The sequence below is a fragment of the Triplophysa dalaica genome, chromosome 6 (assembly GCF_015846415.1).
Source record: "Triplophysa dalaica isolate WHDGS20190420 chromosome 6, ASM1584641v1, whole genome shotgun sequence".
Classification (NCBI taxonomy): Eukaryota; Metazoa; Chordata; class Actinopteri; order Cypriniformes; family Nemacheilidae; genus Triplophysa; species Triplophysa dalaica.
In genome coordinates this window covers 9,471,889-9,543,977 of record NC_079547.1, presented here as the reverse complement: position 1 = coordinate 9,543,977, position 72,089 = coordinate 9,471,889, and the positions used below count along the sequence as shown (strand labels likewise).

General features: G+C 41.3%; 1 long non-coding RNA gene across 2 annotated transcripts; it reads right to left on the bottom strand.

The window, feature by feature from the left end:
• Window positions 1-22,832: 22,832 nt before the first annotated feature.
• On the bottom strand, window positions 22,833-32,585 carry LOC130425323 (uncharacterized). 2 transcript variants are annotated; one of them, XR_008907059.1, is made up of 5 exons: window positions 31,070-32,585; window positions 30,621-30,673; window positions 29,444-29,614; window positions 27,150-27,322; window positions 22,833-23,116 (listed from the first exon to the last, which is right to left on the bottom strand). It is a non-coding gene; the product is annotated as an uncharacterized LOC130425323 (long non-coding RNA). The 2 variants fall into 2 exon arrangements; XR_008907058.1 differs by having other exon boundaries at window positions 27,150-29,614.
• Window positions 32,586-72,089: the final 39,504 nt, after the last annotated feature.

The window sequence follows — 72,089 nt, the reverse complement described above, 5'->3', positions numbered from 1 at the left end:
AAATGAGGACCCTTGTCTTTATGGCGAGATTGGCTCATGGTTGCTTACCAACAGCCTACTATTCCATATGCTTTTTTAATTGCTCTCTCAGTACTTTAATTTATTACCTGATAGGTCTGAAGGTACTGCATTAAGTTGAACAAGTACTTTTTAATAAAGCCTTTTTGGTCGAAAATAATAATCATCATATCACAATATTAACGCAAATTAAATTAATTGTTCAACCTTATTGTTAGAAATACCAAAAAGCCTAATTATCCAATTTAGGTTGCACATACAGATAAACACAAATGGATATGTGTAAGTGTACCACTCATTTCTCATTTTCGGAAAGTATTAGGAGTCTAAATATATAATGACCCATATCATTAATAGATATCAAATGAAGTTAAGAGCAGGCACTCAAGTTGAGCCCTAGGGCACTTTACTTAATAGACTAGTTCAATGAATGTAGGCTAGTGCATTCTGATTCCATCCTCTTGCACTCGAACAACCTAGTCCCTTTTGTTGAAAAACAGCACCACAGATAAAGTTTGCCTTACTACATGGCCAAATCTCTTAATAGAGAGTGCTGTCTGCCCTGTTATTGGCAAGCAGCCTCTTTTCATTAATTTGCTGATGTCTAGAGTACTTGGCAGGGATTCTTTTAAAATAAATATTGAAGATAAAGTCTGCGCAAACACAACTCTGCAAAAGCAAAACGATGAAACTCCTGACCTTAAGTGGAAGCCTACCATCTATTACTACACATTTGGGCTTTATTTACTAATAATTTCATTTCATAGCTTTCCTGTAGCTCAGTGTTAAGAGCATTGCGTTAACAACGCAAGGTTGTGGGTTCGATCCCAGGGGATTGCAAATACCCATGTAAAATGTATAGGGTAAAGCAATGTAAGTCGCTTTGGATAAAAGCGTGTAAATGTAAATGTAAATAGACATTTTACCGGTGCAGGTCAGAGCTCAAGCTTTGAATTTGATGCAAGCGACTATAGGGAGCCAATGTAACATAATAAAGAGAGGAGCGACGTGTGCTCTTTCCAGTTTATTGAAGACCCTCTTGCTGCTGCATTCTGGATCACCTGTAATGGTTTGGTTGTGCATGCTCGGACACGAATAGTCTAATTGTAAATCTACAGGACCGGGTGGTGCTGGCAACATGATCCGAGAAGTTTAGCTGAACATCGATTACCATTCCCAGTATTCTGGCCGTTTTGGAAGCTGTGATGGTTGATGAGCCTAGTTGAATGGAGATGTTGTAATGAATCTTTGGGGTCGGCAGGGATTACTAGTAGTTTTGTTTTTGCAAGGTTCAGCTGCAGGGGATGGTCCTTCATCCAGAGCGAAATGTAACTCAGGCATGCTGAAATGCATGCAGAAACAGTAAGAGCGTCAGGTTGAAATGACAGGAGAAGTTGTGTATCATCCGCATAGCAGTGATAGGAAAAGCCATGTTTCCGAATAACAGAACCTAGGAATGTACGGAAAATCTAGTTGATTACCAGACTTCTTGGTTGCTGAATTGGGAACTCATTTGTGGTGAAACGACGCAGTCTGGTTGTTGAAGTCGGCAGCCTGTGGTTTTTCAAGGTGAATATGGAAGTCTCCAAGTACCAATAGAGGAGTACCATCCTCACGGAAGGATGACAGAAGCTTATCCAACTCCTTCACGAAATGTCCAAGCTAACATGGGGTACGATAAATAACTACAACATGAGTTTTAACAGATCAGAACTAGCCTTGTGTTGTGTCGCATCCAGTGTGAACAGCGTCGAGTGTGTCACGTCTGGTGTAGATGTAGACGAACGCAATGCTTTCTCGACACTGCTTTTACTGTGAATCACATTTAACGTAATGACATCGGATATGTTTAAAATGAATGCACAGCATCAATGATTCAAACATACGTTAAACTCTACATAGTGAAATGATCATTACACATGACGTATCATCCCCTCCGATAATAACATTCAGTATTCATAGATCGTTAACGTCAACCATGTTCAAATCACAATTCAGAACAAAGAGAAACTAATCTCTTTCCATATACACACACACCGAGATTACATTCGCTTTTACAAACATACTTAAATACCTGGTGAAGTAGCACAAATTCTATGCAACGCACGTGCTAACCATGCTAATCTTTGTACATTGTTTAGTAGGTGATGAATATTATTCCTTGTTTAATTAACAGTTAACCTCTAACAGTGCTCATCTTTAGCTATGTATATGTCACGTAAATAATTTACAGTTACCTGTAATGAGGAGAAGATAAATGAAAAGAACAAAACGAATGCAATGCTTTCCCGACAGTGCTTTTACTGTGAATTAGTGATGGGCCCTGAATCAAGCGCGTCGCGACCGTACTTCCCCATAATGCCTGGTGACGTCATTACGCAGGAAGTAAACTTGTTACGCAACATACTGAAAACTAATTACTTTTCTTAAACTATAACACATATACATAAGAAAAGTATATAAACAGCATTTGTAATACATCCCCATAAAATGGAAGGAAGGAGTCGGGAACCGGAAGACATTTTAAACATTTTATAAATTAATATAACAGCCGGCGGCCCCTCACTGACGACCGCCGGCGAATAAAAAATAAATATAAATACAAATACAAACATAACACATGTTCTGGCCCGGTCCTCTCTCTTCGACGGTCCGGTCGCTCGTTAATAAGACAAATAGTCCGTCTTTGCTCTTGGTTGGGGATGTAGTGGTCTGAGCTGGGATGGTCCGATGGTCATATTTCTCTTGGCTGGTGGTGGAATTGCCTTAGATGGAGCTGGGATGGTCAGTCAGTCTGCAGCTGTAGCTGGCGTAATCTCAAATTGGGGATGGGCATCTGTCCGTCGTCTGGACATGGTGGAACTTCTTCCTACCTCGGGATGGGCCTCCCGAGGCAGAGGCAGAAAGAGAATAAAGAGAATGATTAGCGTAGCTGCTGTTCACTAACTATGCATTAAGTGAAGGCTTGGCTGAAAAGATGTCTTTAATCTAGATTTAATTTGGGAGAGTGTGTCTGACCCTCGAATAGTATCAGGAAGGCTATTCCAGAGTTTAGGTGCTACGTATGAGAAAGCTTGACCCCCTTTGGTGGACCTAGTTATTCTAGGTGCTATCAAAAGTCCTAAGTTTTGGGATCTTACAGAGCGTGATGGGTTGTAACGGGATAAAAGCTCGGTTAAGTAAGTAGGGGCTAAACCGTTTAAAGCTTTGTAAGTAATTAAAAGAATTTTCAAATCAATACGATACTTAATGGGTAGCCAGTGAAGCGATGATAAAACTGGGGTTATGTGATCGTATTTTCTTGACCTAGTAAGAACTCTGGCAGCAGCATTCTGAACTAACTGTAGTTTGTTTATCGATGATACAGGACAACCACCAAGTAGAGCATTACAATAGTCTAGTCGTGAGGTCACAAATGCATGAATAAGCTTTTCTGCGTCAGCTACACATAAAATATTTCGTAATTTAGCAACATTTCTAAGGTGGAAGAAGGCTGTTTTTGTGATATTTGAGATGTGATTTTTAAATGACAGGTTGCCGTCTAATATAACGCCTAGGTCTTTAACTGTATTTGTTGGAGTAACAGTGCAGCTTTCAATTTGCAGGTTGTAGTCGGAGATATTCTGTTTACGTGAATTTGGTGCTATAAGTAATATTTCTGTTTTGCTAGAGTTTAAAAGGAGGAAATTACTAGTCATCCAATGTTTTATGTCTTCGATGCAGTCTGCCAGTTTGGATAGCTTAAAGGAATCATCTGGTCTTGATGAGATATATAGCTGAGTATCATCTGCGTAACAGTGGAAGCTAATTCCATGTTATCTAATAATGTTGCAGAGGGGCAGCATGTATATGGAGAAAAGCAAGGGTCCTAAAACCGATCCCTGAGGTAATCCATAATTTACTTGCGTAAGATTTGACGATTTCCCATTTAAATGGACATATTTATATCTGTCTGTTAAGTAAGATCTGAACCATTGTAGTGCCTGTCCCTGAATACCGGTATAATTGTGTAAACGATCTAATAGTATTTTATGGTCTACAGTATCGGTAGCAGCACTAAGGTCAAGCAGGACTTAAGAGTGAGATGTTACTTTTATCTGATGCAATAAGAAGGTCATTTGTAATTCTAGCGAGCGCAGTTTCAGTGCTATGATGCGGTCTAAAGCCAGACTGAAACTTTTCGTGCATGTCATTATTTTGTAGGAAGGTACACAGTTCAGTTGACACTACTTTTTCTAGTATTTTAGACAAGTACGGGAGATTTGAAATCGGTCTATAGCTTCCAAGTTCATTGGGGTCTAAATTTGTTTTTTTGATAAGAGGCTTAATTACAGCCAGTTTAACGGTTCCTGGGACATGGCCTAGATTAATTGACGAGTTGATAATGTTATAAATGGGCTCAATTGCAACAGGTAGTAACTCTTTTAATAAAGTAGTCGGAATGGGGTCTAATAAGCATGTTGTCAGTTTGGATGTTGCAATAATTTTAATTAAATCTTCCTGATTTATAGGAGAAAAATAATCTAGTTTTTCTTTTTGGGTGACGGTTGAAACTAATTCTTCCGACACACTTGGAGGTTTGATTTTAGCTATGTTGTTTCGTATTTTTTTCGATTTTCTCAGTAAAAAATTTCATGAATTCATTGCTACCAAGGTGCGGCGGAATACCCAGGTCAGGTGGAGTCTGTTTGTTTGTTAGTTTAGCAATTGTACTAAATAAAAACCTTGGATTGTTTTTGTTATTTTCTATGAGGATGTAGTAGAATGTGAGTAAAAGAAGTTAGTCACATTAAACTGTGCTGGATTGTCTTTAATTGTGCAAGTGAAACAGTGCCCCCGAAGAGACGGCCTCACTGAATTTGATTTCAACATGAATACCCCAAGGCGACTGAAAGCAACAAGGAATTGCGTCAAGAATTATCGGACAAACTCTAAAACTCCCTATTTCACCTTTCAATCCTGCCTGCCCCCTCCATTTGTTTAGAATCACAGCAAATGTTGTGGCAAATTCGATCATCAAATGTTGAGAGAAATCACGAACACCAAGAAGCCAGGTTTCAAAGGTTTCAATCTTTAATTTGTTCGAACAGGTCAAAGAGGGACATACAGAGTTCATCTGAAGATGCCCCACGAATACACATCTGACTCCATTTTTTTATACATTGTTTCCAAGTTGTTATCACAGTTTAAACCAATCATGTTAGCCTGACATCAACTTCTACCAATCAGTTTTCATATGATATCACCTTTTCATTACGTCCGTCCTTCTGCGCTGTAGTTCCGGCCTACCATATTAAGATTTAATGGTAGCGTGCGCCTCTCAAAAACAAGTGCCTCTTTATCTTGACACTTTTCTGGGGGCTTTGGACGATACATGATTTAACTTTGTTTTTATTAAAAATGAGCTCATTGTTTAGCGATAATTAGCTACCCAGTGTCATTGGTTGTATGCGATTTAATTAAACTTCTCTACAAAAGTGTGTGGGGAGTTCGTCTTAGTGTTAAAAGATATTTGGTGTGTGTGCAGATGTTCAAGTTCAAACTCAAAACATTAGCTTTGTTTAAAATGAGCTCACTGTTTAGAGATACCAGCGTCCTTGACTCTATGCGACAAATCAAACTTCCTTATTAAAAATGAAGAGTGCTGTACGTGCAGTTAAGATAAGGTGTTTGTTGTTCATGCAGGTGTTCAAGAGTTCATACTTGTACATGAGGCCCATTATTATTTTATAAGAATACATGAAACCTATAACTAACTAAATGTATCATTTTATATAAGAAAACTCAATGCTATAATAGAAAAAACACCATACAAACAGACCAGCCAGAAAAAAATAACTCCTGTCTTGTAGGGATGGGGTTTCACCACAGCGCCATAAATTCTCTGTTAGGCCTCGAGGTTTGAAATGAAGAAGAAACAATTCCCTGATTTGCTCAGACCCTGGACCCATGCAAACTCTCTCCTAATCTATTCTAATGTTTTGAAGTGCCTTTGAGTTGAGTTCCAAAAATAAATACTGTACTTGTTTGTAAAAGTCTCATGGTTCAGACAAACAAGTACAGTATTTTTACATGGTTGAATGCACTGATCTTAATGCTTGTAACGAATGTGATAAATTATGTGCTATGGAATTGTATCATGCTGGCCCTCATGTTCACTTTCCTGTACAAAATACAGTGCAGAATCTTGCTAAATGGTTTACAGCAGAATGTACAAGCTGCTGTTTTCTATAAAATAAAAGTGAATAGTAAACCCTGCTGTCAAACAAGAACTTTAAAAATTGAAGCATGTTTCCCAAACAAAGCTCGTCTCCCTACAGGGTAGCAAAGTTATATGTCATATTGCAAAAAGCAAGAACTGTTCTATTTATCTGTAAAAAATCACTCTCTAGATTTGGTTGTACAAAGAGCTGTGGCATTTCATTTCAATCTAATCAAATTGATTTCACATTCAAATATAGGATTGATTTCTTGTCCTCTAATCTAGTGGCTGTAAAATTTGCCAGGAGAGTGTTATTAGGGGTCTAGGCCTGAAGGGGGGACACCCATATTGATATCATTGCATCTGTTAGTGTTCTTCTTCTGCCATGGAAGTCTATGGTAGCCTATAGAAATGTTCATGAGAAAGTTGTGCAATTTGGAGGATAGTCTGGTAGGAGGATAGTCTGGATAGTCTACCATGACAAATATTCTATTCAATTCAATTCAAGTTTATTTATATAGCGCTTTTCACAATGTGTATTGTTTCAAAGCAGCTTTACAGGGGCAAACAGGAAAAACAGAAAAGTTAAAACACAGCACAGTGCATGGTATTTATACAACGAGTAAGATCATTCTATTAAATAATATCTCATTTCTAATTAAATAAAAAAATGAATGAATGCAGTCTCCCGGGTAGCAGGCCAACACTGCCCTGCTGTGGAGAGGAACCAAAACTCCAATGATTGATTAATGGAGAAAAAACCTCGGGAGAAACCAGGCTCAACCGGGAGGGCCAGATCCCCTCTGACGTGTCATAGCTGCACTCAAACTGGTGGCATGTGATTTTAGTTTAGCATTTAATACCAAATATTGTAACTTCAGCTTTAATAAGACAAATAGTCCATCTTTGCTCTTGGTTGGGGATGTAGTGGTCTGAGCTGGGATGGCCCGAAGGACATATTTCTCTTGGCTGGTGGTGGAATTGCCTTAGATGGAGCTCGGATGGTCAGTCAGTCTACAGCTGTAGCTGACGTAATCTCAAATTGGGGATGGGCATCTGTCGGTCGTCTGGACATGGTGGAACTTCAATTCAATTCAAGTTTATTTATATAGCGCTTTTCACAATGTGTATTGTTTCAAAGCAGCTTTACAGGGGCAAACAGGAAAAAAGAAAAGTTAAAACACAGCACAGTGCATGGTATTTATACAACGAGTAAGTTCATTCTAATAAATAACATCTAATTTCTGAATAAATAAATAAATGAATGAATGCAGTCTCCCGGTGAGCAGGCCAACACTGCCCTGCTGTGGCGAGGAACCCAAACTCGAATGATTGATTAATGGAGAAAAAAACCTCCGGAGAAACCAGGCTCAACCGGGAGGGCCAGATCCCCTCTGACGTGTCATAGCTGCACTCAGACTGCTGACGTGTGGTTTAGGTTTAGCATTTAATACCAAATATTGTAAATTCAGCATTAATAAGACAATTGCTCTTGGTTGGGGATGTAGTGGTCTGAGCTGGGATGGTCCGATGGTCATATTTCTCTTGGCAGCTGGTGGAATTGCCTTAGATGGAGCTGGGATGGTCAGTCAGTCTGCAGCTGTATCTGGTGTAATCTCAAATTGGGGATGGGCATCTGTCGGTCGCCTGGACATGGTGGAACTTCTTCCTACCTCGGGATGGGCATCCCGAGGCAGAGGCGGAAAGAGAATAAAGAGAATAATTAGCGTAGCTGCTGTTCATTAACTATGCATTAAGTGAAAGCTTGGCTGAAAAGATGTGTCTTTAATCTAGATTTAAATTGGGAGAGTGTGTCTGACCCTCGAATAGTATCAGGAAGGCTATTCCAGAGTTTAGGTGCTACGTATGAGAAAGCTTGTCCACCTTTGGTGGATTTTGTTATTCTAGGTGTTGTCAAAAGTCCTCAGTTTTGAGATCTTAGCGAGCGTGATGGGTTGTAACGTGATAAAAGCTCGGTTAAGTAAGTAGGTGCTAAACCGTTCAGGGCTTTGTAAGTAATTAAAATAATTTTAAAATCAATGCGATACTTAATGGGTAGCCAGTGAAGCCATGATAAAACTGGGGTTATGTGATCGTATTTTCTTGACCTAGTAAGAACTCTGGCAGCTGCATTCTGAACTAACTGTAGTTTGTTTATCGATGATAAAGGACAACCACTAAGTAGAGCATTACAACAGTCAAGCCGTGAGGTCACAAATGCATGAATAAGCTTTTCTGCGTCTGCAACACATAAACTATTTCGTAATTTGGCAACATTTCTAAGGTGGAAGAAGGCTGTTTTTGTGATATTTGAGATGTGATTTTTAAATGACAGGTTGCCGTCTAATATAACGCCTAGGTCTTTAACTGTATTTGTTGGAGTAACAGGGCAGCTTTCAATTTGCAGGCTGTAATCGGAGATATTCTGTTTACTTGATTTTGGTGCTATAAGTAATATTTCTGTTTTGCTAGAGTTTAAAAGGAGGAAATTACTAGTCATCCAATGTTTTATGTCCTCGATGCACTCTGCCAGTTTGGATAGCTTAAAGGAATCATCTGGTCTTGATGAGATATATAGCTGAGTATCATCTGCATAACAGTGGAAGCTAATTCCATGTTTTCTAATAATGTTGCCGAGTGGCAGCATGTATATGGAGAAAAACAAGGGTCCTAAAACCGATCCCTGAGGTAGTCCATAATTGACTTGCGTAAGATTTGACGATTTCCCATTTAAATGTATTGATATCTGTCTGTTAAGTAAGATCTGAACCATTGCAGTGCCTGTCCCTGAATACCGATATAATGGTGTAAACGATCTAGTAGTATTTTATGGTCTACAGTATCGAAAGCAGCACTAAGGTCAAGCAGGACTAATAGTGAGATGTTACCTTTATCTGAAGCAATAAGGAGGTCATTTGTAATTCTAACGAGCGCAGTTTCAGTGCTGTGATGCGGTCTAAAGCCAGACTGAAACTTTTCGTGCATGTCATTATTTTGTAGGAAGGTACACAGTTGAGTTGACACTACTTTTTCAAGTATTTTAGACAAGTACGGGAGATTTGAAATCGGTCTATAGCTTCCAAGTTCATTTGGGTCTAAGTTTGGTTTTTTGATAAGAGGCTTAATTACAGCCAGCTTAAAGGGTCCTGGGACATGTCCTAGATTAATTGACGAGTTGATTATGTTACAAATGGGCTCAATTACAGCAGGTAGTAACTCTTTTAATAAAGTAGTCGGAATGGGGTCTCATAAGCATGTCGTCGGTTTGGATGTTGCAATAATTTTAATTAAATCTTCCTGATTTATAGGAGAAAAACACTAGCTTTTCTTTTTGGGTGACGGTTGAAACTAATTCTTCCGAGAAACTTGGAGGTTTGGTTTTAGCTATGTTGTCTCGTATTATTTCGATTTTCTCGGTAAAAAAATTCATGAATTCATTGCTACCAAGGTGCGGCGGAATACCCAGGTCAGGTGGAGTCTGTTTGTTTGTTAATTTAGCAATTGTACTAAATAAAAACCTTGGATTGTTTTTGTTATTTTCTATGAGGTTACGGAAGTGCTCGGCTTTTGCTGCTTTTAGTGCCTTTTTGTAACAGCTTGCACTCTCTTTCCGTGCAATTTTAAAGACCTCTAATTGGGTTTGTTTCCATTTTCGCTCCAGTTTACGCGTTTCTCTTTTTAGGGCGCGAGTGGTGTTATTATACCATGGTGCTATGATCTTTTCATTTATCCTTTTTGACTTCATAGGTGCGACCGCTTCTAATGTATTAGAGAAAATAGTGCCCATGTTGCTGGTCATGTCATCGAGCAATTTTATATTCGTTGGAAAGGTTATTAGAGAAGTCAGATCTGGCAAGTTCTTTACGAAACTATCTTTAGTAGTTGAGGTGATTGTTCTACCCTGTCGATAACGAGATATACAACTGATTTCTGCAGTGCGCAGTGTACATGTTATAAGATGGTGATCGGAAACATCGTCGCTTTGAGGTATAATATCGATATTGGTTAGATCGGCTCCGTGAGATATAATCAAGTCTAGGGTATGATTAAGGCGTTGAGTAGGTCTATTGATGTATTGTGTTACACCACAAGAGTCTAGTAGTTCTTTAAACGCCATAGCTAATGGATCGTTAGCACTGTCTACGTGGATATTAAAATCTCCAACAATCAGTACTTTATCGATGTTAACCAATAGATCCGATAAGAAGTCTGCGAACTCTATCAGAAAATTAGTGTAACGCCCAGGGGGTCTATACACAGTAACCAATGTAAGAGAGACCAATGATTTTTTACTTTTGTTTGGAACTGTTATGTTCAACGCAAGCATTTCAAATGATTTAAATGTATGCATTGTTCTCCGAGTAACGTTAAGAAAGTCTCTAAAGATTGTTGCGACACCACCACCTCGACCAACCGGACGTGGCTCACGAATATAACCGTAGCTTGGAGGAGTAGACTCATTTAGACCAAAATAATCATTTGGCTTAAGCCAGGTTTCAGTGAGGCAAAGTATATCAAAACTGTTGTCTGTGATCATTTAATTTACAATAACTGCCTTTGGATTTAGTGATCTAATATTAAGTAGCCCAAACTTTAGGCGTTGGTTTTGCTCATTAAATATATTGTCTTTTGGTTTAATCATGATAAGATTTTTTCTATGACTTTTAAATAAATTATTATTTGGTTGTATTATTCGGGGGACAGACACAGTCTCTATGCATTTGAAAGCAGAAACATTCTTAACAGTTGGGTGAGAAGAACACAGACTGTAGTTAAAATTTGTACTTACTAGTCAAATGGTGCGTAGCGTCTTTGAGATGTTGTCAGACAGAATTTCCGCTCCAATGCTGCTGGGGTGCAGCCCGTCAGGGCGGAAAAGCCTAGGTCGCTCCCAGAACAGATCAAAATTATTTACAAAGAGCAGCTTCTGTTCAATACACCATGACATTAACCAATTATTAAGCGTAAATAGTCTACTGAACTTTTCGTTCCCTCGTCGGTAAGTAGGAAGCGGCCCTGATACGATGATCCTTGCCGTGGGCGATGCGTTGCGAACAGTATCGACCAGACTCCTGAAGTCCCTCTTCAGGATCTCCGACTGCCGCATTCTTACATCATTCACCCCCCGTGCAAAACTACGGCTCCCACTCTTGCATCCTCCTTCAGAATCGCAGTTACCTGCGCAGACACATCGAGAACAAGGGCGCCAGGAAAACAGTGAGTGCGCACCTTACCTTCATTGAAGGAGGCGCGTACGTTCCGGACGATTGAGTCTCCGATGACCACAGCGTTGGATTTCGTCTCGCAGAGGGCGGCAAAGCGATTTCTCGTAGAAATCTCGAAGACCAGTCGCGGCGGTGGGGGAGAGGTCATCGCTCCGGTCCTGGATTTCGCCTTCCGCCGTGTGTGTGGAGGTGCAGGAGTGAAGTTCATTTCGGCTCGTCGTGTTCTTGAAGCCTGGGCTCTGTGCATAGAAACACACGGAGTAGAAGTGATAGGAGTATTACAATCACGTCAAACACTTTGCTTTGCAATCAGCTTTGCGAGCGTCAGCCCGGGATGTTTCCATCGCCGTTTTACGTTCTCGCAGACGTGTTTGCCTCTCGAGTAGATCGTGGATCTGCTTCTCCAATACTTCCAGTTCTGACTAAAGTACGAAGAAAGATTCATCATCTGCACTCAAAGGTAACGTTAAACACATATCTGAATCATTAGCCATTAGTGGTGTCATAATGAGAACAGTGAGTTAAGCAGTGAAGGCAGTATTCAGAACCTAAAGGCTGGGAATGCTAACAGCCTGAGTGCTAATAGCGAATGATCATATAAAACAAATCTATCTGTGGGTTATATGACGATATTTGGTATGGGATACACTTAAGGATAGGTTTAACCCTCTGTGAGTTATCAATTTACAATATAAATATTAAGAAATAACAGGAATAAACGATATATTTAGAAAAAGTTTGACGGAGCTCTGTCTCAAACCACGCTCTCTCAGCAAACAGGAAGTGATGAGGTCCAGGTGTGTCCAATCAATCAGTGTGATTCTTCCTACCTCGGGATGGGCATCCCAAGGCAGAGGCGGAAAGAGAATAAAGAGAATAATTAGCGTAGCTGCTGTTCATTAACTATGCATTAAGTGAAAGCTTGGCGCAAAAGATGTGTCTTTAATCTAGATTTAAATATTAAGTCTTAATACCCAAACTCCATAGCACCACCAACAGTACAAACTTCCACATACATTTTTGCCTATAACTTTAATCTAGATTTAAATATTAAGTCTTAATACCCAAACTCCATAGCACCACCAACAGTACAAACTTCCACATACATTTTTGCCTATAACATTTGAACCGTACAGAAACAAAATTCATACGAAAATTTGGTATGCATTATCTAGAGACACTGCTGACAACAAGTTATTAAAAGTTTTTTGATTCTCTAATCTGTTCTCATGTAGGGCATCTGTGAATTTGATGGTCGAGGATGCAAATATGATTCCTTGAGTCATGTCAAGTTCAACCATGCCAAAGGTTCCTCAGTCGGTCATTGGGGGTGCCACTCATTTCAAATGTTTTCATTAAATGCAGTTCTTCATGAACACAATGGCGTAATGTTACTAGACTTGCTGTGTTTCATCTGACTCCCAGGGGAATAAATTCATCACTTCTAGACTGGTGTGTCTAATACAAAAGATGACAAAACTACGTGTGCACAATGTATGACACTTGACCTCATACCTTTTCCCTGGTACACAGCGAATAACATCGAAGGGAAGCAATATTAAATGTTGGTAAGCCAAAGACTGATGAGCGTTCACTCCGGCATCTGATCTACAGACACTACTGACAAAAAACATTAAAAGCTTTTTGATTGATCTAACAGTTCTCGTTACGTCCTCAATGAATCTAAAGGTTAGCATGCCAAATGGTCATAACTGTATCTTTGTGATACTTTGGAATATTGACATGAAACTTTGTATACAACATCAATAAAACATCTTGTTCACTTCACATTAATTTTGTTTATTCCAAAGTGTTGTGGAAATTCCATTGAGCCGTGTGAAATATTTCAGTGGGGTTTGATAAGTTTGACTTTTGTGTCTAAAGCCCTGAGGTATTATTTTTAAGATAAAAACTGATGCTTGCATGTCCTTTCTACATTTTTGTTCTCATTTGAGTTGCCAACATGACAAGCCCATCTCAACACATTAAGGAAGGAATACAATCTGTCCTTTATTTACAAAATGTGTGAATCCATGAACACGAAATGTCTTGTGGTTAAATGTAATGATGGAACGTGACAAAGAGCATGAGACACTATACTGCTTTTCATTTGCTCAGTTAAGTTAATAAACCGACTGCTTAGTGTAATTGGTCATCACCCCCTATTAACATCCAAAACCCAGAGCACTAAGAACAAGCCTCTGACTCTGGTATGGAGCTTCATTCTCCTCATCATGACATAGGAACAGTAACTGAGTTCACATTGTCAGGCTTAACCTAAAAGGAAACGCATATGTTATTGACAGCTACTTTGTAGGTACTTCATAAGAGCATTTAACAGTAATGATCTATTTGATACATTATTTGATATTATACTATTTTATTATGCAATTGAACACAGTCATCTGGAAAAGCTGTTTACTTCTGTTCTAAATAACTTTAGCAATATAATATGTTTTCAGGGCATTATACAGTATGGAATTAGCCAGTGAATACTTTGTTTTTCCTTTTTGTAAATTGTCATAATGTTTTGTCTCTCTGATCATTATTGATGGCCTCTGGCTAAATATCTGAATAAACATTCAACTGAGAGCAAAGCCAATTCTCTCAGGTTTTTACCATCAATTTAATATACTGTATGTTCATCTTTATACCCAGACCATGTCCTGTAAACCGTTTTATGTTTATATACTGTTTTGTCCATGCATCGTTTGAATTGAAAACTCTTTCTGACCCACTTTTTTCACATGCTGTCTTAACCATTAAACCCGTCTAAAGTGTATGATGCAACAATGCCTTTCACTGCACAACCAAGCACTTCCTGTCTGAATTAATGGAGAGATGGGCATCACCACAAGATTACAAGAGTTTTATAGGCACATTTACTTCATAGATGTGCAATTCTGCTTGAGGCAATGATGTGTTATCACAGACACTATTACTGAATGTTTCATCATGAAATTAGTCTCTTTGGTCTTTATTTAGTTGGTTAGTTATGACAGAGTCTTCTGTAGACTAAATGAAATCACTCAGTTTAATAGCATAGAAAATGTATCTCTGTTTTATTTGCAATCAGACGTAGCCACAACAGCTACGATTGCTCTAAATCTGGGTTGTTGCTACTTTGGTGTCTTTTTCAATTTAAAAAAAATATATAAAAATTTAGGCTTTCCTCAGGCACTGTGGAACTGAAACGGAATGCTTCTAGGAACACAAACAAAGAATTCCGGAGCGAAACACTTTAATTTAAACATATGGCAATACAGTGTACATTAAATTTTAGCCTCGACAATGATGGGGATAACAAAGAGTGAATATATACTCTCTGAATATAAATCCAGTGATGAGGCTGATGACAGGCAGGTGTAAGGATTATGAACACTGAACAGATGCGGGAGCGTAGAAGGTGAAGGGAAATTAAGTCCTTGGGAGAAACATATAATAAATAAAATACAGCAAAATGGAGTTGGCTTTCACTGTTCTGCTGATGATACTCAACTTTATATTTCCTCGAAGCCTCATTAAACACAGCAGTTCGATTGAATAATTGAATGCATAGTCGATATAAAAACTGGATGAGTAACAATTTTTTTTACTGAACTTGGACAAAACGTCTTGGTTACGGATTTGACCTCAGAACCCTGATGGAGGGAATGAGACGTTGTGTCGAACCGATAGGTTGGGGTTCGCCCTTGAAAACCTAGCAACTAGTTTAGAAAAGGCCAATGAAATTAAACTTGCATGCCGGTCTCCGCCCCTGGAAGTCCAGGTATAAAAGGGAGACGGCGTGCTGCATATATTCACCTTTGGGCTGAGGAGCCTGAGACCTCTCGACTGCTGCAGCGGGCGGCACAGCATGTGTTGTGGCATGAGGGACACAGCGTCTCGTTCCCTCCATAAAGGAACTGAGGTTACATCCGTAACCAAGACGTTCCCTTTCTGTGGCCTCGACAGAAGACTCTGTCTCAGCCCTCACGGGCGGCGGCCTTGTTTCTCTTACAGTGAACTGATTGGGGGCGTTACAACGTCCAGTAGCACTAGGTCCGGTTAGAGCTATGTAGTGGAAAACTCTGTTGGTAATTGGCCTCATGACGGCGTCCACAATCAAGTGCGTCAATCTCTGTTTGGAGACAGCCCTCCCCTTCTGCTTGCCTCCAAAACAGACAAAGATGATCAGAGCTCCTGAAGCTCTGCATGCAGTCTAAGTAGAGGCGCAGTGCATGTACTGGACACAACACGGATGGGATTTGGTCTTCCTCCTCAGTGGGGAGCGTCTGCAAGTTCACCACCTTGTCCCGAAAGGGAGTGATGGGAACTTTGGGAACGTAGCCAGGCCGGGATCTCAGGATAACGTGAGAATCATCGGGCACGAATTCTAGGCAATCGGGGGACACAGAGAGTGTATATAGGTCTCTTACCCTCTTGATGGAGGTGAGTGCCATCAGGAGAACCTATATCATTGTGAGATGAGGAAGAGCGACATCTCCGAGGGGCTTGAAGGTGGACCTATCAAGGTCCCAAGAGGATACGGATCGCAGACAAGGCGGATACCGCCTTCTCGCCCCCTTGGGAACCTGATGACCAGTTCGTGCTGTCCCAGAGACTTTTCAGCAACCGGGTGGTGATGAGCGGCAATGGCGGCTACATACACTTTCAGTGTGGAAGGGGAGAGGTTAGTCTCAATTCTCTCTTGTAGAAAGGACAGCATGTTACCGATCAAGCAACTCTGTGGGTCTTCTCTTCAAGAAGAGCACCAGGACGAGAAGAGGCGCCACTTATAGGCGTAATGCCGCCTAGTGGCCGGACCCCTAGCCTGAGAGATGGTCTCAACCACTGCAGGGGGTAGGCCACTCAGGATCTCCTAGTTCTGTCCTAGGGCCAGACATGGAGGTTCCAGAGGTACGTGCTATACGTGCTATATGCTATACGTGTCCTTCGGCCAGGGGGGGGGGGGGAGTTGTCGTCAGGAGCATTAGCTCCGAGAACCAGGTCCTGTTGGGCCAGTATGGCGCAAATAGTAACACTTACATTTACATTACATTTAGTCATTTGGCAGACGCTTTTATCCAAAGCGACATACATTGCTTTGTCCTATAAATTTTACGTAGGTATTTGCAATCCCCTGGGATCAAACCCACAACCTTGCACTGTTAACGCAATGCTATTACCACTGAGCTACAGGAAAGCTGTGCTTGATGCACTTGATGCTCTTCTTCTCTGATCTTGCAAAGGGTCTGTGCAATGAGGCTGACTGGGGGGAAGGCATACTTCCGCTTGTCCCGGGGCCAGCTGTGCGCTAGAGCATCCGTGCCCAGGGAGTACCAAGCGGGCAATGGGTGGTGTCCAGGGAGGCAAACAGGTCTACCTGAGCCTGCCCGAACTGCACTGAAATGAGCTGGACTGCACAGGGATGGAGATGCCACTCTCCGCGAGGTGTCGGCTGACAAGAGATCGAATCGGCTGTCTGCTAGCAGATAGCGGATCACCTGCTGACTCCACAGGAGGAGGCGTTGGGCAAGTTGTGTTTACTGCCGTAAGCGAATGGCACCCTCGTGGTTGATATACGCTGCGGCTGTTGTTTTGTCCGACTGGACCAGCACGTGCTTGTCCTGCACGAGAGGTTGTAGCCTCTTCAGTGCAAGTAGCACAGCCAACAACTCTAGGCAACTGATATGAAGGCGCAGGCAGGGCCCGTCCATCGCCCCGACACTGCGTGTCCGTTGCACACTGCACCCCAACCCTCCAGGGAGGCGTCTGTCGTCACCACGACATGCCTCGTGACCTGCCCATGATGGACCCCTGTCTGTAGAAAGGTTATTGAAGACCAAGGGGCTAGAGTGTGTCGTCAGAGAGGTGTATTGACCATACGCCTGCTGCCGGTGTGCCACACACTCCAGGGAACTTGACTCTGAAGGCAGTGGTGAGGCGGTCTCATGTGCATCAACCCGAGGGGTATCACCCCTGCCAAGGATGCCATGTGTCCCACAGCTGACTGTTTGAAATGTTCCAGGCAGTGGACATGGAGACAGTGTTGAGTTCCATTCGGAGAAAGAGGATTCTCTGCACAGGGAAGAGCTTGCTCTTTTCAGGGTTGACCTGTCCCAAGCGATCTAGGTGCCGAGCACTAGGTCCCTGTGTATATATAGCAGATCTCGCGAGTGTGCCCAGATGAGCCAGTCGTCAATATAGTTTAGTACCCGCACACCTCCCTCCCTAAGAGGGGGTGAAGACTCGTGGAGACAGGGACAGACCGAAAAGGACAATATCATTGGTCTTTTCTTAACTAGTCGAAGTTGATAGGTTCTCAAGGGCGAACCCCAATCTGTCGGTTCGACACAACATCGAGAGACTGATAGAAAGGGAACAGAAGTGTTGCTTATTGAACTGAAAACCGCTGTGCTTAACAACAAATAATTCTGCTTTTCTATTGACAGATGCTCCATAAAACCCTTTTCGTTAACTAAAAATCTTGGTATTCTATTCGATAGTAATTTGTCATTTGAGAGCCATGTCGCCAACACCTGTAAAATTGTGTTTTTTCATCTTAAAAATGTATCTAAACTACGCCATATGCTGTCACTGTCAGATGCAGAGAAGTTAATACATGCATTCATGACATCAAGACTAGTTAGGTGGTTGCCCTACAGGCTTATTACAAAAACTCCAAGTGGTCCAAATCGCGGCAGCTCGAGTTCTTACACGTAGTAGAAAGTATGAGCATATTAGCCTGGTTCTGTCAACCTTGCACTGGTTACCTATAAAGCATCGCATTAACTTTGAGATCTTGCTCACTACCTATAAAGCCCTACATGGTTTAGCTCCGAAGTATTTGAGCAAACTTCTATTGTGTCACAGACCTTCGCGTGCACTACTTTCTCAAGCATCCGGTCAGGTGGTAGTACCTAGAATTTCAAAATCAAGAGCAGGTGGTAGATCCTTTTCCTATCTAGTGCCTTAACTTTGGAATAGTCTTCCCTGCACTGTCCGGGAGGCAGACACACTCTGTCAGTTTAAATCTGGACTAAAGACGCATCTTTTTAATCTTGCATACACTACACTTCCATAATATAAATCGTCTGATGGTTTAGGCTGCATAAGATGGATCAACCGGAACCAGGAATATTTCCAACAACAACTGATGTACTTGTTGCATCAAAGAGTATGGCAAGCCATCTAGTCATTTAACCTTTGAGGTTTACTAGTATCTAATTTTAGGCTACTAGTACTTATTCATTACATGCTAGTACCTAAAATTAGATACTAAAGCTTATTTATTAGATACTAGTACTTATTCAATAGATACTAGTACTTAATTATTAGATTATTAACACAACGTAATATGTTAGGGAGATAGGGCCGGAGAGTAAGAAAGAAGATGCAAAATGGAGGTTCTCGAGCAAATACAGAGAAAATTGAAAGCTTTAATGAAAGAACATTTCAACATGATCACTTCGGCAGCCCACAGCTGAGGGCCATTCATTTGTGTTTAGTGAATTTAAGAAGAATCGAGGGCATGCTTTTGGGTGAAACAATGGACAATCTTATAAGTAGCCTGTCGGATCTCAGAGCTGTTATTAGACAGTATGTGGAGGAGGTCAGGGAAGAAGCTTACACAGTCCCTCAAATTCGCTCAGGTATGTAGGCCTACGAGCCGTTTTTTATTAATTTATTTCACATGCACAGTCAAACGTGTGTTCTTGTGCATTTTTACCTGTTCCCAGGAAACAAAGTTTGCAGTCGATATTACATTAGATTTAACTTCTGTTTAACGTTACAGCTATTAAATGAGCCCCGTGCAAATTCCGGATCTTGTTTTTTGCCCTGTATTTGTTTAAAGTTACACACAATATGTAAACGTCATGTTATCATAGAAGAAATAGAATGTAGTGTATACTTGTTTAACATAGCCCAATTATAAGCTTATTCTGAAATGGTTATGAAATCTGAATGATAAAACAGGTCTGTCATTAAACTGATTAATCAAATAATAGATTATTCATTTTAACAAGCTGAAATATTCTAGCATTTACAAATAGATGGGGCTGGTCAATAGAGGGCGCAGTGGCGCAGTCCCACCGAATTATCCAGAGATAATAATTGAACAGAAGTTCAACATATAAGAACCCAGAACTCATATTATTTAAATGGATAAAAACTAGATTATTGCGCATGATGTGATTTTAATGTATTTGTTAGATTAACTGCGCTCTACAAATGTGTACATCAATAGGTTGGCAGGGGAGACCTAAAATCATGGTGTCAAGACAACAGCTGGAATTCCTAATGACTCAGGGCTACACCATCAAACACATGGCGTGGCTTTTGGGATGTTCTGCATCATTTCAATATAAGAGGACAAAAGCTCTGGGGATGCCTATCGGGAATAACACATCAAGTTCATTGATAGATGAGAAGTTAGAACAGCACATTCAACGACTCCACAATCTGTATCCTAGATTTGGCAGTGAGGTACCGTACTACTAACCTTTTCATCATTACATTTTACAATATTTTCAGTTTAATCATATATTGTTAAAGAAATAACAAATTTGTTTTGGGTGAATAATGAGTCGATTCGTAGGCCAAGCTTTTAGGTGATTGATAGGTTTAGTGGGACTAATTAACTAGCCTGTACCTAATTATCAGTCCCTAACAGTCTTCCTGTAGCTCACTTTGTAGAGCACTTTGTTATGGGTCATGGGAATTTATCCCAGGGAACAGGTATATTAATTTAAAAAAATACTTGCCTTGAATGCCATTTACGTCACTTAGAATAAAAGCATCAACCAAATGCATACACGTAAATGTTCAAGCACAATACTTCAGATTCTCGGAGTAATCAAGCATGTTATAACAGATTATGAGAGCATGGCTGCGAGCAGAGGGATTGCTGGTAACTCGTCAGAGAGTAGCCAGAAGAACCTACTATGCGCCATATCCAAACAGTCTGTGGCATATGGATGGGAATATGCGTCGTATAAGGTATTCAGTAGAGTTGAGCCGGATACTCGGCTGAAACGAGTATCCGATACGGATAAAGCACTTTTGCACTTATCTGTGCTCGGATTAAATAAAAATCCTCATTGGGTAGCTGACTGTGTCTGCGTTCTGTGATAGGCTAGTCACAGCACCCCTCCCCTACACACATACAGATGCATTGTGTTGGTGACTGTGTCCGCAGCTCTCTCTCTCTGTCTCTCCCTCAGTCACTCAGGTTCGCGCGTCTTTTCCGTTAACGTTTAGGTCTCTTCAGTTTTGTTTTTTACTTTGGTTTGTAGTACTTACTATCCAGTAGAGTTTTGATAAACGTGGGGTTTGTTTAGACGTGGTGCATGGTAGAATGCGACTCGTCTCTGAGTTTTTTTTTCTTTTTTAAACCGTCAGCTGGCTCTAACCAGTTTTTTTTTACTTCGCGCAAACTCTTGTTTATTACATTTTACTTCATAATTGCAACCACATGTGTTGTATTAATTGTTGCAAAACTTGTTCTGTATTGTTCGTTTGTTATCGTGACCAAAACCATTGATCTGAAGCTCTATACTGATGCTGTCATGTAAATAGTTTTCTAATCAGCAATAAATATAACAATTTCTGATCAACCCATATCAATTGCATGCTTAAAATAACATACCGGTTAAAGCCCCGCCCATCTCAAGACAACCCAACCCAATTTCCGGGTTAAATCCCACCCACTTCCGGGTTAGGCCCCGCCCAGTCCGAGTACAGATACAGATACAGATACGGATAATGCTGTACTCGCTCATCCCTAGTATTCAGCATGTTGTGATGTGACTGACCTTAATATGAACATTGTTTTTCTTTAAATGTTCATAAGATTTCTTAGAGCTGGCCTATTTAGCTGAAGCCTTCACCCACTGCTTCACCATGAAGTATGAGGGTCAATCTCATGAAAAAAATGAACAAGAATAGCCTTTAAAGTTAATAAATGTTACATTATTAAAAAGCAGGCACCTATGTGACAAAATAACTAATTTATACTCAGCAACACAAAAAAAAACATTATAATTAGCCAATTCTGACTGGCAATTTTGGTATTTGTTTAGTATAAGTTTTTTTAGCAGTTTAATAGTAACCTAAAGAATATTTAATCAAATAGGTTGATGTTTTGGGCATTTATTTTTTGCCAATGTCAAATGAGATTGTACCAACACATGGCACCCCTTGAATAGTTTACATTTACTTTTTAGATGGGGCTTGGTGATTCATGGAGCTATAGATGGATACTCAAGCCTGATAACATACCTGAATTGTAATGCCAACAACAGAGCTGCCACTGTGCTTACACAGTTTTTTAAAGCCAGATGCGTTTATGGACTTCCATCTAGAGTGCTATCAGATCATGGAGGAGAGAACACACAAGTGGCATTGTTCATGAATGTTGTTCATGGTGTAGAGCATAGAAGCCACATCACAGGGGAATCTGTGCACAACCAGAGAATCGAGCGCCTTTGGAGAGACGTTTTCTTGCATGTTTTACATAGTTTCTACGGCAAATTTAACAGCCTTGAGGACAATGGCACACTTGATCCTGCAAATGACATACACAAGCTTTCCCTTCATCTTGTGTATTTACCAGAAACACAGAGCAGACTGACCAAGTTTCGTGAGGCCTGGAATCACCACTGCCTAAGAACAGAACACAATCGAACACCATTTCAGATATGGACTGATTGCATGCTTACTAACATGTGGGTAGACAGCACATCTATCAGCAATGTATTTGGAGATGATCCATTCAGGGAACACAATTTGGGGACACTTTTGGCACAGCATGGAATTCATGACTTCCCAGCTGTTATGGGAAACGAGTTCCCCACCGTTTATGTCCAACAACCCAGTGTTGACCTTAGCCAGGAACAACAACAAGATGTTTTGAGAGCCATAGAGGGCATTGCAGACTTGAAGGTAAAATATAAAATGTGCTGCAAAGAAATCTCTAACTGTATGACAAGTTTGTGAATGTTGGAGTGTGCCTCTCCATTTTTCTTTAGTTTGTTTCATTTCTTTATCTTCTTCTTAAGATCAATGCAGAACCATTAAATTACTTTTTTGAATGAAACAGAATGCAAAATTACATTAACTACTAAGAAATGGTCAGCTCCCTTTAAAGCATTAAAATTTATTTTAGGTGTGTAAATGTAACATTTGAATTCCTTAAACTAAATTAAAGTCTTTCTGGTCCCTTGTATTACAAATAGGTTTCTGGTACCTTTTATCAAGAACATGTTTAAAGTGATAGACCAAAACAAAACAGACTGTCAAAAAGTGACCAAGTATAGCTTTATTTCTAAACCACATAGAAAAAAAAATGAAGCTCTAGTGTTTGAAGCCAAAAAGGGACTTTTCAATAAAAGAACTGCATTGAATCTTAGATAATTTTTATCCTACTCCTGACCAAATCCTTGTGTGTTGCAAATGGCAAAGTCCATATTCGACTTAAAACTGGCATAGTCCTTGTGCAAGGGGAGACGCAAGCAGTTCACGCACGTGTTAGTTGGAAACTTCTCTCTCACTGAAGCAAACAAAGGTAAGGCATCTACAGCGTGTAAGAACTCAATGGATGGCTGTGGCTTTAATCCAATGGCAGGCAGAACACTACATCCAGTTGCAAACATAAGGATTTTGTCCAGTGAGCAGATAGAGCTACCTTCTGAAAAAATAAGAGAAAAATGTGAAAAGGCTGAGTACTAAGAAATGTAGGAGTTTTATGTATGTGTGTGTTAATGGTCTATGCCATTTTATATGTGTACTAACTGTTCCAATTACCCAAGAAACCACAAATACCAATCGATCCCATTACTTGCCTTCTGCGTCCAGTAGGGATGGGCATTTAAAGCAAAAATAATATTCGAAGATCGATGAGAACTATTCGAAAATTATTCGAAATACGCACCCCTCCCCCACATGGACGCATTTACAGTATTACACACACACAAACGGAGAGAGAGAGAGAACATTTACGCTTCAAATCAGTATGACGGCACACTGCTTTATGTATTATGGAATATGTAATCTTACGTTAAGCAATACATTAAAATAACTTGCTGAAACAAATATATTAACAACCGAATGACGGCACTTATTAACAGTACGTCGATCAGCATCAACCGCTCATAATGCTAGGACATTTCCTTGTAAAATATGAGCATGCACATTTATACCAACTAAAAAACAGCAGTGTGATTAATCAGGAAAATATATTAAAGCCATAAAGATTTTAGACAAGACTTAAAAGGCGTTAAAACATATTAACCGAATGACGGCATTTATTAACAGTTCGGAGCGATTTCATGCATTAATAGTTCATAAGGCTTCAGTTTCAATTGTCATGAAAAGTTTCTGCAGTCTGGCAGTGATCGTTTTTCTAGACTAACAGTAAACTCGGGCTGAACAAACTCCATTAGATTTTTAAAACCCTCCTCCGACAAAGCCGATCGGAAGCATATCCTTAGCGATCATCTTGCTAGTTAGAGCCGTTATTTGCTCCGCCCGTTTGGGATCCAAATTGGTTGGTCTGACCATAAACTAGCAACTGATTGCTGACCTGTGGATGGACCTGCTGGGTGCTTCGCCCTGAAATGATTGTGCACCGTAGTTGTTGATCCATGATAAGCCAGCTTTGCATTGCACAGTTTGCACTGCACTTTATTCTCATTCATTTTATTAAAGGACAGAACACACACAGAACACATTTTTGATATCAATTTACCGTTTCCGTTATGCCACGCGGGTCTACAGTGTGCGTAACTTCGTTACCAATTCTTGTGGGAAAATGTTTTGCTCTACTGTCTCTTGGTTGACAGCCTTTAGGTTTTAGGTGCGTTGTTATTGGCAGCGCCACCCTTTGGTTACATGAACGCATTACACGTGAAAACACGGCGAGTTTTTTAAGATCGCACACACTATTCGAAATTCGATAATTAAATATACTATTCGAATATTCTAAATTCGTGACTCATCCCTAGCGTCCAGAAGATAGTCCCTCCAAAAGGCTACTGTAAGGTTTTCTTGTGCCCGCCTGTTACTTCCAATGGAGTAACGAATTCGAACGAACGAGTAACGAAGCCGTAAGTGGCTTTTGAGGGCTGCAAAAAAGGGGTCTGAAGGCATCTTTATGTTTAACAAATACATCCAACAATCCTAGAGTCTTCAGGCCCTCCTGTAATCTTCAAGAAAAATGATAAAAATGGGATGCTGGAGTTAGTTGTAAAATCACAAACTAATCCTAGACAGGGTTATCACAACATGGAGCAGAGGACACACCCAAACACCTGACTCAACAAATTTACTCTTTTAACCTTTTTACAAGGTTACATTTTCACATTGTACTTTACATCATGTCATCACAATCACCCTGAATGTAAAAAACAAAAATAATTTGAGCTGGATTTTCAACAGACAGGATCACTTATTAAAAAAGGAAAAAAAAGATAACAAGTTTGAAATGGCATAAAACCCACACCATTGTTAATCCTTAAAAGTAGAGGTGCTCCGATTGATCGGTCGCCGATCATAATCGGCCGATAATCACTTTGGGAAGTATGATCGGCGGTCTCTAAAAGGCCGATCCAGAAAAGCCGATCAGATGACGCAAAATTGACGAGACATTTAGTTTACGCGATATGAAAATGGCTTCACCGGTCAGGCAATTCTACAAGGTGTGTGAAATTGACAATGCTTTATCAATCTGATACGTGTGTACTATGTGAATTCCACGATGCGGGAAGCACCCAAAACATTTTTACACCAACAACCTCTTTAGACGTTTGAGGGTTAGTCACGTAAAGGAGTGCGAGTAGTTTTCAAAGTTAGCCTCACGCACAGTGAGCGGGCAGTTCAGCAGCTCGAGCGCCACTCGGCTGCAGAGATCGCGTCAACCGAAGATTCATTTGTTCTACCAGTGATAGAAATATCTGATGGCAATCGTCATTTTGACGCACTACAATAAAGGCGATTTGTAATTCCCCTTTTTATCATTTCGTGTCATTGGAACGTGATCGTGAAGAACGTGATTGTGAGCGGAAGGAGGTAGACTATCGCGAAGGGACGTGTGTTTCTATTCATGATCTTACTCTCAAATGTTTATTCAGTTTTGCTAAACGCGCATGTGGTCAACAGAGACTCGAGATGCATATGCATCCATCACTCCCACGATACACACAGGCGCGATGTGGTGCCGTCTTTACAGAGTTTTTACTTCATAAAATAGCGTCTTTTTGTATTAATAATAGCATTCAGGGAGTGGAAAAATATCTCTAACTGCCTTTTCTCTGTTCAGTGAAGCAGCACATATATGTGAAGCCGGACAACAAAAGAAGTCTTATGGGTACATTTTTGGAAAATAAGATTTTTACATAATTTATACATAAAGCTGAATAATTAAGCTTTCTATTGATGTATAAGTTGTCATGATATGATCATATCTGGCGGAGATATAGGCCTACCCGTTTACAACTCTGGAATCTGAGGGTGCAAAATATTCAAAATATTGAGAAAATTGCCTGTGAAGTTGTTAATAAAAGGCCCTGTTAATGGCCATCCACTCACAAAAAGTTTTGATATATTTAGTATATTGAATTTACAAAATATCTTCATGGAACATGAGAAAATTCGATCATTTTGACCCATACAATGTATTTTTGACTATAACTAAAAATAATCCTGTGCTCCTTAAGGTTTCGTGATCCAGGGTCACATATGACCAAACCACAGCTTTCTTGTGAGTACAAAACACCTTTTACAGGCACCTGTCATTGTTATTGTATGGACATAAGAACATAAACATTTGCTTGTAATTAGATTATTATTTTATGTCCGACAACAGAAACATTGAAAATAAATGAAAAGTCTAAGTCTAGCGCAACCTCTCCTCAGCTGTCAGTAACAGAGACATTTTTTAAAGAATCAACCCTACTGCAAGGACAGTAAGAAGCATAAAGAAATATCATATTATCATATAAAATAATGTAATAAATTTGCTTTGATCATGGCCACTTTATACTGTGGAAGACAAAGGGTGTCTGGGACTCATGTCGCATGCTGCTATGTTTTATGAAAATATGTGGTAACACTTTCCTTGAAGCATGTATGTTTAACTTATTGTGAAAGTAGTTTTCAAGCAGTGTAATGCACATTTTAATGCATTGTAATATCTAATAGATAGTTGTTATTACAGTTAATACATTACAACACTAAGCAATTCATTGTAACACGACACATTTTAAATTGGTTATAATTATTTACAACTACATATAATGCATTACAACACACATTATGAATATTAATAATGCATTTTACCCTTTAATAATTCTTTATAATGCATTATACATAAATGCTTCAAGAAAAGTGTTATCAAATATGTTACTTACTAATATTCATTAGTTAATTCATGACACATTCTCTTTTGGTACTGAGAAAGCTTCAAATAGCTCCTATAATCGGTGATCGGTATCGGCCGATACAGCTTTCAGTGATCGAGGATCGGTGATCGGCTCAAAAAACCCTGATCGGAGCACCCCTACTTAAAAGTAAAATATTATGGCATTCAGAGATATGCCTTACTATCCAAATATGTCAACAATATTACGAAATTATCATCATTATTAATGAGGTTAATGGTCTAAGATTTAAGAATTAAGTATAAAAGTATTCTTGAGAACCAAGTAATCATACATCATACTTACCGTTCAATTGGACCTTGGAGTCTGTTCACAACTTGGAACAAGAGGATGTCTTGCTAAAGCAGATCTTTGTCTTGAAGGCACTTTACAGCTTGAAGGCAGCCTGCATTTGCTAGGTATTCACTCATACCCTCTGTTGCCTGATAAAACTCCTCCATGGATGCAGCATGTGAAATCTGCGGAATTATAAGCATTTTTAAACCCGTTAGGTATATTGTGAAATGAAAGTCAAACCATGTTTGAATACGACAATGTACAGTTATTTCATTTAGAAAAATTACGTTGTGAATTTAGCTGTCAAGTCAAAGTCAGTCACATATTCGATGGTGGGTGACACATTGCCATTGGTGATGCACTCAAATAAGGTGGTTGAAAAAAATCCTGAAGATGGTCCCCCATGAACCATGCTGGAAGCAATTGCTTTTCCAATTAAGTAGTATCGTTGTGAAGGATGACGCACCAGATTCAGTATCAGTCAAAACTGTCTTAAACATTCTTCCACTCAAACTGAAAATCCTAGTTATATGGTGACTTGCCTACTGAGTCAAGAGCAAGGTTTTTCCGTCCATCTGGGCCTGCAAACATTGAAGATTTCTCAATCTCCTCTGTAAGCAAGGTGAGGAACTCTGTCCTTGGGAGTCCCAAGTCAACAGCTTCCTCAAAATTTCCAAATTCATCAGAGAATTTTACAGAAATACTCTTGAAGGGATTGTAGGACTTCCGACTAAACGCTCTGAGTGCACCATCCAGCACATTTTTTCTATTTATATTAATTCAGCAACTTGAATTTTAGTTTAGTTCTTTCCCAAGTTCCAAAAGTATATTATCTTTAGAACAAGTTCCTAACAATGCCATAAGGTATACAAAAAAATGTAAGCGCACACAAATTAGTTTAAAGCAATGATTTCAAGCACAGTATAAGCTACTTACACAACTTCAGAAGCAACTAGGTGTTCATCTAGCTCTAGAATCTCATTGTCTGGCATCATCTCAATCTCAATGTAATAAATCTCAATAAAATGGAAGGAAGGAGGCGGGAACCGGCAAACAGTTAAACAGTTAATAAAGTAATATAACAGCCGGCGGCCCCTCACGGACGACCGCCGGCGAACAAAACATAATATAAATACAATCATAACATAAGTTCGGGCCCGGTCCTCTCTCCTCGACGGTCCGGTCGCTCGTTCATTTTATATGCTCCCATCTCCTACGTGATTCGAGGCCGGTGTGCGCACAGCTGGCGCTAATTCACAATTACTCACCGGACTCGAACCACGGTCTCGCCCCGCCTACTCTACTACATACCCCCATCACCCCTCACAGGCCGGGGGGTACCCCCGCGACTGTGCAAGCTCCCTCCCCCTCCCTCGGGGGGGGTGGGGGGTATGCAGCGACGAGACGAGACAACGGAGACGGGAGCCCTCGGAGCGACCGGAAAGAGAGAGGGGAGAGAGGAAAAAAAAAAAATCCGGTTCCCCGACATGCTGCCGCTCGTTCCTCAACCAGCCGGAGTACTCTCCTTCGCGGACGCCCTTCGTCCGCGCTGCCCGAACTCTCCGGCACCGCGAGGCCACTCGGCGGCGAGGACTCTCCGACAGCATGTCTCTCCTTCCTCCCGGGTTTCGGCACCAATGTAATAAATCTCAATAAAATGGAAGGAAGGAGGCGGGAACCGGCAAACATTTAAACATTTAATAAAGTAATATAACAGCCGGCGGCCCCTCACGGACGACCGCCGGCGAACAAAACATAATATAAATACAAACATAACATAAGTTCGGGCCCGGTCCTCTCTCCTCGACGGTCCGGTCGCTCGTTCATTTTATATGCTCCCATCTCCTACGTGATTCGAGGCCGGTGTGCGCACAGCTGGCGCTAATTCACAATTACTCACCGGACTCGAACCACGGACTCGCCCCGCCTACTCTACTACACTCATTGTCTGGCATTATGTCAATGAAGTTGGAGTATGTTGCTGATCCAGGATCTACTACTTGTAAGTCACCTACAACCTGAATGTGATCGAAGTACATATCTTCCAGAGAAGGTACTTCAAGGTCATCATTAACTTCAGATTGATCTGATGTTCGCAAAACAACTAGATTTTGCTGTTGAAAAATGTCCTTTGAGAAAATAACACAAAACAAGCATAAATTATTACAAGTAAAAATCTGTCATGTATCCAATTTTGTTAATACGTTATATGTCAAACAATGGTAATGTAATTGGACCCTTAAATTATGTGTGACTTTAGAACATTCTGTAATAGTTAGAAATACTTATGGGAATGTATTTACCTGCACATCCTGCATGTCCATCCTTCGAACATGAATGTTCATGGGGAAAGTAAAGTAGTGATCAAGAAGAGTTCCATAAACTGTGTTCATAATATATACAGAGGATGTAGCTGCCCTAATGTAAAAATATTCACTGGTAAAAGGATGTGAGCCAATGTAGTCAAACACAACCTGAAAAACAGAAAATAATTTTACTGACCACACAGTCCAATTGTATTTGCCTGGAAGTTGGAGGTAAGTTTTGGTAGTTTGGTAATTTTAGCAGATATTCACATTTAGTTATTCGGTTTGGTTGCACTGTTTGTTCTGAAGTCAAAATGTTGCTAGCAGGTTGCAAGCTCTCTGTGATGTAACTTCAAATCAATTTCAATACATAGCTAAAAGCACTTAAAAATCTTAAAATTGTTTCCACGATTTGACTGATAGGTGGCGCTGTTGCATGAACACAAAACCAATACAAGCCAAAGGGGACCAACAGTTTTCTGTTTGCCAACATTCTTCAAAATATCTTACTATGTGTTCTGTAGTAGAACATAATAAAGGTACGAAATGACAAGAAGGTGAGTTCATCGTGACAGAATTTTCATTTTTAAGGTGAACTATACCTTTTGCATTTTGTTTAATTATAGGGCTATGCCCATAAATCCAAAAAAACTCTTCATATAGTAAATCAGCTAAGGGTGCATGTTGGCTATGGTAGTTTCGTCAAAAACAGAGTGCGGTTGAACAAAAATTCATGTGAAACTGTTAGTGGGGCTAGAGGGACTTGTTTAGAGCCTTCAAATTTGCCAATGTAACATTTTAGACTGTTCTATGTTCAAAATTGCATAGCATTTTATCATACAGTTATATGGGCTGCCATAGACACAACGGTAGAAGAAGAAAACTACCAGTTTGCTGTTAAGGGTCAAGCCTTCTTTTACCTGTATTTGTTCTGATGTTAGGAACTTTCGAATTTCTACTTTCCCATCGGGAAAAATATATGACACTATCTGTGAAAACCAGGCTGAAGTCTCAAAATGTCATTATGCGATAACAAGCATCAGTTTTATTGGAAGCATTAATTCCACTATGATTTTAATATTTTACACACTATTACTCAGTTAATATAAAATATATCAAGATAACAGTTTCAAATTCATGTAATCAACTGAATAATTCTTAAGAATAAAATCACCTCTAAATCACTTGCTGTTACAGGAAGCATCTCCTGTAGACTGCTTGCAGGATCTGTTGCAGCAATGTTTGGAGGTTAACTCTGAGGCACGTTGCTTGTTTGTAATTGCATTACCATGTTTTGTTACAATATTTCAGAAAACATGGGTAACATAATTGCAGTGCAAAGAACAAGTGTTACAACAATGCATATCAAAGACAGTTAAGTCCTACATGTAGAGCTCAATTTGGAGATAATTGCTCTAGCAATACAAAAGTTTTTGGTGCAAACCCAGGGAACATACATACTGATAAAAGACGATTATAGACTAAATGCACAGTAAGCTGCTTTAGACAAAAGTGTCTGCTAAATACAATACTGTAAATGCAAAGTTACCATAGCAATAAACAACATCACATTAGAATCTCAATTCATTTAATCAAATGAATAATTCTTAAGAATAAAATCACCTCTTAATCACTTGCTGTTAGAGGAAGCATCTCCTGTATACTGCTTGCAGGATCTGTTGCAGTAATGTTGGGAGGTTGACTCTTAGGCACGTTGCTTGTCTGTTGCATCACCATGTTTTGTTACAATATTTCAGAAAACATGGATAAAATCATAAAATCAGTAGTTACCAAAGCAATAAACATTATGTTCTGTAGCTGGCTCACTTAAGCACGAGGAAGAACATAAAGCCTGCTTTTCCCGACAACCTTTTTTTAGATCTCTCAGAGTGTGCTTGGACCTTCTTGATTTTTTTACCATTGTCAACTTTAGCCAACTCAAAGCCCACAACATTCAAACTAATCGTAGGGAAGCTCTGACATACAAAATGGTCTAGGGGCCCTATCTTGCACCCAGCGCAATTGACTTTGTACACCGACGCAAGTGTCATTCCTATTTTGCACCCGCGCAAAGCGCGCTTTTCCCTCCACAGAAGCACGTCGCTAAACTAGTGAATGAACTTGCGCTCCCTGGGCGGTTCAGCGCATAAAAGAAGGCGTGTTCCGGCGCAAACAATCCCTGGTGCTATTTTGCTGTTCCATTAAACAATTGCGCCACTGACCAGAAAAAAACCTAGTCCAAAGTCAGTTGCGCGTTGTTCATTATGCTATTTTAAGGGCGCATGCTTGACCATAATGTATAGCGTGCACAACGCGCATACACTTTGCTCATTTAATCTACACAGATGCAACAGTTATTTTTGCAAATCATAAAATGTTACACTAAAAACATATTAACACATGAGATGACGGAAATCATTGTGGTGTGCCACGAAGATGTGAAAAAATAGGCATAAATCTAGCTTACAAATTATTCAGGCTAATTGTAGTAATCAAGGATCAGACCTGTTTGCCCAATAGTGGCAAGACATATATGTATATAAGGACATCTGACAAATTGGTTTGTCTGTCAAGAACCAGGAAAAAAAATCGACTGAAAGACTGAAAAAAAAAGACTGTGAAATCACCTTTACCATAATGTAAGTACATTAAAAACCTTAGTCTTCAACTTACCAGTTAAGTTTAGTTTTGCGCCTGGTAAATACGCCATAATAATAGCAATCCATAATGGAACTTGCGCACCTGCTTTTAAAGGGAATGTTGGATGACGCTCTGATTGGTTTATTTCACGTTACGCCCAAACCACACCTATGAATAATGAAGCTACTTCAGACCAACCCATTTTAGATTTGCGCCGAGACCCGCCCACAAAGTTACTTGCGCCTCGCGCTTTGACACTTGCGTTTCAGATCGTTAAAATAGGGCCCTAGATCTGCCAGGCTCCAGTTTAAGTCTATAGTTGACAGCATGCCATCTGCTACCTCTTTTGCTGGAACTCCTTGAAAAATATATTGTAAATAAAAAAACTTTATAGAGAACAAATCTCTTAAAAACCTAAAGTGTAAGCACTGACTTATAATGTTTTAAATTATGTGTTGTAAACATTATTTTAAATAATTTTACAATACAATAAATTACTCCATTGTTTAGGAGTACATGACAAACCTAATCCATTATTCATGATCGCATTCCGGTCAAACAAGGATGGAAGGCTCTGAATGTCTGGTCCTGTGAGAAGAAAAAGGCCCACTTGCCAGGATGAACGTCCTCTTCTTGTGGATGCGCCTAATCGAAAGTTGTATTGTAAATGTTGTTGTTCAGAATCATTCTCCTGTTCTTATCAATACATCAACTTATTTTTCTTGGTTTTGTTTAAAGAAAAGGACATATATCATATCATATCCTCATAGTCTCCACTGAGAGTAAGTGGTTGCATTAAGAGAAGGGCTCAAAATTGACCTTGCAAGTTGGACACTGCCCAAATTTTGCCGTTTTGTCGCCTGCAAATGTCAGCAATGGAAGAGAACGTTCACAAAAACTTTTATGTTTTTATCGCATTCGATCCCTTCCAAATCGTACCCATTGATTTATATAAATGACTGGATTGCGCATAGATCGTAAACCAACGGAAAGGCAACGGTGTTTGGGCCGCCATGTTGGTATGCCCAAAAACCTCTGCTTTTTCTATGTGGTTTGGCCATTCGTCCACACGAACGCAGTACCCGGTCACTGAAACCGAACTTTGGGTGAAGATTTTTAGGAACTCCTGTTTTAGTGTTGTCGTGTAGAAGGTGAAGCAAAGATTTGGGGTATGATGTTGGTATGCGTGCAGCTATATCCCTTGTTTGATGTCAGATTCCAGGCTTCGGATTAGCCAACACGGCTTTATGGTTTGAAGTTATATCTCCACCTGGTGGTTTGGCATGCTTTTGACAGCGCATAATAGCGTGTTTTTGCGTTTTAGTGTGGATGCGGTCGAGAGGCAGTTTTTACAATGGATGTCAATGGAAGCGAAACTTCACTACACCCAATAATACGCTTTTGTGTGGAAACAGTTGTTCATTTAAGGAATCGACTGCCTGTCCATTAATGTTCAACATGTTTCACACCAAACAATACTTTGGTTGGGAATGATATGTTGACTTTCCTATGATAAAAAAATATTTCTTAAGAGAATGCAGTGTAGCAAATGTTGCGACAGACAGGACTCAATTACGGCATCATCATATATTTGATATATTGGACGATGGCGTTCAGGTTTCAGCAGTTATGAGAAAACTGGACTGTAATAACTAAAACTGCATGTACAGTTGAAAGAAAAAGTATGTGAACCCTTTGGGCTTACTTGGATTTCTTCATAAATTGGTCATAAAATGTGTTCTGATCTTCATCTAAGTCACAACAATAGAGAAACACAGTCTGCTTAAACTAATACCGCACAAACATTATACGTTTTCATGTTTTTATGGAAGACAACATGTAAACATTCATAGTGCAGGGTGGAAAAAGTATGTGAACCTTTGGGTTTAATAACTGGTTGACCCTCCTTTGGCAGCAATAACCTCAACCAAACGTTTCCTATAGTTGCAGATCAGACCTGCACAACGGTCAGGAGACATTTTGGACCATTCCTCTTTACAAAAGTGTTTCAGTTCTGCAATATTCTTGGGACGTCTGTGTGAATCGCTCTCTTGAGGTCATGCCACAGCATCTCAATCGGGTTGAGGTCAGAACTCTGACTGGGCAACTCCAGAAGGCGTATTTTCTTCTGTTGAAGCCATTCTGTTGTTGATTTACTTCTATGCTTTGGGTCGTTGTCCTGTTGCATCGTCCATCCTCTGTTAAGCTTCAGTTGGCGGACAGATGGTCTTAAGTTTTCCTGCAAAATGTCTTGATAAACTTTGGAATTCATTTTTCCATCGATGACAGTAATCCGTCCAGGGCCTGAGGCAGCAAAGCAGCCCCAAACCATGATGCCCCCTCCACCATATTTCACAGTTGGGATGAGGTTTTCATGTTGGTGTGCTGTGCCTTTTGTTCTCCACACATAGCGTTGTGTGTTCTTTCCAAACAACTCAATTTTGGTTTCATCTGTCCACAGAATGTTTTGCCAGTAGTGCTGTGGAACATCCAGGTGCTCTTTTGCAAACTTCAAACGTGCTGCAATGTTTTTTTTGGACAGCAGTGGCTTCCTCCGTGGTGTCCTCCCATGAAGTCCATTCTTGTTTAATGTTTTCCTTATTGTAGTTTTGTCAACAAAAATGTTAGCATGTGCCAGAGATTTCTATAAGTGTTTAGCTGACACTCTAGGATTCTTCTTCACCTCATTGAGCATTCTGTGCTGTGCTCTTGCAGTCATCTTTACAGGACGACCACGCCTAGGGAGTGCTGAACTTTCTCCATTTGTAGACAATCTGTCTTACCATGGACACATGGACATCAAGGCTTTTAGATATACTTTTGTAGCCCTTTCCAGCTTTATGTAAGTCAACAATTCTTGATCGTAGGTCTTCTGAGAGCTCTTTTGTGCGAGGCATGGTTCACATCAGACAACGCTTCTTCAGAACAGCAAACTCAAAACTGGTGTGTGTTTTTTATTGGACAGGCCAGCTTTAATCAACACATCCAATCTCATCACATTGATTGGACCCCAGGTTGGCTGACTCCTGGCTCCAATTAGCTCTTGGAGAAGTCATTAACCTAGGGTTTCACATACTTTTTCTACCCTGTACTATGAATGTTTACATGTTGTGTTCAATAAAAACATGAAAACGTATAATGTTTGTGCGGTATTAGTTTAAGCAGACTGTGTTTCTCTATTGTTGTGACTTAGATGAAGATCAGAACACATTTTATGACCAATTTATGAAGAAATCCAAGTATGCCCAAAGGGTTCAGTTTCTTTCAACTGTATGCATATAACGCTGATGCAGTTTTATGAAAAAAAAAGGACATGAGGAATGTAAAATATTATATTGTATATTTGTTGTATATTTTTATAAAAATTAAATGTTTCAGCAAATACATTTGAAATGTAATGACTTAACTGTTGCGTTGATCATGACAATGCAATTTAATGTAAAATAAACAAATAAATAAATATAAAGGTACGTTACGTAGTATATTTTAAATGATAGCGATATCAGGATAACCAATAAAAAAAAAATGCAATATTTAAATACAGTATATGTACTGTATATAAGAGTATCCCTGCACAGTTACACACATCATCCGTAATTTAAGTGCACATTAAATACATTTTCAATGTGAATACACTACTATTTTTAACAAAATGGCGTAGAATGTTGCATGTGTGCTCGATTTGGGACGCACCTTGTGCCTATGAATCATACGTTTTGTAAACGGCCCTTGTGCAAGACGTCCCGTCTGAGGCTGGGACTATCTTCTCATGAGACTTGGCCTTGGTTTTGGCGCCAAGTGTGACAAAATTTCTAATCCGCATATGCGCTTCTTCAAGTTGCCGCAAGACGTGTAACGCACTTAGTTCAGATGTAATATCTAGATTTACTAACATTAAAAGTATTAACATTAAAGAGTTCCCAGCATATGGTTTTTTAGGCCCTACTTTGGTTTATGGAGTGTCCAACAACAAGTTTATGTACATACAATGTGTTTAAACACTATAATGTCCTTATAATAGGCAGTTATTCGTACCTTACTTCTTGACTGACTCTCAAATGATTCGTTCCGCGATTCATCCGTCAAGGCCCCGCCTACCCGCTAACCTTGTGTCATGTGATTGGTCAGATGGTGTAGTCTGTTGTTATTGGTCAAATGCGTTCATCATTAGTCGCAAATGGAACCCCACTACCATCTTTACAGGATTACGGTTTACATGTGGTTGGATGTCATGTATATTATATGTGTAGCTAGAGATGACGGCGATTTTACGTACCAATTTGAGCCCGAGTCTGATGAGGAAGAAGACGCCAATCCACAACAAACTCCACGACGACTGGAAGAGGATGTTTGTCAGTGGCAAGTGACAACTCTTGTCATAAAAACTCCCAGTGTGACAACATGCATGTTGTGCTTTTGCTCATCAATAAATTAAAATATATATTTTTTCTTAAAATACTGTTAATACATTAGTAATACTATTATTTTGTCTTAACTGTGCGTTGTCATGGTACATAGAGCATTTTAGAAAGTCGACGTTATGAAAAATTATTGTAGTATCACCCAAATATATTTATATAGGTGCATGTGCGGCAAATGTGTCATAATGCAAACGTAATAGCAAGATAAGCAAACTGTAACACCCCAGAAATAACGGTACATGCTAATGTTAGCGTTATATGCATTAGCTAAACACAGACATAAGGTACGAATTTTTTTCTTGAAGTTAAGACAGAAATGAATAGTCCGCTTACAGGTTGTGATACGGTGGAGCTAACAGGTCCAAATAGAGTTGGTATAGTCCCCTCTTTCAAGGATCGTCGTTTCACATATCCTGCAGTGAACGCGCCAAGATTATTAAACCAATCTTCGGTGAAATGACGCGCGCACAGTTAAACCCTGGGGTTATACTCCTCTGGTATCGTTTTACAAATGAATTGTAACCATTTTTCCCTCAGACGTACTTCCTTTGGTAGTTGAAATAAGACGGACTTAGTGTCACACCGTAGAAGACAGGCTCTAGACATAATACATACGCATCACCGAGCGACAGTGTTTGGGGGAGGAGAAATTAATATTAATATTAATCCTCAGAGGATTTAGGCTGCATTATATAGATCAACCGGAACCAGGAACACATCCAACAACAAATGATGTACTTGTTGCATCAAAGAGTGCAGAACAGTACTCTACTCTCAACCAGTCTTGTCTTTTTGTTCCAAGGTTACCGCAGGATGCAGTTCATGCCCAGACCTGATGGCAGAGCTGAGAATGGGAAGCGATGACCTGACAAGAGCTGAGATAATAGAGCTGGATAAAGGACGCGGCAACTTGACTTCAAATGCTATTAGATTGTTAATGATAATCTTAAATCTATAATTTACCTTATTCGTATTTTTTATTTTTTTTGCCTTGTTGTGCAAGCACTGTTGAGCTTGTGCAGAGGCAGCAGCTTTTGCCTGAGGGGAACTGGAATGTTTGGTTGGGCCTGGGTTCTCCTGAGTTTTTTTTTTCTCGATTGGAGTTTTGGGTTCCTCGCCACCGTTTGCATATTGTTTTGCACTATTTGCCTGGCCGGGGTGCTGCTTTAGAATTCAGAAGTTAAACATAATTAATATTACATATACAAATGTATAGTCCATTTAATATTTGTCCTGTGTTTCTCTCTCCCTTATCTCAAATGTGTGCTTTCACTGCGCGTGTGTGCGAGTGTGTTTGCGTGTGTGCGAGTGTGTTTGTGTGTGTGCGTCTATGTCAATGTGTGTAAGAATGTATGCATATTGTGTGTGTGGAGCATTTGTATGTCTGTCTTTTGTTGTTTTCACCTTTTTCTTGTTTTTAAAGGTATATGCCTTTAGTTATTTTTCTTGTATTCAAAGTGTCTTATGTACAGCTGCTTTGTTACAATGAAAATGAAATAAGTTTCCGCGTCAGTCTCAGCAAAACGTAGGCAGGGACTATGTATAGTGACCTAGATATGCGGGTGAACTATTCCACAGCTCGTTTGTGTGATTCAGAGTCGACTCCCATTTTTACAAGCAAATAACTTCGTTATTTATTCCCCTTCGGACTTACAACTTGGCAGACAGCTTACTTTCAAACACGGCAACAGAACAGACTGCATGAAATATCATTTTCATGATCTCATGCTACCTACTATTTAAGAAATTCCATCCATCCATCTTCTTCCACTTCATCCTGGGCCTGGTCGCGGCAGGCAACAGTCTAAGCAGGGATGCCCAGGCTTCCCTCTCCATAGACACTTCCTCCGGCTCTTCCGAGGGGACACTAAGGCGTTCCCAGGCCAGCCGGGAGACATAGTCCCTCCAGCGTGTCCTTGGTCTTCCCCGGGGTCTCCTACTGGTGGGACATGCCCGGAACACCTTCCCGGGAAGGCGTCCAGGGGGCATCCGGAAAAGATGCCCGAGCCACCTCAGCTGGCCCCTCTCGATGTGGAGGAGCAGCGGCTCTACTCTGAGCTCCTGCCGAGTGACCGCGCTTCTCACCCTATCTCTAAGAGATCGCCCAGCCACCCTGCGGAGAAAGCTCATTTCGGCCGCCTGTATCCGGGATCTTGTTCTTTCGGTCATGACCCACAGCTCATGATCATAGGTGAGAGTAGGAAGGTAGATTGACCGGTAAATCGTGAGCTTCGCCTTGCGGCTCAGCTCCTTCTTCACAACGACAGACCGGTACAGCGACCGTATTACTGCAGAAGCTGCACCAACCCATCTGTCAATCTCCCGGTCCATCCTTCCCTCACTCGTGAACAAGACCCCCAAATACTTGAACTCCTCCACGCAGGAACTCTCAGCCAACCTGAAGTGAGCAAGCCACGGTTTTCCGACTGAGAACCATGGCCTCAGATTTGGAGGTGCTGATTCTCATTCCAGCCGCTTCACACTCGGCTGCAAACCGTCCCAGTACATGCTGAAGGTCCTGGTCTGATGGGGCCAGCACAACAACATCATCATCCGCAAAGAGCAGAGATGAAATCGTGTGGTCCCCAAACCCGATGCCCTCCGGCCCCTGGCTGCGCCTAGAAGTTCTGTCCATAAAAATTTTGAACAGAACCGGTGACAAAGGGCAGCCCTGCCGGTGTCCAACATGCACCGGGAACAAGTCTGACTTACTGCCGGCAATGCGAACCAAGCTCCTGTTCCGGTGGTACAGGAACCGGATAGCCCTTAGCAAAGGGTCCCGAATCCCTTACTCCCAGAGCACCCTCCACAAGATGCCGGGAGGGACACAGTCGAATGCCTTCTCCAAATCCACAAAACACATGTGGATTGGTTGGGCAAACTCCCATGCACCCTCCAGCCGCCTGGAGAGGGTATAGAGCTGGTCCAGTGTTCCACGACCGGGACGAAAACCACACTGTTCATCCTGAATCCGAGGTTCTACCATCGGCCGGATTCTCCTCTCCAGTACCCTGGCATAGACTTTCCCGGGAAGGCTGAGAAGTGTGATCCCCGATAGTTGGAGCACACCCTCCGGTCCCCCTTCTTAAACAGAGAGACCACCACCCCGGTCTGCCAGTCCAAGGGCACTGTCCCCGACCCCCACGCGATGCTGCAGAGAAGTGTCAGCCAAGACAGCCCCACAACATCCAGAGACTTGAGGTACTCAGGGTGGATCTGGTCCACCCCCGGTGCCCTGCCACCGAGGAGTTTCTTGACTACCTCGGTAACTTCGGCCCGGGTGATGGGGGAGTTCGCCTCCGAGCCCTCAGCCTCAGCTTCCTCAATGGAAGACGTGACGGCGGGATTGAGGAGATCCTCTAAGTATTCCTTCCACCGCCCGACGATATCCCCGGTCGAGGTCAACAGCTGCCCCCCTCAACTGTAAACAGCGTAGGTAGGGCACTGCTTACCCCTCCTGAGGCGCCGGACGGTTTCCCAGAATCTCTTCGAGGCCTACCGATAGTCCTTCTCCATGGCCTCACCGAACTCCTCCCAAGCCCGAGTTTTTGCCTACCCAACCATCCGGGCTGCCGTCCACTTGGCCTGATGGTACCTGTCAGCTGCCTCTGGAGTCCCACAAGCCAGCCAGGCCCGATAAGACTCCTTCTTCAGCTTGACGGCATCCCTTAGTTCCGGTGTCCAACACGGGGTTCGGGGATTGCCGCCTCGATAGGCAACGGAGACCTTACAGCCACAGCTCCGAGTGGCCACGTTGACAATGGAGGTGGAGAACATGGTCCACTCAGACTCAATATCTCCAGACTCCCTCGGGATCTGGTCGAAGCTCTGCCGGAGGTGGAAATTGAAGAACTCTCTGACAGGCGATTCGGCTAAACATTCCCAACAGACCCTGACAGTACGTTTGGGTCTGCCGAGTCTGTCCAGCTTCCTCCCCCGCCATCGGATCCAACTCACCACCAGGTGGTGATCAGTTGACAGCTCCGCCCCTCTCATCACCCGAGTGTCCAAGACATACGGCCGTAGGTCAGATGAAACGACCACAAAGTCGATCATCGACCTCCGGCCAAGGGTGTCCTGGTGCCATGTGCACTGATAGACACCCTTATGCTTGAACATGGTGTCCGTTATGGCCAAGCTGTAACTAGCACAGAAGTCCAATAACAGAACACCACTCAGGTTCAGATCAGGGGGGCCGTTGCTCCCAATCACGCCCCTCCAGGTGTCACTGTCGTTGCCCACATGGGCGTTGAAGTCCCCCAGCAGAACGACGGAGTCCCCAGTCGGGGCGCTTTCCAGCACCCCTCCCAGAGTCTCCAAGAAGGCCGGGTACTCTACAGTGAGAGACCTATTCCCGCTCGAAGGCGCAGGGACGCGACCCTCTCGTTCACCGGGGTAAACTCAAACACATGGCGGCTGAGCTGGGGGGCTATAAGCAAACCAACACCAGCCCACCGCCTCTCACCATGGGCAACTCCAGAGTGGTGAAGAGTCCATCCTCCCTCGAGGAGAGTGGTTCCAGAGCCTAAGCTGTGCGTTGAGGTGATCCCAACTATTTCTAGTCGAAATCTCACACACAATCTCAGGCTCATTCCCCGTCAGAGAGGTGACGTTCCATGTCCCTAGAGCTAGATTCTGCGTCCAGGGATCGGGTTGTCGAGGCCCCGCCTTCGACTGCCACCCGATCCACTTTGCACCGGCCCCTTACGGTCCCTCCTGCAGCTGGTGGGTCCACGGGAGGGTGGCCCCACGCTGCTCCTTCGGGCTGAGCCCGGCCAGACCCCATGGGGGAAGGCCCAACCATGAGGTGCTCAACGAGCCCCAACCCCGGGCCTGGCTCCAGGGTGGGGCCCTGACTGCGCCATACCGGGCGACGTCACGGTCCTCCAATTCCTTGTCATCATAAGGGTTTTTTGAACCGCTCTTAGTCTGCCAAATATGATATATTGTAATCATAAAGTCGCCACTCTCCGTAGGGCGTTCCGAGAGAGCGCAACGGCTGTCTGGTTAGCTTGCCTGGGATAACGTGGCATCTGCCGTGAGCGTTTGCCATGATGATTGATGTACGCCACGGCAGTCGTGCTGCCTGCCCGGACTAGCACAATCTGACCACATTTTTCAGTAACGAGTAATCTAACGCGTTACTTTTTCCAAACCATTAATCAGATTAAAGTTATTTATCCAAGTCACTGTGCGTTACTATTTTTGTCATTTTCCTTAGTAAAAATATATATTTTTTGCTTTCTTCTTGCGTCTCATGGAGTGAAGTCACGTAGCATTATGCGACAAGTCACGTTTTCAGCATGAGGACAATTCACGTGTAATAGCCCCTACCACACAGCGACACAAACGGAAACAAAAATGTAGGGAGGAAAGAGATGTACGTTTCTAGCTGGAAATACAGTCACGAGTTTGTGTCTGCTAGATGTCAATATTAAGGTTCGTTGTACTCTCTGTGCTGGCGACAAAGTGCTATCTAGCTACAAAAACACTATGTCAAATTTGAAGAAACAATTAATTGGAGTCGCAGCACAGCACAGTCCAATTTACAGAGCAAGACGGGCAGTATGTTGTAGAGGAAATGCTGCCCTTAAACACGGTTGACTCGCTCTCGTTTTGTGCGTTTTACACTTGTTTTGTAAAACCACTGCTTGCTGCTCTAATTCTGTGAACAACAGGTTCAATGTTCATAAAACATGTTAAAAATAAAATAATATTTACATTAATAAATAATGTAGATTATAAAAAGTAGGTTTTGCCATTATTAAAGTGTTAACAGTTTTATATGTCAGGTCAAGAAAGACTGATTTGACCGTTAAGTGAAATCAAGAAAATCAGTCTTTTCAAAAAAAATCAATTTTTTTTAATAAAAACATGTTTTTTTCAGGAAATAGTCTTTAAGTTCAACTTAAAATGTCAGAAGATACATTGTTGACATTATTGTTAAAAATACACTCCCAATAAAGTGAGTGTTGGCAAAACCGATTGTCATTTTTATGTTGAGGCAGCGGGGGTGTTGGCGGCAGCTGCTGAATGTAACTAATAAAGTAACATGTAATCTAATTTAATTACTTTTAAAATCCAGTAATCTGTACAGTAACTGAGTTACTTTTTAGAGGTATAATCAGTAATCAGATTTCCCTTTCAAAGTAACTGTGGCAACACTGCTGCTTGCATGTTTAGAGTCTGCAATTCAGTATGGTTGTAAATTTACGCTGTGAATATTTCAAATTGAAACATTTCACACTCCGTTTCATCGTCTAAAAATTAAATAATCAAAATTCACCTTTTAAATTTCATTTAAAAAATTCAACTTGGTTTTAAATAAGTCTATCTAGAGTACCAGTTTATGTTTGTATTTGGCTTGCTATAAATACGCATCCATTGCTTTTTACGTGCATATGATATATTAACATTAAGTCGTTTTTATGCAGCATTTAGCATTTTTATTCAAATTAACTTAAAAAGAGTTCAGTGAGCAATAAAGTGCTATGTCATACAGGAGCAAAACAATATTGGTTAAGATCGTGTGGGTAAATTACTTTAAATAATTTCTGTACCTTGCCAAATACAAACATAAAATTGTGCTATTGATAAGCACCATCTTAAGTCATCAAATAATGGTTTGAGTTTCTGGGATGAGAAAAAATGGATATATAACAGTGATTTACTGAACCATACTGTGTATTGAGCTTTTAAAATACAATAAGTTCATTCCATGAAGCTATTTGAATGACACATGCAATGGTATATGATTAAATGTGCCAGAATACAATACAACAAGATTTTAAAGCATTACATTAGGTTCATAACACCATCACAATACACTTAACGGTTCAAATGAAACATTTTATTTTGGTATAAAACTAAATAGGAAAAAAAGCAATAGATATCCATTAAAAACTACAGTAGTAAATGAAAAATTAGTGCAAACAGATATAAGAGCAAGCCATGAACTATTTTTATCAGAAGGTAAAATAATCTACAATATAATAACATATTAAAATAAGTATTTTCTTAAAAACGTATTTGTAAAATATTTTGTAAATGTAGGATACAAATGCTTAAACTTAAACAAAACAATTACCACTTAAAAGAGATATATCAATGGAAATAATTATGCCTACTTTTCATCTGAAATCTCTCAGGTCAGAACGAAAAATAAAGCCAATTATAGCCTATTAGGCTAAATGATGAATGAATAAAAAAACTGAAATACTGCAACAATAAAGACACATACCTAACTCGCGTCATTGTGTTTCCTCCTAGTTATGTTTTCAGCCTATGTGAGTAATACGCCTGGACATCCTAAAATTCTTATTTTGTCATTTTGTGCTTTTTGCGTTCATATTCAGTGCTCTTCCGCATTTCTGTATAGCCTACCCTTTATTAATAAGGTAACTAATAAGGTACTAATTTTGGTCATCTGGTCTGAAGATAAAGTAACATTAAGCATTTTAGTAAGGTACACCAGCCGTGATGGAGTGGTCCGTGGACGCTAAAGGCATAGAGTAGGCTCAAGCATTTAGGAAACCTTACAAGCTTAGAACTTTTTGGTTCCACCATGCCACCATGCATGTTGCGGATATTCAGCAAAATGTTTGCATCTCATTGAGTCAGCATAAGTTTAAAGAGGGTAAACTTGATCATTTAACTGAACTCTACACATACATTTTACGTTGAGGTGTACAGGTATGTTAGAGGTCCTTATGGGTCCCAGCACCTTCGGGTATAAAACGTTGACAAAAGGTCGTGTCCGATGTGGCATCAGGTCTCTGGTAATTTAAAATGAATTTGCTTTTTCCGAATCGACTCGAAAGACAGAAATTAAATAGGTTTAATTGTCATGTAAACAACAAATATTTTTTGTTGTTTTTGCACCAAACTTTGCAAGACGAAATTAGGTTAATACTGAGAGATTGACATTTTTTATTTTCATTAACAGACAGCAACTGATGCAGTTTATGGCACATTTTGGGAAACGAACACAGTATGCAACAAAAGTTTGTATCTTTGCGCTCAAAAAACATCTTACAGCTGTTAGATCCATAACGCTGTGAGATATTGCTTGGCTGCAGGCTGCACAAGACATTCCGGGTCTAGTCTGGCTCTAAAGAAAGTGCTGTCTATTTGTATCTGGTCAATTTTATCTGGCCTGCTCAAGAAGTTTGCTTGGCTAAAATATCAGTTTTTCTATTTTGTATTAACAAAATAAAAACGACGAACATTTCCACAATTCCACAACATCCAGCATTTTCTGAGAGTCGCAAATCGAAACAAGATCATGTGAGGAAAATAAAAAGAAAGTCTGTAGAGATTGCTGCTTTGTCATATAAAGAAGCACATACTGGGAGAGTTGCCTAAGTGTTAAAATCGGAGCAGTTATTAATGAGATGCTGGTTGAGATCTCAGTATTTGACCGCTTTAAACACAATTAATGTCCTGTACATGCTGATGATGCATAATATTTAAGTGAACATGATGTGTTGAAGTAAAAAAATAACCTAATTCCTTCAAGCCAGAGCAGGAGGTCAGTCAAAGTCTGAGCATTATAGGCCTAGAGCATTGTTGGTCAGAACCGATTTGTACCACCTGCTGTTGAAGCGGTCAGGCAGCAGGGAGAGATCATGCATTTGTAGAATCGGCGCTCTATTGCTTTTCCTCGGATTCCCGGATGTAAAACTTTGAATTTCAAGCCAAATTTGAACCCCTGAATTTGTGGAAGCAAATTTTTAAATCAAAATAATATAGACTCAAAATTATCTGTCTAATATTAAATATTGTATTTAAAACCAAATTTAAAATGTGAATTTTGATTATTTAATTTTAAGATGATGAAACGGAGTGTGAAATGTTTCAATTTGAAATATTCACAGCTTAAAATTTACAAACATACTAAATTGTAGACTCTAAACATGCAAGCACTGGTAATGTATCAGGATTATTTTTGATTAGTGGTAATTCAACTTGCTTTTTTGCTTTAAAGACTAATGTCATTAAAATACCTAGCATAAGTTCTGTTCTCTCTGACTGAATACTGCAACCTAGTAGTGTATACAAAATAAGTCAAATTATATAAGACCACTTTTGGCCAGCACAAATGGGACATTGAGCTATATGTAGACAGTGTAAGTGTTTTATCACCAATTTCTGAAGTGTCTGATTAATTGATATTTCTAGCTCACTGTATTCTTCAAAAGGTCCTCCTGTTTCTATTTTCTTCTCAAAGAGAATTTGAGTAACTCATTGGGGAGCTCTTAAAACAGCTTGGCTAAAGAATATCATAGTCACAGTTTGTAAAGAAACTTCTTCAAAGTGCGCGTATTGTTTTTTTGCCTTATTAAATGTGTAGATTTGTAGGTTTATTTTGGGCTTGTCATTGTTTGCTGTTCTTTTCAACAATTTGATAGCTCAGTGGTAAGAGCATTGCGTTAACAACGCTAGGTTGTGGGTTCGATCCCAGGGGATTGCAAATACCTATGTAAAATGTATAGGATAAAGCAATGTAAGTCGCTTTGGATAAAAGCGTCTGCCAAATGCCTAAATGTAAATGATCTGGCAAAACGGTCATTTCCCGGTAGGGCTTTTCAAAATGCATGAAATTAGCAAGCACATTTTCATTTGAATTTCTTGGACCGCGCTTACAGAAGAGAGAAACATATGATGCAAGTTTAAATATGACATTAAAGCAGAAGTTGTTTGATTCCATTCACCCTTACAATATAAAGCATTCTGCACCAATGTTGTTTTAACTCTTACGAAACAGTTCAAACTTCTTATTAGTTACTAATGGAACAAGGGTACGAGCAGTATTAAAACAAATATTGTTTATCTTACCTCTACATTCTTGCTTATTAGAATTTTTATAAAATGCCAGTTTGCACAGCTTCCATGATCCTGTCTTGGCGGAAAAACATGTTTTTCTTTGTCTTTGGTGTATTATAAGTTTCCCATGCATGTATTTCATAACATTACAAAAATTAAAGTGTTGGAACAAAAGAGGCATTCTATCTAAAAGCGAATGCGAACACAGACCAGCCTGAAACGCCTCGTGTAACCACACCCCCACGCATGTACGTCACTTTGTGTTATGATTTGACTAGAAGGTGGGCGGTCTTGTAAATCTCTTTGTACTGTCGCAGCCTGATGTTCCGACTATGGTAAGAGGCGTTACATTTTCGTGCATTATTCGACCAATCACTATGCACTAGTGACCTGGCCAATCATAGCATACCTCGCGTTTCAGAGAGGCGGAGCAAAGAGGAGATACAAATATGAATGGTATGTGGAAAATACAGCGTTTTTTAAGCTTAAAACGATTATACACATTGTATTACATCTAAAGTAAACAATAATATTCGTTTTAGCTGAGTCAAATGACCCCTTTAAATATGGCCAGGGGTTTACTTCATTGTCTTCAGCAGCAAGAGTTCGATAGGGTTTCAAATTAGGACAGGTGCAATATACCAAAGTTTAAATTCTCCGTCTCCATCGCTCTTCTGGTATCGATGCTAACTCGCGCCCATTATTCAGTTTTTTTTTACACAGTAACGGATGTGATTTTAAATATAACAAAGTACAATACATCACACAAATCATACTTAAGTACAAATAAAATTACAGATTTTAAAAGCTACTTAAAAAGGTGCAAGTACACAAAAAACCTACTCCATACAGTAACCAGAGTAAATGTAATTCGTTACTTTCCACCTCTGAACTTGACCTACTTACACAACGCTCTTCTCCTTACTCCCACTCCTGCCGCAGACCTCGCGCTGAACCGCCACATACACCCACCGCCTGACTCAGGCCGGGGACCCATCCGGCCAGCAGACTCCTACCCCCCTCCTGGAAAGAAAGTCGGCCATCAGTGCAAACACAATTATTTATTTATAAAAAGTCCAAATGATGATGCATGGCAGTCGCAGTCCTCTTTGGTGGAAAAGAGCAGTTTTGTTTGCGGAACAGAGCAGATTTGAATTTGTTTATTGCTGAAGATATCCAGGGGCCTCATTTATCAACAGTGTGTATACACAAATGTTTGCGTATTAAGTGCATCAGCAAAGTTTCATGCAAACTTGTATTTCAGAAATACATAAAAATCTGTAAAATTCCGTTTATTTTACATTTTATGTGGAAAAATCTCAGTCTTTTTATAGTGAAGGTAATTCAAAGTGTTACCACATATTGTATTCAAAGTGTTTGTACCACATATTAACAGACGTAAGCTACATTACTTTGATGTGTATTTGATGTTGTGGTGTGCCCCATTGCACTATTGATCGACAAATCAACAGTGTAGCAACATTCCAAGTAGGGAAAGAAGGAGATGGGAACCGGCGAACATTTAAACAAAGTTTTAATACAAATAATAACAGCCGGTGGCCCCTCACGTCCGACCTCCGGCGAACAAAACAAATCACAAAACAAAAACATACATATAACCATAAAACATGTTCGGGCCCAGTCCTCTCTCTTCGACGGTCCGAATGCTCGTTATCTTATATGCTGCCGATCTCCTACGTGTTTCAAGACCGGTGCGCGGACAGCTGGTGCTCATTAACAATTACTCATCGGTCTCGAACCACGATCTCGCCTACACCACTACATACAGGTCACATGTTACACAGACATTAAAAAGCGTCTTTAACATGTGTATGATTTTAATATATGTAACGTTAAGTCTACTTCAAAGACGTGTGTGTGGAGCTCCCCTTTAAGCTAAACATGTTAAAACACTGCATTTTCACAGCAAAATCAGAATTGTACTTTACTATCTAGCGTCTTACAGGTTGACTTTACGCTACAGCACTTAAACAAATGCGACTGCAACGCAAAGAAAAGCGTTGTTGGCTAGTGTGACGAGCAGCGTCGCCATGGCAACGGGGCAATCAAGCCGCCACACCTACCAGTCGTCAGCACCAGAACTCTATCAAGCTCACCCTACATAGCGGCAGAGAAAGAAGTAACTCTGTTATTTTTGTTTATACAGATTCTACCGGCTGACGACTGACGATTTTGGATTCAGCCAGATGTATTTTTAACAGGATACTATGTCTTTAAAATTAAATAATATGGTTAAACAATATATTATCTTGTTTCGACATGATAATATGTTGTTTAAACTATAGATTTTCTTGTTATAAAGGGATAAAATAATTTCTCATAATAATTTGTGAAAGCAACATGTTTTCTACACTCTAAAAAAATCCCTAAAAATAGGGGTTAATTTACTGTTTTTAAATGAAGGAATTTTCCCTATTGGGTTTTACAAGTATTTTTCTGTATTTTTAAAAACGTGTTGCATTCTGGGAGGAACCCTGTTAACCACCAAAGGTGAATAAAGGCAGCAAATCCTCAAAGCAAGCAGCAAACTCCCGGTCTATGTGTGAAACCAACACGGAATTGACTTTATTCCCTATACTCCAGAGCGTGACTTTCGCTCAACTATAACTTGTCTTTTTACTATTCCATCGACCCGGTTGAGATAGATGGGTGATAGAGCTTTCTCTTCTTTAGCTCCAAAATGATGGAATGCTTTGATGAATGAGTAAAGGTAGTCTAAATCTCTTAGCACTTTTAAATCTTGTCTTAAAACACATTTATTTATGGTTGCCTTTACTTGATTTTTGTATTTTATATTTGTATATTTGTATGTTTTATTTTTATTGATTTTTGTACTGAATTTTACCTGTAAAGCACTTTGAGATACACTTTAAAGGCACTATTGAAAAATAAATCATTATTATTATTATTATAAAACTGCAATTCATCAACTGGCCACTAGAGACTGCTCCAACAGAGTAGAATCTCATTGAGCCCCATGTTAAAATGCCCAACTTCATCAGATTTACAGCCTGGTACAAAAAATGCTTGTGGTCTATACAACTAATTTAGCCCATCAGTACAACTGTAAGGGGTGGGGTTATAACTTCAGGAGGTTCAATTGTATTAAGCCTTAAAATGCTGCATTAATTAAGGGCGTGGCCACTTGAATGACAGTGGATATAAGCAACCAGGTACCTAAGTTGCAAACACGTCCCACCTCTTTGCTCATTTTTAATTATCTGTGAGTGAAATGCAAAAACTCGCTGCTAAGATGGCGAAGGCACCTTCCGCCCACTTTGACGAGCATTCACACTGCCGCTGGCGGCCCTGCCAATGACACTGAAAGATTATCAGGAACCTACCGGTGGCATCACAGACACTTCGTCCATGTTTTATGGTTCATTGTGTCAGGGTTCGGACACAGAAAGAGAACCCAGATGCAGGCAGCGGTGCACAAAAGCTCAAACTTTTTTATAAAGACAAACAAAAACCCACGATGGGGAGTAAAACAGGAACTTAACTATATAAATAAACTAAAAAACAAACACTTCCCACGAGGTGGCAAAAAACAGGAGACTTAAATTCACACGATAGACTGGACTGGGGAAACGAGGCATCAAGACACGAAACAATCCAACACGACAGGGTATAATCCACTTGACAAGGTGAAGCGTTAATTGACTGGCAGGACACGAGTCGGGTATGCAACAAAATAAAACGAAACCGCACAGGACAATAAACACATGGGCCTTAAATAGGGATCAAATCAAGGGAGAACAGCTGTCAGGGATGAAATAATTAACAATCAATAATGAGCAAACGAGAGGGCAGGAACCGAGACAAGACGAGACCGGAGAGAGTGTTTGGAAGGCCACGAGGGCCATAATTGCCTCCCTCCACATAAAACAAGATGTTCTGTCATGATTCTGCCACTAAATCAAGAAAAGCAAGACAAGATGGGACAGAACCATGACATTATTCACTCTTTGAAGGAAAGCCAGCAACCTTTTGCCAAAAACACATAACTGCTAACTCCAGTACGCAGAAAAGGAGAACATTTATTTTAAATGGATGTCGATGGAAGTTCACAACGCTGAATAAATAACTTTGTGTGGAGACAGATATTCATTTCAAGAATAATGTAAAATATTCTGTTGTATATTTGGTGTTGAATGGAAAAAAAAGGTTCAATAAACACATTTGAAATGTAATGAATTGTGACTGTTGCGTTGATCATGACATTGTAATTTAATGAAAAAGGTTAAATAAATAAATAAAATGTATGGTTACTATGACTAAATCTACTATGACTACTCATGTAATTGATTATTTGTTGATAATTTGCATCTCTCTCCACTGGCTACCGGTTAAAGACTCAACTCTCTAATGCTTCCCTAAATGATTATCACTGGATCTGCGCCGGCATACTTTCACACATCTTGTATTTCCTTCTCATAAGGGCAGTAAATAACTATCCCTCTCATTCTCCTTCACAACTCCTTCCTGGTGGAACATTCTTCCTAGCTCACTGCCAACTGCCTTAAAACTGAACATGGCCACTGCCATTTCAAGATTGGCTGAGGGTGCCTCACATGATCCATGGTAGCCGTTACTGTACTGGCCTCACAGAATGCCTTATCCTGTTACCCAGCGAGTTAAACACCTCCACACAAAGAGTCTCGTACACCAAGTTTGCAGTTGAGAACTTTATCATGCTTTAGTGTGAAACTGCAATACAAATACATAAACACCAGTAAGTGCAAAGTACTGGAGTACCATAAACGCATTACAAACCCAATGCGACACATAACTAGACTATAGAGTCATTAATTATGTATGTGGAGTATTTAGCATACAAGGTAAGTATTATACGTATAAGCATGAACTTCACGGTAACAGTTACATAGGAACTTAACAACAACTTAGCTGTCAATTAACATTAGCAATATCACACTTAACACTAAATAACACCACATTTATATATTTTACTTCCTACTTACAAGTAATGCTTTCAAAGGGCTAACAAGGAGAAACCGATACCAGAAATTCCGTGCTGCTTCATCTAGCGTATTTACTTCCTGAATGTCTGCTTCGTATCAAATGGTTTCAAAATAAAAGTCTCCGGATACATAACTAAAATCTAAGACTGGCGATGCCAGAACACTCCCCGTCTGGTATCTTCAATATACCATTACAAACATGACTGCTAATATTAACTTCACTCTGGGGATAGAAGAAGTACAAGCTCTGAAATAGGTCTATAATAGATCTTTGTAGTTCCCTGCTGAACAACCTTTATCTCAGCCTTCCTAATGAGGCCATCATGGCTTGGAACAGTCTTTACAATGACCCCCATTGGCCATTCGTTCCTCCTCGCTTGCTTATCCTTGAGAAGAACCACATCTCCTTCTCTGATGACAGTCCTTTTGTGTTTCCATTTCTGGCATGACTGTAAGGTGCAGAGGTACTCCTTCCGCCATCTGTTCCAGAACTCACCAGCCAACATCTGAACACGTTTCCATTGATACTTCAGCATCTCCCTTGGATTACAGTCACTTAAGGGGGAAATGCATGCGCACGATTTCTGAGTCAGTAGGTTGGAGGGTGACAGAATGTGAGGATGCTCCGGGTCAGATGAGACAGGCAACAGAGGACGAGCGTTGATTATGGCAGTGACCTCAGCCAGGAATGTGGTCAATGTTTCATGCGTCAGCTGCACACGTCCAGCCTGCAGCAACATGCTGTCTAGTATTCGTCGTGCCACACCAATCATGCGCTCCCACACTCCGCCCATGTTAGATGAATGGGGAGGATTGAAGATCCATACACACTTCTGCTCCTTTAGGTAGTCCTGGACTCTTTCCTGTTCTGTAGTGATTCCCATCTCTCTGCATGCACCAACAAAATTTGTGCCGCAATCTGAGCGCAGCTGCTTGACAGGGCCACGCAGAGCAACAAAGCGCCTAAAGGCATTGATGAAGCTAGAAGACGTCATTTCTTCGACAACTTCAATGTGGACAGCCCTAATGCATAAACAGGTGAACAGTATTGCCCATCGCTTACTGTTGGCTTGTCCCCCACGCGTTCGTCTGGTGAACACCTCCCATGGCCCGAACATGTCCAAGCCCACGTATGAGAAGGGGGGATCCATCTGGAGACGATCTGCAGGTAAATCACTCATCTGCTGCTCCTGAATCTTTCCTCTGAGTTTCCTGCAATTCACACACTTGTTGAGGACTTTCTTTACACACCTTTTAGCTCCAACTAACCACAGGCCGTTATCTCTGATGGCGCCCTCTGTGAAATGTCTCCCTTGATGCTGGATCTTCTCATGGTGGTGACGTACAAGGAGTGTTGAGACATGATGGTTGCCAGGTAAGATAATGGGGTGTGTCTCTTTCAACTCGAGGCCTGACTGATTAATGCGGCCACCTATTCGGAGCATGCCAGTGTTGTCTATAGATGGGTTCAGATTTATGAGAGGACTGCTATGTGGCAGATTCCGTTTTGCTTCAATGCAGCAGAATTCCTCTGCATAGACTTCACGCTGTACATGTCTGATGATCACCTTCTCTGCTTCTTCAAGAGTGTTACAGTAGGGCACCCTCCTACAAATGTGCCAGCCATTACAGTCTTCATTTTCTTTAGGATGAGCAAAGCAGCGAGCAATGTGCTAGAGGTTGGCAACAGCATTTGTCAGTGATTTCCATGTGGAGAATCTTTCCCATCTCTTTGAGCTCAGGAGATTTTCTGTGATATGCGTGGACAGAGTTTTCACCTCTGGACGGATCTCTGCATCCTTCTCTGGTTCAAGCAACTTGAATGCATCATGTTCTGACGGCGACACTAATGAATGATGAAGGAACGAAGGTCCTGAGAGCCAGTTGGTGCTGAGGAGTTTTGAGGCCGGAACAGAGCGTGAGCCATGGTCGGCAGGATTCTGATCCGTTGGTACATAATGCCATTGTGCAGGTACAGTAGACTGCCTGATGCGCTGAACTCTGTTATTAACATAGACATAAAAACGTCTTGACTGATTGTGTATATAACCAAGAATCACCTTGCTATCTGTATAGAAGCGAATGGAGTCAAGTGTGAGGTCAATCTCTTCACTTATTACCTCTGCCATTTCTACAGCCATGACTGCTGCACACAGTTCAAGCCTGGGGATGGTGAGTTCAGGCTGAGGAGCAAGGCGTGCTTTCCCTATGACAAACCCCAGTTCTGTGTTCCCTTCAGTGCTGGTGACCTTCAGGTAAGCCACAGCGGCTATAGCTTTCACCGATGCATCCGAGAAGACACATAGCTCTGTGCTCTGGATCTTAGAGGAGGGAATGCGTGAGTATGTTCGCGGCAAATGGATGTTGCCAAGATGTCGCAGAGAAGTTCGCCATTCAATCCATTTTTCATGCAATTCCTCGGGGAGAATTGTGTCCCAGTCAGAAGCCTGTGCTGATACCTCTCTGAGCAGAAGCCGTCCTTGTACGGTTACTGGTGCCAGGAACCCGAGGGGGTCAAAGAGGCTGTTTACCATGGAGAGCACACCCCTGCGTGTATAAGGCCTTTCCATCTCTGGGACATGGAATGTAAAGTAGTCTGACATAATGTTCCATCTTACTCCGAGACTGCACTGATCTGGTAGGTCGTCCATGAACAGGTCGAGATCCTGTAAATCCTTGGCCCTGTCCTCCACTGGGAATGCGTCCATAACCTCTGGCCTGTTAGAGGCTATCTTGTGAAGCCGCAAGTTTGAGGCCGCCAGCATCTTCTGTGTCCTTTTGAGAAGATGAATTGCCTGTTGTACAGTGGTGACAGACTTGAGAGCATCTTCCACATAGAAGTCACGTTCTATGAAGTGTCGGACGTCAACTCCATACTGTTCCTCTCCCTGTTGCGCGGCCCTCCTTAATCCATAGGTGGCCACAGCGGGTGAGGGGCTGTTCCCAAACACATGCACCCTCATTCTGTAGTCCACCACATCTTTACTCATGTCATTGTCTTGGTGCCAGACAAAGCGCAGAACATCCCTACAGTCCTGTCGCACCAGGAAGTTGTAGAACATTTGCTGGATGTCAGCTGTGATTGCCACTGCCTCCTTCCTGAATCTCAGAAGAATACCCAGCAGACTGTTGTGCATGTTTGGTCCGGAGAGTAGCACGTCATTGAGGGATACGCCTTCAAACTGTGCACTGGAGTCAAAGACAACACGTATCTGTGAGGGCTTTTGTGGGTTATAGACTCCAAAAAGGGCAAATACCAGTACTCTTTGCCCTCCTCTGTTGGAGGAGCGAGCTCTGCGTGCTGGGCATCTAGCATCGCCTGCATGAAGTTCTTGAAGTGGGTCTTCATCTCTGTTTTTTTCTCAAGGGTGCGTTGCAAGGACTTAAGGCGGCTCAATGCATATTGCCGGTTGTTGGGGAGCCTTCTCCGTGGCTGGCGGAATGGTAGTGGAGCCACCCAGCTTCTTGTGTCATCTTGAATGAATTCATTCTCCATTGTCTCGAGGAATAAGAGATCCTCCATTGATGGTGCAAGCTTGTTGTCGTTTTTGGTTTGGTGGAAGACTGAACTTCCTATGCCTCCAATGTTAGTGCTAAGGCAATTTTCCTTTGAGTTGTGAGGGAAAAAATGTAGTTGATTGGGAAGGACAGGTTTCTCTTTGACAGACAAATGGCTCTCACATGGAGGGAAGTGGCTTGGCCTGCCGTTCTCGAGAACGTATGTTTTCATTACAGTGACCTCTGTGGGCTTGTGAGTGCTTCCCAAGCACACATCACCTATAATTACCCATCCTAAGTCCAACTTCTGGGCGTACGCTGCATCATGGGGACCATTGATCTGTCTGCGTACCTTATGGACCCTAATATGTCTCTTCCCAGCAAAAGAAGGATATGCGCGGATGGATCCAGAGGAGGAATCTCATGAGCTATACTTCTGAGGTGGCGGTGGCCATGCGCGGCTGCTGGGGTGGGAATTTCATCCCTATTGTTGGGAATAAAGTTGCATTCCAAAAGCGTGGGCAGAGAGAATCTGATTGCACCATCTGCAGATTCTATGACATATCCTGTAGCTCGTCGGCCAGCTGTTTCACCCATCCCAGAACAAGTTCTCAGTGTGTATGGTAATGTAGGGCTGTTTATTTTGAATATGTCAAAGAACTCGGATCGAGCTAAGGACTTGTTACTCTGGTCATCCAGCATAGCATACATTTTCTTGCCTTTGTCGCGGTCACCAGCTGGATAGACAGTGACAAGGCATATTTTAGAGCAAGACTTGCCATGAAACCCTTCTCCGCACACTTCAGTACAGTTGGACACAACGGCAGACTCTTGGACTTCTGGTTTCTCCCCGCCATGCTCTTCTGGGGAAGTGGAGGGCTTGGAGGCCCATGGAACTGGGCCTGGGTGCAGGGCAGTTGGATGCCTGTCGCTGCCACACTCGAAACATCTGGCTGTTGACTCACAGTACCGAGCTACATGCTTATCTGAAGCACAGCATTTAAAGCAGATATTGTGCTCCTTCAATATTTTCTTTCGTTCATCAATAGGTCTTTCCCTGAAGCCTCTGCACCTTCGTAAGGGATGTGGTTTGTGATGCACAGGGCAAAACTTGTCTGGGCCTTCAACAGAGGACGTAGAGTTGGAGGAGGGGAACACATCTGTTTTATGAACAGCGACTGATCTTCGGCCATTGCCATGATTCTCAATATACCGGCTTCTGTTTACGGTATTAGGTACAGACAGTAGATTAAAGCTTGGGTCATTACGTGCCTTTGCTTCGTTGCGTATAAACTGTGAAAAGAAGTGAAATGGTGGAAAGGCTACGTTCTGTTTTTGTTTGTAGCGTGAGCCCTCCATCATCCATTTATCCTGAAGTCCGTATGGAAGCTTCTCTACTATAGGGCTAATACCCCTTGCTGTGTCCAAATAAGAGAGCCCTGGTAGGTATCCTTCATGTTTCACAGACTCAATCTCCAACAGCAAGTCGGACAGCTCTCTAAGCTTGTGGTGTTCTTTGAGCGCTACTTTAGGGAATCTTTCCAGCTTTGTGAAAAGAGCACCCTCTATGGCTTCTGGCGAACCATACATCTCTTCTAACCTTTCCCATATCAAACACAAGCCTTCAGAAGGATTTCTCACACTTACTGATTTGACGCGGCGTGCGTTTTCAGCGGACTAAAGTGGCCTAGCCACTTTATCAATAAATCGATTTCTTCTCCTGCCTTGAGATCAAGACCCTCAATTGTGTTATTAAATGACATCTTCCAGCACAAGTAATTCTCTGGTTTGTCGTCAAACCTGGTGAGCCCAGACGAAACTAGCTGGCTCTTTGCAAGATATTTTGCCAAGTCTGATGTGGCTGTGTCTTTGGACGGGTGATACGCTGTGGTTGTATATGGTCTATGAGGAATATATGCAGGAGTGTGAACAGGGAGGTCTCTAGCATACTGTTGATGGCTGTTCAGGAGTTGAGGTGAAGTCTGTTCTGCAACCCCTTTATTACCATGCATTCCGCTAACTGCAGAGTGGCTAGTTGGCTGATTGTGGATAAAGGCAGATGGTTTATCTTCCCTTTCTTCACATACTGATGCACAGCTGCTAACATGGTGTGATGTTTTCTCATGGGTCGAACTGTGTTCCTTGAGTAAGAGTTTGCTACCACTAAGATGACTGTGCTTGCTCACATACTCCTCAGTCCGTTGTTGTGCACTTTGCAGGGGTTGTAGCAGCGGTTTGTATTCCTCTCTAGCCTCAAATTCTTCGGCGGCCGCCTCCATGACTGCAGCCTCTGCCCTTGCTGCCACGGCCTCTCTCTCTCTCTCCAGCGCATCAAGTGTTGCTTCTAGACGGGCCTTTTCTGTCCTTATCAATATCTCTCTCTCCGAAAAGGCAGCTCTTGCCTGTGCAGCTTCAGATTTAGCACGTGCCGTAGCGGCCGCCAGAGCGACGCTTGACGTTGTGGTACATTTACTTAATATTGTTGCTTGTTCTATAATGTCTTCTCTTTCCATGTTAATTGCGTGTGTGTACCTCAATCCTTGTTTATGATGCTGCAGTTATCGTATTGGGTAGGGCACCTTTCATGAAATGCAGTCCGATCATCAGCATCTCTTTGCGAATGCTCCTTTTTCACTGTACTGGCCTCACAGAATGCCTTATCCTGTTATCCAGCGAGTTAAACACCTCCACACAAAGAGTATCGTACACCAAGTTTGCAGTTGAGAACTTTATCATGCTTTAGTGTGAAACTGCAATACAAATACATAAACACCAGTAAGTGCAAAGTACTGGAGTACCATAAACGCATTACAAACCCAATGCGACACATAACTAGACTATAGAGTCATTAATTATGTATGTGGAGTATTTAGCATACAAGGTAAGTATTATACGTATAAGCATGAACTTCACGGTAACAGTTACATAGGAACTTAACAACAACTTAGCTGTCAATTAACATTAGCAATATCACACTAATATCTAATATCACACTAAATAACACCACATTTATATATTTTACTTCCTACTTACAAGGAATGCTTTCAAAGGGCTAACAAGGAGAAACCGATACCAGAAATTCCGTGCTGCTTCATCTAGCGTATTTACTTCCTGAATGTCCGCTTCGTATCAAATGGTTTCAAAATAAAAGTCTCCGGATACATAACTAAAATCTAAGACTGGCGATGCCAGAACAGTTACACTTTTTTGCATTCTAGAACGTCATACATATTAGGACATCGTCAGACCTCAGCGTCTGTACTCCGGTATAAGATAAAACGGCATCGAGCTTCAGACAAAGCGGCATCAGTTCTCAACAAAACAGCGTTGGCGCTAAGGTCTCGATCAACAAGGAATCGGGCAAACCGGCCTCAGACTAAAAAGCGTGACGTCATTGCCTCAAATCGTTGACACTCGGAAGGTGAACATTTCCATGAGTTTGTTAATTAATTGATAGAACTTGTTGGGACATTTTTCAGCGAGTTTAATTGGAGGTAAACAGCTTTTAACATTTGATTTTAAACTATGTACAATCCCATGTTGGCGGAGTATTGCAACTTAAAAACATTATTCGATTTTCTTGTATTGTCAAATGTTACAAATGTTTGATTGCTAAAAATGTTTATGATACGTTATGGCATTCTATAAATACCCTTTATGACTTGATGAAAACATTAAAAATAAACTAGTAAGTATACACTGGTGTTCTGCTATTTAAAGTGAAATGTGCAAACATCTTTTTCTTTGAATGGATGGATAAGATAAAAGCATACGATGAATTACGTAAACAACTGGAAAATGGTATGTAACGCAAACAGTAATATTACATTACAATAGCTTTGCTTGTGACTGGATGCAAACTACATGTTGTAACATGCTTGAAATTGATTTGTTACTTAATTTTATTCCTAGATGAACTTACACAAAAGGGCTTTGATGCCAGAGGAAAACATTTTATTGTGTGGAGAAGACGCACACAGTGAAGGAAGTCAAGGAACATTGGGTATTCCACTTTTTATTCACCTTCCCTGAAAAAAATGATTCTGACCCTTTGTAAATGTAACATGTTTTTATCTGGTTAATTTCACTTATTTTAATGTGTTATTTAATCCTACTGATTTTTTATTATTAATTTTCAAATTCACTGCCCTTGTTTAAAACAAGTTAATTTCATTCAATTAAAAGTAATTAGAAAAAAATATGTTTAATTTAATTTCCATATACTGTCCGGTCTGCGCATGTGCAGACACATTTTGTTCTGAAGGCGCCAAGGAGACGGTACCGTTGTACGTGATGCACTCTTTTGAATGCTGCATCCAGCTCTGCATTTTCGGTTAGCAATCTATAATCATTGGTATGTTATATTTGTTACTTAAACAGGGTTCTGTTTACACTTTAAAACATTTGATAGAAAAAAAACATGTTTTTTTATAGAAATTACATTAGCCAAGGTTACACTTACAGTGACTAGCTTAACGTGAGTTGTGTACGGTTAGTAAATTAACTTAGCTTAAGTGTAAATGCGTGGTGAATTCAGTGTCTGCCTTGTTACACTTATTTATTAGTTTGTGGAAGCCGAATAAAAGCAAAACAGTTTTACGAATGTTATCGCTAATAGCTTCACCTTCCTTGCTGTCTAGGGGATTGTAAATTACGTTAGACTGGACAAGCTTAACGTTATATTAACATTATTCTTGACTGGCTGTGTTTTCTAATCTTGTCAATGTGTTAACATTAGGACAAAATACACCCATGAAATCCTGTTGGTAAAAGGTTGTTAATGTTCACTGACGGCAAGAGTTTATGCTTCTATATAATGGGGCCTAGGTGACGTTAGGTGCCTGAATTTGCCGTTTCTTTTAAAGTTTGAGGTTACCACAGGTTTTACTCAACAGTTTCAAGACATTTTTTATTATTTATTGTATTTTAATAGGATACAAGTGACAGCACTCCTCAGAGCACTTTGCATCTACCTTGGTGAGGATGATGACATCTCATTCGGGTGTATACGACAAGTCATTCTAATTGCATTTGTCAGTCAGATGTACTGTCTTGTATTATAGAAACTGTTTAACATCCTAATGTCACTAACCCACTAGTTAGAAGAAATGGCTTTCACAATGTGATTTAAAGAGGCACTCACCAAAAACAAGCCTGATGCATAACAAAATCAGTGTGTTGACACCAAAACTATGGCTATCACTATGTCGTGTTTTGGGGTCTAGATTTATTATAGTGTGGAAGCCTGCTGTTTATTTAAATCAACTATTGCAAAAATGCTCTAGCCATTAAAGTATGTCACTACAGAGGATCGTAAGGATCATACTAGTTCTTTTTTATGTTTTTTAGCCCATCGATGACAAATGCACATTACCGCTGACCATTTTGCAAAGCATCCATTTTTATATTTTTTTCAAGCATCATAAATTTGATACATTTTCAAAGCAGGTACCATTTTCTAAACACACATTTGTGCATTCAAGAACTCTGACATCCAATAATTATTAACAGACTCCGACAAACTTTGTGTTGAGAAAATGAAATCCTGAAGAGTAAAACAACATGGATGTTGTCACAGGATGATGTACATTTGTCTGTGTCTGGAGATTTTCATTAATTGGCTTAAACATTTTAAACCATAAGTTTGGTCTTGAAATGATAAGGCAGGCTTTTATTCAATATTTTTCTTATTGTTCAATTAAAAAACCAAAACCAACATTGTGTTAGTATATCTCTAAATCTATTCTGAATTCTGTGTCTCCTCTCCATTTTTGATATTTTCCACAATGCCATAAAAACAAAAATCTGTGATTTGTTAATTCACTTGAACCTTTATTTAACTGACCAGTGTAAGTATATATTGTAAATATAAAGACATTTAGAATTTTCAGGTCATTAAAATCTATTACATATTTATTTTTCACCTATATACTACAAATATACAGGACATTGAAGGAGATGACATCCAGAGAGACATGCAGCAATCCACCATGGGCATATATGTCATCAACAAGTAGGGTGGAGAAATTGGAGCACATGGTGACATTGCCATTTATGTTGAAGGAGAAACCATTCTGGACAACATTGGATCTGTAGCCCAAGCATGTGCAATGATGCTGGGAGTCATCTGTGTACTGAACATTGCTTACCCCAAAGAGCTGAAATACTCCTATGAATTCATTCAAAAACACAATGAGATGACGTCATTAAAAGAGCTCCTGTCAAAGTTCAAACGATGGAGAACCATGTGGAAAACATGGAATTATGACATTTATTTATAGTTTCATGTAGTAATGTTACAGCCTTCTCATTGCTCGACACAGATGTGTTGTCATTTTCAACTATTTTTATCATTCTCAGAGGATCTTAAGCTTCAGTGGACATTTAACTCACATATTTAATTTTATTCAGTAAGTCTGTCTTTATATTGATACACCAATATGACCTATTTTTCCTTGTTCCTTTTTCTCTGTATTTAAAATAGTTTCTTCTAATTTTATAGAGACAAAAGAAAAAAATGAGAAGGCATTTATGGGTAAGGAGACACAATTAAAAGTTAAATTAATGCATCATAAAAATATTTGTTTTGTTGGTCAGTTGCCAGTTATTTTATTACCGTAGGAAATATTAACCAATCTCTTTATTAAGATGCAGTACACGTATTTACCAAAGCAGAACATTCAATAAAATGCCAGGTGAAAAAATGTCAGTTTCCCCTTCGTCGGAAAGAAAAGGCCCTGTTAAAAGTGAGAGCTTATGGTGTTGTTATTACTATTAACATGATTAGTGTAAGCTTTAAGGGATCTTACCAACCTTATATTTCTATTGCTTTGAACAAGGTAAAAATGAGTACCATGGAGTGGAAACCATGAACATCCAAAAAAACAGGCAGATATCAAAAAGTCATTCTTGAAGAAGCCCCCCCAAGGATCCTAGTGTCAGGCACAGAAGATTATGATGGACTGATACGTATCACTCAGGATGCATTTTGAACAGAAAAGGAAATAGAGGGAAGTACATTTACTCTTTGCCATTCAGATGGCACAAGGTGGACAAAGGAGCAGTTTAGCCAAGAATGTGGATCTGTCTCTGAGATTCCAACTCCCTGGAAGAGAACATTTTATATTGGACATAGAGAAATGGGTATTGTACTGTAGATTTCTAAAGGAGATGTTTAATGTCTGAGTTATGATCCCTTTAGTTCTTATAACGTATCTTGTTGTGTCTACAGATATTATCTGCCTCAGTGAAAGCATTTCAGCATTAGGTATGTTTTCAATTCCAGTGACAACATTATGCATTTCGTTAATACTACTTTATTGTTGCTAATGATTTGAAATTAATATTTAAATGCTCCTTTTTTCAAGGAAATGATGAAATGGAGACTCAGACATGGTAAAACAACATTAATTGGTTAATTTTGTCAATATTGTCTCTATAAACAATGTCTTAAGAAGATGTTTCATTAGGCCATGATACTTATTTAGGTTTTTTTTGACGATAGGATTTCCAACCTAAGAGATCTAGATGTGTAGGAAGATCCTCACAACGAAGTGTAAAAATATATATGGTAGATGTTCAGGGAGAATCCTTAAGTTTAAGTAAAAGTTCTAGGAGAAACACAAGTGCTGATTCAGAGAGATGTTTGAGTGGAGAAAAATGTCATCCAAAAAATGTCATCCATCAGGATCTGAAGCCTGACAATATCCTGGTAAGTAATGTGCTTTACAGCTGCTTATGGGAACGTTAAAAGAAGTTATTAAAAGTTTTAAGGGATAGTTCACTCCAAAATGAAAATTCTGTCATCATTAGCTCGTGTCATTTCAAACCTGTATGACTTTCTTCTGCAAAAGGAGATATTTTGAAGAATGTTGGTACCAAAGGCCGATGGTCCCCATTGACTTCTATTCAATGGACACAAAACCAATGCAAGTGAATGGGGACCAGCGGTTTTCTGTTACATACATTCATCAAATGATCTTCTTTTGAGTTTTGCAGAAGATAGAAAGTCATCAAGGTTTTAATGACATGGGGTGAGTGAACAATGTCAGGATTTTCAAAGAGATTTGCCAAACTGCTTATTTTTTCCCATCTCCAAAAAGTCTGTGCTTACTGACTGGGGACTTGCCAACATAAGGGGTACAGTTTTATTGTGGCAAGGAAGCAGATTCACTGGAGGGAAAATAGGACCAATGGGTGGGACTTTTCTTTACATGGCTCCAGAATGTCTAATTGAATTTGAAGAGGCTTCCAGAAGCTCAAACATCTGGTCTTTGGGAGTAACATACCTTTCATTTTTTAAAACCTGACAAAACATAAGAACTGTTCAGTTAACATTGTACAGTAGTTAGAATCAGGTGTGTGGAAACTTTTAATCTTGCTTCTTTTTGTTGTTGACTATATGTAAACATCTGTTGTGTGAACTAGCTTGTTCAGTGCAGTTTCTAATTAAAACAAATTAATGTTCAAATAAATTCTTAATTTTAAAAATCCCTCTTATTTTTCTGAAATTTGCAACATTTTTCACATTCTGCAGGTTGTATGTAAACTTTTGACTTGAACTGTGTACAGAATTTGTATACAGAAAAAAAACACGTCTCGTTACCTATTAAATCCTATTTCTTATACAAAGGCTGTTAAAGTCAAAAATGGCAAATAACTCATAACTAAACTGTCATATTATTCAGCTCGTTAGTATATGTTCTTTATCTGTCAGGGTGTTCCTTATTCCTGATGATAAAAAAATATTTTCTGCGGTTTGGATGAGAAAGTACCATGTACAAATACTCAGTAAAGATTACATCTCATATATTTTGTTTGGTCATTTTTATTCATTCATATATTGTATTATATCAGCATCTCTACAGATTTTTTAAGTACCTAAATTTTAACACCAGATCATTTTAACTACAGCGCTACAAGCTCTCATTAGCCAGTAACTCGTATATTTTCTTTGCTTCTGCAAATGTGGATGGTATGGGAATGTCTCTTCTCTCCAAACATGTTGTGAATTTCTCCACCAACAGCTGCCAGAGACCCATCTGGAGATGATGCAAAGCTTGTATCTAGAAGAATAGCCCCAGATATTGTTTTGAATGCTTCATTTGCAACCAACAGTGGTTCATCTGTAGCACACACAAATTGTTCTGCATATCGGAGAAGGTCATCATCCACTCTGCAAAGCAAATCACCAAAACCTACATCGAAGAGAAAATTTTTCAGACATAGACTACCAGTTTGCATCCAAGCATTTTAAAGAAAAAGTTCACCCAAAAATGAACATTTTGTCATTATCTTTACAGGTTTGTAACAACTAGAGGGTAAGCAGATAATGGCAAAATGTTCATTTTTGTGTGAACTATTACTTTAATCAAATTAATACATACCTTGTTGCGGTGATGTGAACAGAATGTCTGGCTTCCCAAATGGACCTGCAACATTCTGTATCTTGCGAATATCATGAGTGTTCCATAGTCTTTGTTCTAAGGTCAGATCTCTCTGAAGAAGGGGAAGGTGTGTGTGTTGCAGACAATTTCTGTTGGACAGCATCCATTGGTTACTTAATTTGTTTGCTGCAAATCACACACGTTTTAGAGTCTGTTGAGTAAAATTATTTAACTTACATACAGTTGAAAGAAAAAATATACTTTTTCCAGCCTGCACTATGAATGTTTACATGATGTGTTCAATAAAAACTTGAAAACGTATAATGTTTGTGCGGTATTAGTTTAAGCAGACTGTGTTTCTCTATTGTTGTGACTTAGATGAAGATCAGAACACATTTTATGACCAATTAATGAAGAAATCCAAGTAAGCCCAAAGGGTTCACATACTTTTTCTTTCAACTGTATACATTTCTTCATATTTGAAGCATATATGAACCATGTCACATCTAATGAGATATGGCAAACAACACAAAAGGTATCAGCTGTCAAATAAACGTCACTGTTGCTCACAGCTCTATAATTCAACAGTATATTAATGGCAATGACAACAACAAATATACTCAGTCATTCAGTAGACTTGTTAAAAGTAATTTCTCACAATTGCATCTCTAATTGCATGTCCAGTGTGTCCTTCATTAGGTAAGAACATTGGCGCCTGTTCTGGTTCTACATCAGGCTCAGTTCCATCAAAATTGTCATCAAGACGGACATGACGCCTGATGGCGATGTTATGCAAAACAATACAGGCAAGGATCATGTTGCATGCCACCTTGGGTTGTACTCGAAAGTAGTTAAGACACGCAAACCTTCTCTTCAGGACTCCATTTAAGTGTTCAATGGCACATCTTGTTTTGCAATGTGAGGAGATTAAGCGTTACTGCTCAGGTGTGTTTGAAATTTGAAAAGGCGTCATTAGCCATGGTAGGAGTGGATATGCGCTGTCTCCCAATACTATGCCATTTGGTCGGTGGGATTGAAGCTCTCTGTATAGTGCACTTTCTCTTAGAATACGTGCATTAAGAACAGACCCTGGCCATTTCACAACACCATTGGTTATTATGAGGTCGGCGTTGCCCACAAGTTGGAGGTTGATGCTCTGCCTCCCCTTTCGATTGACATACTCCCACTCCCTTTTACAAGGTGCTTGGATATGCACGTGAGAACAATCAATAGCACCAATAGTGCTAGGCATGTTCCCCATTTGAAAAAAAACGTGTGCTTAGTCTGAGCTGTCTGTTCATCCTTGGGAAAGGAAACAAATTGATTGATCAGACTGCCAAAGTGCTAGTGACATAGCCTTCAACCCATTACTCACTGTTGCTTTTCTCACTCCCATATTGTCACCAATTACTTGGTAGAAAGTCCCACATGCGTAAAAGCGCAGAGCGATTACGCACTGTTCCTCCACGGATAAAGCATGACTCCTTTGGGGTTGGTGTTGAAGTGTTGGCCTGACAAGATCCGCACTATACTTAATTTCATCTCCCCCAAAGCGAAAAGGTGCATACAGTTCTTCTGATGTATATTGCTCGAGTGGTTGGCACGCTCAGCTTGCACCCTTTGACGGTACCTTCTTCTACGGTAACGATGAACAACACCAGCCATGTGGATGCCTCTGTAGGCTAAGAGAAATGGGTGCAAAGACATGATGTGTTATAATGGTGTCACCCATTAACCAGCAATGAACTGATTGGTGTAAGCCTAATTGAGCACAAGCCAAAGCAATGATGTTCAAGGCTTTTAAGGTTTTTTAAGGCTACACAAAAGAGTTGGAACCATGGACTCAAAAGGGCCTAATTTCACTGTGGCAGAAACCTATGCACTCCTGGAGGGTGTTCTGGCCAATTTTGCCTCAATACTAGGAGGTTTCAGCTCTGCAAAGGGTGGAGAAGTGACCAAAATAGGAAAACACAAGATTTGGGAGGACATAACTAATCATGTCAATGCCATGGGGTCTGGCCAAAAGAGGACCATAAAACAAGTTATGTTGCGATGTAAGAACTTTAGAGCCAAGGCAACGAAAGACCATACTGAAGCCAAGAACCCAAAACAGGTAACAAGCCATATAAGAGGTGTGATTTCACTGATAGGGTCCTTGATATCATAGGAGGAGAAAAATCTGTGGTTCTGCATGGCATTGAAGGCATAGAAGCAGATGGAGAGGCCACAATTACAGAGACTAGGACTTCAGAAGAATGCAAGCAAAATTCTCCTGCAGAGGAAATGTTTGTTCTGGACATAACTACAGTGATTGAGGAGGAAGATAGATCCTCAGTGGATGTAATGAAGACAGTCCTACAAGAAAACGCAAACGTTCCTCAGCTACAAATCAGGATGGTGACACTCATAAATTGCTTCTGAAACAGGAAACTGAAAGAGGAGAAGTACAAATTGAACTGGGTAAGCAAGAAATCTTGCTTACCCAACTACAGCAGAAAATTGCAGATGGAGATACATCTCCTTAAGGCAGAGATGGAAAGAGCTGGAATCTGTCTTGTAAATGATTTTTGAGTATTGGATAGTATTGTTTTTGTTTTATTTTTTAACATTATAACCAAATAAGGAATGAAATATGTTTCTGTTTATTACAGCGTTTCTGTTTCTTACAATTGAAACAAGCAATGGCTATTTGTGGCCACCGGTATTTTGCCTACGTGTTGTTCTTTGCTAAGCCAGTAGGCTACACTGTTGGTTCCATTTAAGCTCTGGTAAAAAGGATTTGGTAATCCTGAAATTTCGTATTTGGATCACATTGATCCAATTCAATGTTCCTTTAAAAAACTGGCATAAAAGTAAGATGGATCAGGCTCCCCGGGCCGCTCCAGTCCTTTACCCAGAGACCTTGCCTCGTCACCTCTCTCCAGCATGTGCCCCTGTACTGGACTTTTTGTATTTTGTTGTGCCTTTTTGTTCCATTTGTTTCTTTAATAACTTGTTTGTTACCCCCGCACCTGAATCCAGACTCCCATTTCCTGACATCCTGTCCCTCAAACCTCTATCTGTCATAACAATTTGTTTTTAGTTAAAATAATTGGGACAGGTTTTTAAAGTATACTTTGAACCAGAGTTGTGGCAATTATACCATTCTTAATAATGAATACACAATCGATCAAATCTAATACCTTACAGTACCATAAGTGTAAATGTACGAGTGCCCCGCGAGCGCGGTCAAGCATTCACGGTTCAGGAACGCCTCTCTCGGCGTCCACTCTGGACATTAAGCGGTCAGTCAATTATATTGCTCCCTTTGTTTTAAACCAAACATTTCAAGGTTTGTGCATATGATAAAGAAAGACGAGTGTGGTAGCCTGTATTTAATGAGTTGATTTGCTAAGCGTGTGGTTTCTTAGTGTATTAAGTGGTGTAATTCATAATTTATTATACATAATTTATATGTCTTTAGTTAGTTTTATTAATTGACATTTGTTGCTACATATTGTGGAGAATTTGTATTAATTATTTTTAATGTTATTTATAATGCTTGTTAATGTTTGATATGAAACATTTTTATTTATTATAATTAAACTATTTTCTTTTAATCATGCAAATCTAAAAATATTGCTGTTACTGGCTGTAAAAGTTAAAACATTTATTAACAATTATTTTTAAAGTCAAATAAAAATGAATTTTTAAATATATGTCAATTGTCTTGATTGAGAATGACGTAGAGAATAAATTAAGAATAACCCAGCAAGAATAACCCAGAATTAAACACATGAATAGTTAAAATGACAACATTTTAGTTTTTTTCAATAACCCAGCATGCTGGGTTAACATGTGTAACCCAGTGTGCTGGGTTACTTTAACCCAGTATGTGTTCTGTCCAATATTTACCCAGCGCTGGGTTGCCAATTGGGTTGTTTTTAACCCAGCCATTTTTAGAGTGAAGGTTACATACGTAAATGTCCAACTACTAGTGAATTAGTATTGAGCAAGACATCACTTTAGAAAGGGGAACAAATTCAGATTTATAAAGACGTACAGTAAGAGTTATTTGGACATTATTCCCACTTGTAGTTCATTGTGTTACTACTTAAGAATAGACAATATTAAATTGTTGTTATAAAGGGAGAACGTCTCTGTTACGTATGTAACCTCGGTTCCCTGATGGAGGGAACGAGACGTTGTGTTGAGAGACGACTGGGGTTTGATCTTGAGAACCTATCATCTCCGAGAGGAATTTCTAAACGCCAATAGGATTGGCGAATGGCCCGCCCACGCCAGTCTCCGCCCCGTACATACGGGTATAAAAGGAAGATGGCGGCGGTCATTCACTCACCTTTGTGCTGAGGAACCTGAGAGAGTGTCTCTCGTCACTGCAGCGGGTCGGCGCAGTGGTGTGGCATGAAGACACAACGTCTCGTTCCCCCCATCAGGGAACCGAGGTTACATACGTAACCGAGACGTTCCCCTTCAGTCGGTCTCTCGACGTTGTGTTGAGAGACGACTGGGGAAGTATCTACACACGCCACGGCACTACGCCGCATTACGACCTCTAGCGGGGCGACAGTGACTGGCCCTGCGAGTCAAGACTGAGCGCTACCGCGAGATGTAATCTTCCAGTGGATTCAGTATCAGACATACGAAGAAGCTTCTACTGACGGTCATCACGGAAGGTGGCGTTACCACTGTAACGAGGTCCCTTCCGGGCCGCACTGGGAAAAAACACTACTCTTCTCTTGAAGAGTGTGTTGCGGAGCCCACATCCTGCCACGTGGGGAGGTACATGTGGAGGTATAAGGCATGGTCTACCCATAGGGAGAGCGCATGCCGGAAGTGTCAACCCGATTCTGGGGACAGTAAACCCGGTGGAGAGCCTCCGGTGGGGAGGTCACCAATTCGCCAGAGGGGAATACGTGAAAATCTTCATACGGGACTACCTATAAGGGAGTCACTACGTATGGGGCACTAGTCCAAGTATAGGGGATCGCCTGAATAGGGGTAACTCTACCAGTACTGGACCTGGTTCCAACAGATCGCTCCGCCCGATCTATTACCAATGCCGTGCTTAGTGATGGATGGAATGCCTATGCTTCACCCTAATGGGGGAATTGCAGGGAGGCAGTTAGCGCACGTTACTCACCTGAAGAGGGGAGAAGGCGCTTTCGCAGGCGTACGTCCAGGCCAGATGCCGGCCCCTATCCCAGCAGGACACGGGCTGACACCTGTTCCACTCGGAGGTCGTAGAACCTCACGAAGGTACTGGACGTAGCCCAACCCGCAGCTCTACAGATGTCTGCCAGGGTGGCACCCTGGGCCAACGCCCACGAGGAGGCCATACTCCGAGTGGAGTGAGCTCTCACTGCAAGCGGGCAAGGTTGGCCCGTGGACTGGTACGCCAAGGAGATGGCATCCACAATCCAGTGTGCCAGCCCCTTTTTGGAGACAGCTCTCCCCTGATGCTGTCTTCCAAAACAGACAAAGAGCTGCTCAGAACTCCTAAAGTTCTGTGTGCGGTCAATGTAGAGGCGCAATGCGCGTGCAGGACACAACACATGAGAGGTTGGGTCTTCCTCCCCAGAGGGGAGCGCCTGCAAGGTCACCACCTGATCCCGGAAGGGAGTGGTGGCGACCTTGGGCACGTAACCTGGTCTGGGTCTCAGGACAACGTGAGTTACCAGTTCCAAATTCTAGGCATCCCGGGGACACGGAAAGGCCCTGTAGGTCCCCGACCCTCTTGATAGATGCGAGCGCCGTCAGGAGTGCTGTCTTCATCGTAAGATGAGGAAGAGAGGCATCTCCGAGGGGCTCAAACGGGGCCATAGCCAGGTCCTGTAGGACCACATTAAGATCCCAAGAGGGTACAGGGCGCGGTCGAGGTGGATTCACCCTCCTCGCACCCTTAAGGAACCTGATGATCAGGTCGTGCCGACCAAGAGACTTACCCTCCACGAGATCGTGATGAGCGGCAATAGCAGCTACATACACTTTCAAGGTGGATGGGGAGAGGTTACTCTCTAGTCTCTGCTGTAAGAAGGCCAGCACTGACCTGATTGGGCAATTCCGCGGGTTCTCTCCAAGGGAGGAACACCAAGACGAGAAGAGACACCACTTGTAGGCGTACAAACACCGCGTGGCGGGGCCTCTAGCCTGCATGACCGTCTCTTGGACTGCCAGAGGCAAGCCACTTAAACTCTCCTCATCCCGTCCAGGGACCAGGCATGGAGATTCCAGAGGCCCGGATTGGGGTGCCAAACCGTGCCCTTCCCCTGCGAAAGAAGGTCCTTCGAGAGGGGAATCGGCCAGGGGGGAGCTATCATCAGAGATATGAGGTCTGGGAACCAAGGCTGGTTGGGCCAGTACGGTGCAACTAACAAGACTTGGTGCTCCTCTACCCTGACCTGGCACAGAGTTTGTGCAAGGAGGCTCACTGGGGGGAAGGCGTACTTCCTCTTGTCTCGCGGCCAGCTGTGCGCTAAGGCGTCCGTGCTGAGGGTGCCCTCGGTCAGGGAGAACCAAAGCGGGCAATGGGTGGAGTCCGGGGAGGCAAACAGGTCTACCTGAGCCTGCCCGAACCGCTCCCATAAGAGCTGGACTACGCGGGGATGGAGTCGCAATTCTCCACGGGGAGTCCCCTGACGAGAGAGCGCATCGGCTGTCTGATTCAGGTTCCTCGGGATGTAAGTGGCTCGCAGGGATTTGATCACCTGCTGACTCCATTGGAGGAGGCGTCGGGCTAGTTGCGACATCTGCCGTGAGCGTATGCCGCCCTGATGGTTGATGTACGCCACGGCAGACGTGCTGTCCGACCGGACTAGCACGTGTCTGTCTTGCACTAGGGGCCGTAGCCTCCTCAGCGCTAGATGAACTGCCAGCAACTCTAGGCAATTTATGTGCCATCGCAATCGGGGGCCCGTCCACCGCCCTGCTACTGCGTGCCCGTTGCACACTGCCCCCCATCCCTGCAGGGAGGCGTCTGTTGAACTACGACGCGCCTCGAAACCTGCCCGAGCGGAACCCCCGCTCGCAAGGACAATTTTGCCCAAGGGATCTTAATCCGCCTGGTGCCGCGGTGCCACGCCGTCCTCGGAACCCGACTCTGAAGCCAGTGCTGTAGCGGTCGCATGGGCATCAACCCAAGCGGGATTACCCCGGCTGAGGATGCCATGTGCCCCAGGAGCCTCTGAAATAGTTTCAGAGGGACCGCTGTGGTCTGCCTGACACCGACTGTGCACGCTCGGCAGTGAGCGGCTAGTTCCATCCCGAGATACGAGATGCTCTGCACTGGGGAGAGCTTGCTCTTCTCTCGGTTGACCTGGAGGCCTAAACGGTCTAGGTGCTCGAGCAAAAGATCCCTTTGCGTACTCAACACATCTCGCGAGTGTGCCAAAATAAGCCAGTCGTCGAGATAGTTGAGTATATGCACGCCCTGTTCCCTGAGGGGAGCTAGGGCGGCATCGGCGAGTTTCGTAAAAACCCGCGGAGACAGGGCCAGACCGAAGGGCAGGACCCTGTACTGATACGCCTTCCCCTCGAACGCAAACCGTAGAAACGGTCGGTGTCGAGGAAGAATGGAGACGTGAAAGTACGCGTCCTTCAGGTCGATTGCCACGAACCAATCTTGGTGTCGAACTGACTCCAAGATGCGCTTCTGAGTCAGCATCCGGAACGGTAGCTTGTGCAGGTACCTGTTCAGGACGCGTAGATCCAGAATAGGGTGCAGCCCTCCTCCTTTTTTGGGGACGATGAAGTACGGGCTGTAGAACCCGGAGGACATCTCGGTTATGGGGACGGGCTCGATCGCGCGTTTCGCCAGCAGGGCGGCGACCTCTCTCCGAAGCACGGGAGCATTCTCTCCTCGTACTGAGGA